Here is a 71,932-nt window from a genome sequence, read left to right on the forward strand (position 1 = left end):
GAACTTCAATTCTGAATGATAGCTTTGCTGGATAAAGTAGTCTTGGTTGTAGGTTCTTGGCATTCATCACTTTGAATATTTCTTGCCACTCCCTTCTGGCCTGCAAAGTTTCTGTTGAGAAATCAGCTGACATTCGTATGGGTACTCCCTTGTAGGTAACTGACTTTCTTTCTCTTGCTGCTTTTAAGATTCTCTCTTTGTCTTTTGCTCTTGGCATTTTAATTATGATGTGTCTTGGTGTGGTCCTCTTTGGATTCCTTTTGTTTGGGGTTCTCTGCGCTTCCTGGACCTGTAAGTCTATTTCTTTCACCAGGTAGGGGAAGTTTTCTGTCATTTTTTCTTCAAATAGGTTTTCAATACCTTGCTCTCTCTCTTCTTCTGGTACCCCTATAATTCGGATGTTGGTATGCTTGAGGCTGTCCCAGAGGCTCCTTACACTATCTTCGTATTTTTGGATTCTTTTTTCATTTTGCTTTTCTGGTTGGGTGTTTTTTGCTTCTTCGTATTTCAAATCGTTGACTTGATTCTAGCAATCCTCTAGTCTGCTGTTGGGAGTCTGTATAATATTCTTTATTTCAGTCAGTGTATGCTTAATTTCTACTTGGTCCTTTATCACAACCTTGAGGGTCTCATTAGTTTTCTTGTAGATCTCATTAAGTTTATCGGCAGTTTCTAGAAAATTCTTGAAAAACCTTATAAGTGTGGTTTTGAATTCTATATTCAGTAGTTTGCTTTCCTCCATTTATGTCATTTGTGTCCTTTTTATTTGTCTCCACATTTTTTATGCTTCCCTGTGTTGATAAAGTGGTTTTCTGTGCTAAGTGCCCTCTAGGGCCCAGTGGTTCAGCCTCCCCAATTACCTGAGGAGGACACTCTTGGTGCACCCCCTTGTGGGCTTTGTGCACAGTCTTGTTGTAGTTAAGCCTTGATTGCTGTAGCTATCACTGGGAGGAATTCACCTCCCGGCCAATTGGCTGTGAGAATCAGCTGTGTCTGCAGTGGGAGAACTTCTGTGCTGGAGACACCCCTCTGGGGCAAAACTTGCTTCAGTGGGGCTTTGGTGCTCACTGAGCCTGCCCCCTGAGTGTGTCCTTTATGGTTCCACGGAGCGGCAAACTGGATGGTCCCACTCTGACCTCTGGGTTTCCTGGCTCCTGGATCTCCAGGGAGGTGCTAATGTAGCTTTTGCCTGAGGCTATCCAGCAAAAGCCTCCCTGCAGGGCTTGGGCGGGGCAGGTCCCACGGGATCAACAAGGTGGGGCTAGCAGTTATGGCTGCTCTCAGTCCTACCCTCAGAGGCTCTGCTTCTAAATGTCCCAGTAATCGCTGCAAGCCCCTTGGAGAGAAAGCTGCCCTTGAGTTCCGACCGATGCCAGACAGTCCCGCTTCTCCCGTATGAGTCTGGGTCCCCAGAGACTCACCCGTAACTGGAGCTCAGAGGCTGAGACTCCCTCCCAATTGAAAACCACAACCGCACCCTCAGCCGCCAGCCCGCTCCGCATGCACCTCCGCACCTTAGTATTTTACTTCCGCACTGTGCCTCCTCTGAGTCTTGGGATGCTTTTCTCTTTCCTTCTAGTTGTAGAATTTCCACTCAGCCAGCCCTCCTCTGGTTCTGGATGATGCCCGTTCCTTCTTTTAGTTGTATTTTTGAAATGGTTGTTCAAGGCAGCAAACTCCGGTGTTTACCTATGCCACCGTCTTGGTTTCCTCCCAAAATACTACCAGTTTTAATAAATTAATTTGGCAATGTAGCAAGATACAAAATTAACACCCAGAAATCAGGCATTTTATAAACCAATAATGAATTATCAGAAAGAGAAACTAAAAAAGAAAACCAATTCCATTTACCATTGTGACAAAAAAATTTGTGATACTTAGGAATATCCTTAACCAAGGCAGTGAAAGACCTGTACTCTGAAAACTATAGGACTTTGAAAAAAAGAGATAGATGAAGGTATAAATAATCCCTAACTGGTTTGGGTCAGTGTATAGAGCATCAGGCTGCGACTGAAGGGTCCCAAGTTTGATTCCAGTCAAGGGAACATGCCTGAGTTGTAGGCTCGATTCCCAGTAGGGGGCATGCAGGAGGCAGCTGATCAATGATTTTCTCTCATCATTGATGTTTCTATCTCTCTTCCTCTTCCTTCCTCTCCTAAGTCAATTAAAAAAAGAACATACAAGTAAGTGAAAGAATATACCACATTCATGGATTTGTAGGATTAACATAATTAAAATGTCCATATTACCCAAAGCAAGCTAAAGAGTATTACACAGAGTATAATCCCTACTAAAATACCAATGGCATATTTCACAGATCTAGAACAAATACTCTAAAAATTTATATGGAACCAAAAAATGACCCCAAATAGCTGCAGCCATCTTGAGAAAAAACAAAGTTGGATGGGTCACAATACCAGATATCAAATTATACTATAACTAGAGGCCCGGTGCACAAAAATTTGTGCACTGGCCGGGGGGGGGGGTGTCCCTCAGCCTCACTTGTGCACTCTCACAGTCTGGGACCCCTCAGGAGATAACCACCTGCTGGCTTAGGCCCGCTCCTGGGTGGCAAATGGCAGGCCCGATCCCTTGGTGCCTGCCCCGCCTCCCTGGGTTGCGCACACAGCAGGGCCAATCTGGGGGTTGGGGCGCCGCCCCGGTCGGGTTGCACACACGGGACGCCTGGATGGCAGCGGGTGGGCCGGTGGATCGCTGCTGCCCCGCCCGGCCGCCCCAGGTCGGGTCGTACATGGGATGCCCGGGTGGCGGCCGGGTGGGCTGGCCGATCGCTGCTGCACCACCCAGCTGCCCCGGATCGCAAATAGCAGGCCCGTATGGCGGCGGGGCAGGAGGGATCGCGCTGTCCCACCCTGCCTGCAGTATGCAAATTAGCCATCTTTGTTGGTGGTTAATTTGCATATCACGCTGATTAGCCAATGGGAGGCATAGCGAAGGTACGGTCAATTACTGTGTTTGTCTGTTATTAGATAGGATGCCACTGTAATCAAAATAGCCGGATACTGGCATAAGAACAGGAATATAGATCAGAACAAGAACAGAACATAGACCGCAGAAATAAACCCAAGCCATTATGCTCAATTAATATTTGACAAAGGAGGCAAGAGCACACAATGGAGTAAAGACAGTTTCTTCAATAAACAGTATTGGGAAAATTGGACTGATACATGCCAAAAAAGTGAAACTAGACCACCAACTTATACCATACCCAAAAATAAACTCAAAATGGATAAAGGACTTAAATGTAAGACAGGAAATTATAAAAATCTTAGAAGAATCTATTGGCAGCAAAATCTCAGACATCTCTCATAGCAACACATGTCCTAGGGCAAAGTGTGGGAAACTGTTTATTGCCTTCACTATCTGATAAGCATAGACAGAGAACTCCCCGAAACACCCCGAAGGCTGGGTGCCTTTGAAGCCCTAGCAAAGCTCGGAGCTAGGCGCCACCTCTGTTTGTCCAGACAGTGGTAGCTGAAACTACTCCCCCATTTATTATTATGTAAATCCTTGCTGATGGGCTAGTCTGCTTGTTACTAGGGGGTCACCTGCCTAAGGGCTATGCTATGGGTGCATCCCAGATCAATAAAAGCTTGGTGAGGCCTGAGCACGGGGGAAGTCCTTTGGGACTTGCCGCCTGGTCCCCCAATATTGCAAAATTATCTCGTGTCTTTTTCTCTCATTTGTTGTGCGGCTCCTCTTTCAGATACCGAACCCTACTCCACGCAGGTCATGGAAGGAGTCTCACTCAACACAAAGGAAACTAAGGAGAATGTAAAAAAGTGGGACTACTTAAAAAGCTTCTGCACAGCAAAAGAAACCATGAACAAAATGACAAGAGAGCTCATTGCATGGGAGAATATATTTGCTAGTAATATTGAAAATACATAAAGAACTCATACATCTTAACAAAAGGATGAAAAAATTCCAATTAAAAACTGGGCAAAGGACCTAAATAGATACCTTACCAAAGTGGACATACACATAGCCAAGAGATATATGAAAAAATGTCAAAGTTACTAATCATCAGAGAGATGCAAATTAAAACAATAATGAAGTATCATCTCACATCTGTCAGAATGGCTACCATCAACAAATCAATAAATGACAAGTGCTGGTGAGGATGTGGAGAAAAAAGAACCCTCACACACTGCTGGTGGGAATGCAGACTGGTGCAGTCATTGTGGAAAACAGTATGGAGTTTCCTCAAAAAATTAAAAATGGAACTGCCATTTGACCCAGTAATCCTACTTCTAGGGTTATATCCTAAGAACCCTGAAGCACCAATCAAAAAGAATGTATGGACCCCTATGTTCATGTAAGCGTTATTTACAATAGCTAAGATCTGGAAATAGCCCAAATGCCCATCAGTAGATGAGTGGATAAAAAAGTTGTACATTTATACAATTGAATACTTTACAGCAGTAAAAAGGAAAGATCTCTTATCCTTTGAGACAGCATGTAGGGACCTTGAAAGTATTATGCTAAGTGAAATAAGCCAGTCAGAGAAAAACAAGTATCATAAAATGAACTGATGAACAAAAAGATCCAGAGACATAGAAGGTGAAACATACTGTCAAATCTCAGAGGGAAGATGTCTGTAGGTGGGTGGGAAGAGATTAACCAAAGAACTTGTATGCATATATTATAACCAGTGGGTACAGGCAATAGTGTGGTGAAGGCCTAGGGCAGGGTGCGAATGCGGGATAGAAAGGGTCAATGGGGCAAAAAGGAGATATCTGTAATTCTTTCAACAATAAGGATAAATTTAAAAAATTCATTTTTCTTTTTGCTGCCCTGATTGGGTGTTTTCTGCTACCTTGTCCTCCAAATCTTTGATTCTATCCTCTGCTTCATTCAACCTACAATTTATTTCTTTTAGTGTATTTCTCATTTCAGATATTGTATTGTTAATTTTTGACTGTTTTTTTTTTTTTATTCATTTCTGATCGCTTATTTTTTATTGTTTCTACCAGGTGTACCAGTTAATAATGGAGAATTTTGTAATCAAAGAAAACACGATGATTTCAAGAGAAACATCAAAAGTGCTTTATTCAAAGTAATGTCCATCGCTAGCTACACATTTCCCCCATCTTTCAGGTAATTTGTGGATACCGTCCCAATAGAAATTTTCTTGTTTTGAGGCAAATCATTCAGAGACCCAATTTTCTTCGTTTATTTTGAAGTGCTGCTCAGAAAGTGCGTGTGCCATCAATCGGAACAAGTGGTAATCTGAAGGAGCAAGGTCTGGTGAATATGGTGGGTGGGTTAATACTTCCCAGGCAAGATCTTTTAACGCGTCTTTAACTGGCTTTGAAGTGTGTGATGGTGCGTTATCATGAAGCAAAATTACTTTGCCATGTCTTCTGGACCATTCTGGTCATTTCACGATCAAGGCCTTGTTCAGATTGATTATTTGTTGTTGGTAATGATTAGTATTCATGGTTTCACCTGTTTTAGAATCTCATAATACACCACACCTTCCTGATCCCACCAAACACAGAGCATTGTTTTCTTTCCAAAGGGATTTGGCCTTGCAGTCGATGTTGATCTGGGTCAACCAATGATTTTGTGCATTTGGGATTCTCAAAATAAATCCACTTTTCATCGCCAGTCAAAATTTGATGCAAAAAAGACTTTCTTTCATGCCGTGGAAGCAACATTTTACTGATGACTTTTCAGTTTTCCATTTGTCTTTCATTCAGTTGATGTGGCACCCATTTTCCTTCCTTTAAAATCTTTCCCATTGCTTGTAAACGACCAGAAATTGTTTGCTGAGCAACGTTTAATCTTTCTGCAAGTAGTTTTTGAGTTTGACACGCATCTTCATCCAATAATGCTTGTAATGTCGGCCTTCAAACTTTTCTGGCTGACCTGGACGTTCTTTGTCTTTCACATCGAAATCATCACTTTTAAAGAGTTTAAACGAGCATTCACAAGTATCTTGAGATGGAGGATATTCACCATAAACTTCCCAAAGTATACGATAACTTTTTCTTCAAAATAAAGTAATGAATTAAAACTTCCCCAAAATGCTCTTTTTTTGACATGAAATTTGATATTTTTAAGTGTAAAAATATGATTTTAACACCTTCAGAAAATTTGACATAAGGAGTTTTGAAGCTTGCTGTCAACACAACAAAATAGCATACATATCAAATCACATATATATCAACATATGTGTAACTTCATCTGTTGAAAAAACACATTATTAACCAGTACATCTGGTATGTTCTTTACTATGCTTGCTATTTCTTTGTTGAAGTTCTCACTAAGTTCCTGGAGTATCCATATAACCATTTTTTTTTTTAAACTCTATGTCTGGTAAGTTGCTTGCCTCCCCTTCATTTAGCTCTTTCTCTGGAAATTTTTTCTATTCTTTCATTTGGGGCATATTCCTTTGTCTCCCCATTTTGACATCCTCTTTGTGTTTATTTTTATGTATTTGATAGATCTCCTATGTCTTTAGTCTTGGTAGGGTGGCCTTACATAGTAGGGTCTCTGGGACCCAGTCCTGGGATCACCTGAGCAGGGTGCTTTAGGACTGTCCTTTGTGTGGGTTATGTGGGCCCTCCTATTGTAATTGAGCCTTGATTCCTATTGGCCTGTTCATGAGTGGCATTGACTTTCAGGCTGGCTGACTGTGAAGATTGACTCATACCTTAGTGTATGAACTGCTGTGCAGTTGCTGACCATATGAAGTGGGATTTGCCCCAACAGGGTCTGGTGCCTGCTGAGATCTTCCTTTAGATATTCTACCTGTGAAGCTAATTGGATCCTGCTCTGATGTTATCTGAAGCTGGCCACTGGGTGTTTTGTTTCTGGGGCCTCTTGTGGGATTCTGGTGCAGGCCAATGTCAGATGCTGTCTTTGACTGGCCCTGGGCAACCTGTTTGGAGTGACAAAGTGATCCACAGTTTGTGGTTGTGTATGCTGGACCTGGGTGTGCATGGGAAGGACCAAGCTGCACACCAAGGCTGTCTTTTACCAGCACTGGGCCCAGGGTTCAAATGAGCAAAAGTTTCAAGGCACCTTGAAATCTGCCTTTGCCTCTGTCCATCTTTTGGCTGCCTGGTAGGCTCCGTCACTGAAAGAGCTCTGGTGGTATTCGAGTTGCATGAGATAGGTTCTCAGTGAGTCATCAGGTAGGGGGTGAGTGGTGGTCACCAGATTGATGTAGGTTCAAAGTTAGTGCAAATGCTGGGTCTTAGGCCACTCAGCAAATGTCCCATGTATAAAAAGTCTAGCTGCCCCCTGCTGGGTGCCTGCATACCTTTATGGTAGGGTGGGGTTTCAAGGAGTTGTTAGGGTAATGCCAGCAGAATTTATGAGACCCAGACAGACCAAGATTTGGTTACCTGAAGAGAGGGCTCTGCACTACTCAAATGTGTGTGGGAAAAATGGCCCCCATCCTAGAGCCACACAATTTAGTCTGTCCAAAATTCTGCCAGGAGCCTGAGCTCAATAGGGCGGGGATTCCTGGAGTTGGGAGTGTGGGGTTAGTGTATTTCTACCCCCATGAGAGGGAGGCACCAGTCAAATTCACAGGAAAATGGGGGTAATGGCCTCTGCTTCTAAGTCACACCACTCAGTCACTGATATACTCCTGGTCTGTCCAGACCTCTACACCCTGGTCCAGAAACAACACATCCTGTGTCCAGTTTCAGATAACATAAATGCAGGAGCTGCCCCCTGGTGGTCAGTGCACTCCCACAGCAGGAGTGCCTCTCAGCCAGAATCTGGGCTAACTGCTGGTGAGCGCAGTGATGGTGGCAGGAGCCTCTCCCACCTCCACGGCAGTGCTAAGGATATCTGTGGGAGTGGGCCTAAGCTATCAGTTGGATATCTCCTGAGGGCTCCCGGACTGTGAGAGGGCATAGGCTGGGCTGAGGGACCCCCCGAATGCAGAAATTTCGTGCACTGGGCCTCTAGTTAGATAATATAAAGTCTTTGAGGACAAAGAACCTCATCTACTTTTGTGTTACAGCACAAAGGAAGAATTTGTCAGTAAATGAAAGACTAAGGTTGGCAAACAATTTCAAGTTTAAAACTATTATAAAAGTTATTTTTTACAAATACCAATAGGTGGCAGTGTTACCCCATGAAAAAAGACATTAATAAAAGTTGAAAATGACTTTATGAATTACCAAACCTGGCAATGATAATGTTCTGGGTTAAAAATCTTTAAGAGAAAGTAGGTTTGATTTTTTTTTTTCTATGCAGGACAGCTTTTCTTTGAATAAGCCAAATGTCATAGAAATCCCCACCTGCTTCATTCATCCTGAGCCCCAGACATCTCCAATAAAAAAAAACTGACTTGGACACCTCTCATTCCAAAGGCCTGTGGGAGTCTGAGGTGCTTCTTGAGATTTCTGCACTACATTGACCCAGAAAAAAACCCCAGAGTTCCCTGAATGATGTTCACTAAAAGCCCATTCCCATAAAACATTCATGAGTTTAAGAGCCTTTAGTGAAGATTTGGAGAAAGGATAGCAGCAAAGTTTACATAGTAGTTACAGAAATAACCTGGAATGAATCAGTCAGCTTCCCAGGTATCATGATGTCCTTTGGCTGCCTACCACCGTGGAGTTTTACTGAATTATTTTATTTCAGTTTTTCTTTTTCTGGTTGGCTCCTCTTTTATCTTAGCCCTGTAACTTCAGATCTCCCTACCCCTTGCCTCCTTCTAGCTCTCTGGTTCTCTCTTCTACTTCCTCTCCATCTTTTTCTCTCTGTCTCTCCGCACTTCCCCAAAACCACCAAGCTGCTCTTCTTAATGTAGGGGGCCCTTCATTAAGTGTGATTCCCCTCCCCAGAAGATATTGATAGCAGTTGATTAACCTGAAACAGAAAGCAAAACAATCTTTCTCTTTTCGTTGTAATAAAATATTTTATTATGTGCCCTGCAAACATTTAAAAAACAGAATTTCAATCACATTTTTTACCTGCCAATTGCAAGATTTTTTTTTTTACCAGGATGTTATTAATGAGGTTCTTAATGTTCTTTACTCCTCCTTCCATTTTCCCTGTGCCTAGAAAAATAAACCTCCCATGATTTATCTTATTTCCTACTTATGCTTCCCCCACTTCTTAGTATTCTTTTTTTATTTTTTTTAAATAAATCTTTATTGTTCAGATTATTACAGTTGTTCCTCTTTTTCCCCCCATAGCTCCCCCCACCTGGTTCCCACGCCACCCTCTGCCCTTACCCCCCCCCCCCCCCCCCCCGCCACTGTCCTCATCCATAGGTGCACGATTTTTGTTCAGTCTCCTCCCGCACCCCCCATACCCCCTCCCCCCCAACCACCCAAGAATAGTCAGTCCACTCCCTTTCTATGCCCCTGATTCTATTATATTCACCAGTTTATTCTGTTCATCAGATTATTTATTCACTTGATTTTTATATTTACTTCTTGATAGATGTGTATTTGTTGTTCATAATTTGTATCTTTACCTTTTTCTTCTTCTTCCTCTTCTTAAAGGATACCTTTCAGCATTTCATATAATACTGGTTTGGTGGAGATGAACTCCTTTACATTGTTCTTATCTGTGAAGCTCTTTCTCTGACCTTCAGTTCTGAATGATAGCTTTGCTGGGTAACGTAATCTTGGCTGTAGGTTCTTGGTATTCATCAGTTTGAATATTTCTTGCCACTCCCTTCTGGCCTGCATAGTTTCTGTTGAGAAATCAGCTGACAGTCGTATGGGTACTCCCTTGTAGGTAAAAGACTGTTTTTTCTTGCTGCTTTTAAGATTCTCTCTTTGTCTTTTGCTCTTGGCATTTTAATTATGATGTGTCTTGGTGTGGTCCTCTTTGGGTTCCTTTTGTTTAGGGTTCTCTGTGCTTCCTGGACTTGTAAGTCTATTTCTTTCACCAGGTAGGGGAAGTTTTCTGTCATTATTTCTTCAAATAGGTTTTCAACATCTTGCTCTCTCTCTTCTTCTGGCACCCCCATAATTCGGATATTAGTACGCTTGAAGTTGTCCCAGAGGCTCCTTACACTATCTTGATATTTTTGGATTCTTTTTTCTTTTTGTTTTTCCGGTTGGGTGTTTTTTGCTTCTTTGTATTTCAAATCTTTGACTTGATTCTTGCGATCCTCTCTAGTCTGCTGTTGGAACTCTGTATAATATTCTTTATTTCAGTCAGTGTATGCTTAATTTCTAGTTGGTCCTTTTTCATATCCTTGAGGGTCTCACTAGATTTCTTGAGGGTCTTACTAAGTTTATCAGCGGTTTCTAGAAAATTCTTGAAAAACCTTATAAGTGTGGTTTTGAACTCTATGTCCTGTAGTTTGCTTTCCTCTATTTCTGTCATTTGTGACCTGTTTCTTTGTCTCTGCATTTTTTATGCTTCCCTGTGTTGATAGAATGGCTTTCTGTGCTAGGTGTCCTATAGGGCCCAGTGGCTCAGCCTCCCCAATTACCTGAGGTGGACACTCTTGCTGCACCCCCTTGTGGGCTTTGTGCACAGTCTTGTTGTAGTTAAGCCTTGATTGTTGTAGGTATCACTGGGAGGAATTGACCTCCAGGCCACTTGGCTGTGAGAATCAGCTGTGTCTGCAGTGGGAGAACTTCTGGGGCAACATTTGCTTCAATGGGGCTTTGGAGCTCACTGAGTCTGCCCCCTGAGGGTGTCCCTTATGGATCTGAGGAGTTGTAATCTGGATGGTCCCACTCTGACCACTGGGTACACTGGCTCCTGGATCTCTAAGGAGGTGCTAATTAAGCCTCTGCCTGCGGCTACCCAGCAGGAGCTATGGAGGTATCTTCAGATTCCTCTTCTTTGTTTGGGATTTGGATGTGCCTAGATGAGCCCCAGCTGTGAAGCAGTGCAAGCTGCTGTGGGGCCTTGGGCCTTCTTTTGGAAGTTCTGGGTCTCTCTGACCCAGCTGCAGTTTGTTAGGTAATTTTCAGATTGCAAAGGGCCCGGCCTTCCATATGCAAAAGCCTCTGTGCACAGCTTGGGTGGGGCGGGGTCGCAGAGGATCAACAGGGCGGTCTGGGAAATAAAGCCCCCCTTGCCCCAGGTTTTCAGCACCCTATTGTCTGAGTACATGGGTTATGCATATATGCATACAAGGCCTTTGGTTCATTACCTCCCACCCACTCACTCTCTCCTTTCCCTCTGAGATTCTGCATTATATTCCATGCTTCCATGTCTATGGATACACTCCATTCATCAGTCTATTTTGTTACTTAGTTTCCATATATGAATGTAATCATGCGATGCTTGTCTTTCTCTGACTGAATTATTTCACTTAGCATGATACTCCCTAGGTCTTTCCATGCTGTCTCAAAGGGTAAGAGATTCTTCTTTTTTACTGCTGCATAGTATTCCATGGTATAAATTTACCACAGCTTTTTTTACCCACTCATCTACTGTTGGGCACTTGGGTTGTTTCCAGATTTTAGCTATTGTAAATTGTGTTGCTATGAACATAGGGGTGCACACATTCTTTCTGATTGGTGCTTCAGGTTTCTTAGGATATATTCCTAGAAGTGGGATCACTGGGTCAAATGGCAGTTCCATATTTAATTTTTTGAGGAAACTCCATACTGTTTTCCACAGTGACTGCACCAGTCTGCCTTCTCACCAGCAGTGTACTAGGGTTCCCTTTTCTCCACACCATTGGCAGCACTTGTCATTTGTTGATTTCTTGATGGTAGCCATTCTGACATGTGTGAGATAGTACCTAATTGTCATTTTGATTTGCATCTCTTGGGTGATTAGTGACTTTGAGCACTTTTTCATATGTCTCTTGGCCATCTGTATATCCTCTTTGGAGATCCTTTGCCCATTTTTTAATTAGATTGTTTGTTTTCCTTTTGTTAAGTTTTATCAGTTCCCTATATATTTTGGATATTAACCCTTTATAAGATGTATAATTGCTAAATATATTCTCCCATAGTGGGATCTCTTTTAATTTTGTTGATGGTTTCTTTTGCTGTGCAGAGCCTTTTATTTTGATGTAGTCTCATTTGTTTATTTTTCCCCTCAATTTCCTTCACCTCAGTAGATGTACTAATATCTATAACATATTGCTATGAGAGATTCTGAGATTTTGCTGCCTGTGATTTCTTCTAGGATTTTCATGGTTTCATGACTTACATTTAAGTCTTTTATCCATTTTGAGTTTATTCTTGTGTATGGTGTAAGTTGGTGTTCTAGTTTTATTTTTTTGCATGTATCTGTTCAATTTTCTTAACACCATTTATTGAAGAGAATCTTTTGACTCCATTGTATACTCTTGCCTCCTTTGTCAAATATTAATTGAGCATAATGGCTTCAGCTGATTTCTGGGTTCTCTGTTTTGTTCCATTGATCTACAGTATATGCCTATTCTTGTGCCAGTACCAGGCTGTTTTGATTACGGTGGCTTTGTAGTATTACTTGAAATCTGGTATTGTGATTCCTCCAACTTTGTTTTTCTTTCTCAAAATCGCTGCAGCTATTTGGGGTCTTTTTTGATTCTATATAAGTTTTTGGAGTATTTGTTCTAGCTCTGTGAAATATGCTATTGATATTTTAATAGGGATTGCATTGAATCTGTAGGTTGCCTTGGGTAGTATGCACATTTTAATGATGTTGATTCTACCAATCCATGAACACGGTATATTCTTCCACTTGTTTATGTCTCCTTTTCCAATGTCCTGTAGTTTTCAGAGTACAGATCTTTTGCCTCCTTGGTTAAGTTTATTCCTAAGTATCTTCATTTTTTTGTTGCAATGGAAAATGGAATTGTTTGTTTAGTTTCTCTTTCTGATAATTCATTATTGGTGTATAAAAAAGCCATCAATTTTGGGGTGTTGATTTTGTATCCTGCTACATTGCCAAATTTACTTATTAAATCTAGTAGTGTTAGGATGGAGTCTTTAGGGTTTTCTATGTACAATATCATGTCATCTGTGAATATGAGAGTTTTACTTCCTCCTTTCCAATTGGATGCCTTTTAGTTCTTCTTTGAATATTTGATAAAACTCTCCTGTGAAGCCACCTGGACCTGTTTTTTTTGTTTGCTGAGAGTTTTATGGTGACTGCTTCTATTTCATCAGTTGTTATTGGCCTATTCAGGTTTTATGATTCTTCCTGATTCAGTTTTGAGAGATTGTTGTTTTTTTTCTAGGAATTTTTCCGTTTCATCCATGTTGTCCTGCTTGTTGGCATACAGTTTTTCATGGAATTTTTTTACATTCCTTTGTATTTCTGTGGTGTCTGTGGTTACTTCTCCATTTTAATTCTGATTTTATTTATTTGGGTCCTCTCTTTTTGTTTCTTTTTTTTAAATTAATAAATCTTTATTGTTCAGATTATTACAGATGTTCCTCTTTTTTCCCCCCATATCTCCCCTCCACCTGGTTCCCACCCCACCCCATGCCCTTACCCCCCACCACTGTCCTCATCCATAGGTGTAAGATTTTTGTCCAATCTCTTCCCGCACTCCCCACACTCCCTTCCCCCCAAGAATTGTCAGTTCACTCCCTTTTTATGCCCCTGCTTCTATTATATTCACCAGTTTATTCTGACTTAATTTTTAGGTGCACTTGTTGATAGGTATTTATTTGTTGTCACTTTATTGTTCATAGATTTTATCTTTACCTTTTTCTTCTTCTTCCTCTTCTTAAAGAATATCCTTCAGCATTTCATATAATCCTGGTTTGGTGGTGATGAACTCCTTTAGCTTTTTCTTGTTTGTGAAGCTCTTTATCTGACCTTCAATTCTACATGATAGCTTTGTTGGGTAGAGTAATCTTGGCTGTAGGTTCTTGGAAGTCATCACTTTGAATATTTCTTGCTACTCCCTTATGGCCTGCATGAGAAATCAGCTGACAGTCGTATGGGTACTCCCTTGTAGGTAACTGACTGTTTTTCTCTTGCTGCGTTTAAGATTCTCTCTTTGTCTTTAGCCCTTGGCATTTTAATTATGATGTGTCTTGGTGTGGTCCTGTTTGGATTCCTCTTGTTTGGGGTTCTCTTCGCTTCCTGGACTTGTAAGTCTATTTCTTTCATCAGGTAGGTGAAGTTTTCTGTTATGATTTCTTCTAATAGGCTTTCAGTATCTTGCTCTCTCTCTTCTCTGGCACCCTGATAATTTGGATGTTGGTACACTTGAAGTTGTCCCAGAGGCTCCTTACACTATCTGCATATTTTTCGGTTCTTTTTTCGTTTTGCTTTTCCGGTTGGGTGTTTTTTGCTTCTTCATATTTCAAATCTTTGACTTGATTCTTGGGATCCTCTTGTCTGATGTTGGATCTCTGTATATTATTCTTTATTTCAGTCAGTGTATATTTAATTTCTGACTGGTCCTTTTCCATTATTTTGGCATTCTCATTAAGATCCTTGAAAGTCTCACTAAGTTCCTCGGAGGTTAGTAGAAGATTCTTGAGTAATCTTATAACCGTGTTTCTGAACTCTATGTCCTCCATTAGTTTGCTTTCCTCCATTTCTTTCATTTGTGACATGTATCTTTGTCTTCACATTTTTGGCTGACTGCGAGGACCCACTGTGTCTATAAGAAGAACTGCTGTGCTGGAGACATCCTTATGGGGCAAGACTTGTTCAGTGGGGCTTTGGTGCTCACTGAGTCTGCCTCTTGAGTGTGTCCCTTATGGATGTGAGGATTTGAAATCTGTTATCTGACCAGGGGTACCCTGGCTCCTGGATCTCCAAGTCAGCCACTCTGTGAGTCCACCCAGCAGGAGCTACAGCGATATCAGCATATTTCTCCTCTTTGTTTGGAATTTGGAAGGTTTGGAGCTCTCTAACCCAGCTGCAGTTAGATTAGGCTGAAAAAGCCAAGGTGATTCCTTTGCACAACTGAAAGGAGGGGATGTAAATTGAGTGGTGTGGGGTCTCAGAGAATCACCACAGTGGAGTGACTTTCATCAGCATGTCCACAACTCCTCGTGTCTCCATGACTCTGCGTCTCTGCAGTCCCGTGCCCCCACAGCAACAATGATCCCTGCAAGCAGCTCTGTGAGAAAGCCCCTCTCACTTTCCAAACCACTGCAAGACAGTCCAGTTTCTCCCCGTAGGAGTCTGGGACCTCAGAATCTCGCCTTAAAGGAGCTTAGTGCGTTCGAGAGCTTGTATCCCCTTCCGATTGAAAAAAACCGCCCACCAAGGTGCAGCCGCCTCGTGCATGCCTTCGTACCTCTGTTCTTGGCGCGTCTGCACTTCCTACCAGGTCTCAATGTGCTTCTTTCTTTCCTTCTAGTTGTAGAACTTCCACTCGGCCAGCTTTCCCGTGGTTCTTCATGATAGCTGTTTTGTCTTATAGTTGTAATTTCAGTGTTGTTGTGGGAGGCAGCACACACAGGTTTATACCTTATGCCGCCATCCTGTTTTTTGATGAGTCTGGCTAAAGTTTCAACAATCTTGTTTATCCTTTCAAAGAACCAGCTCTTTTTAAAAATATATATATTTTATTGATTTTTTACAGAAAGGAAGGGAGAGGGATAGAGTTAGAAATATCGATGAGAGAGAAACATTGATCAGCTGACTCCTGCACACCCCCTTCTGGGGATGTGCCTGCAACCAAGGTACATGCCCTTGACTGGAATCAAACCTGAGATCCTTCAGTCTGCAGGCTGACGCTCTATTCACTGAGCCAAACCAGTTAGGGCATCACAGAACCAGCTCTTGGTTTTGTTGATTTTTTGTATTTTTTTTCTAGTCTCCATGTCATTTATTTCTGCTTTAGTCTTTTTCATTTCCTTCTTTATATGTACTCTGGTCTTTTCTTGTTGTTCTCTTTCTAGTTCTTAAGTTGTAGGGTTAAATAATTTATTATTATTATTATTATTATTGTTATTATTATTATTATTTTTTGAGGTAGGCTTGTATTGCTATGAACTTCCCTCTCAGGACTGCATTCACTGTGTCCCAGAGATTTTGGGTTGTTATGTGTTCATTTTCATTTGTTTCCAGGAAGTTTTTGATTTCTTTCTTGATCTCATTTGTAACCCATTTTTTAATTTAATAATATGCTATTTAGCCTCCTTTTGTTTGAATGTTTTTTAGTTGATCTTCTCAGATCAACTGAATTTGATTCCTCTGTGATCTGAGAAGATGCTTGATATGATTTCAATCTTCTTGAACTTGTAGAGACTTGTTTTGTGTCCTAATATGTGGTCTATCTCTGTGAATGGTAAGTTTTTTAAAATATATTTAGGTGCTCCTACATTGGTTACATATATGTTTACTAGGTTTATATCCTCTTGTTGCATCAGTCCCTTTAGTATTATGTGGTGACTTCTGTTGTCTCTTGTGACAGCCTTCATTTTGGAGTCTAGTTTGTGAGTTATGAGCATTCCTACCCCAGCTTTTTAAAATTTCCATTTATATGAAATTTTTTTTCCATCCCTTCAATCTCATCCTGTGTGACTCTTTGTTCTGAGGTGGGTCTCTTATAGACAGCATATATTTGGGTCATGTTTTCTTACCCATTCTACTACCCTGTCTTTTGATTGGAATATTTAATTCACTTACATTTAAGGTTATTATTATTATTTTTATTATTATTTATTTATTTATTTATTTATTTTTAAAAAAATCTATTTTATTGATTTTTCACAGAGAGGAAGGGAGAGAGATAGAGAGTTAGAAACATCGATGAGAGAGAAACATTGATCAGCTGCCTCCTGCACATCTCCCACTGGGGATGTGCCCGCAACCCAGGTACATGCCCTTGACCGGAATCGAACCTGGGACCCTTGAGTCCGCAGGCCGACGCTCTATCCACTGAGCCAAACCGGTTTTGGCATTTAAGGTTGTTATTGATAGGTACTTATTTATTGCCATTTTAATTCTTTATGCCCAAGTTTCTCTCTCTATTTCTTATTACAGAAGTTCCTTTAACATTTTTTGCAATGCTGGTTTTGTGGTGAGAGACTCCTTTGTCCTTTTTTTTTTTTTTTTTTTCATCTGGGAAGATCTTCATTTCACCATCTATTCTGAATGATAGCCTTGTTGGATATAGTAATCTTGGTTTCAGATCTTCATTTTTCATGAATACTTCATGCCATTCCCTTCTGGCCTGTAGAGTTTCTGATGAGAAATCAGGTGTCAGCTGTATGGGAGCTCCTTTATAGATAACAGTTTGCTATTCTCTTGCTGCCTTTAAGATTCTCTCTTTGTCTTTAATTTTTGGCACTTTAATTATGATGTATCTGGGTGTAGGCCTCTTTGGGTTCTCCTTGGTTGGTATTCTCTGTGTTTCCTGAGCTTGCGTGACTTTTTCCTCACCAGATGAGGGAAGTATTCTGCCATTCTTTCTTTCTTTTTTTTTTTTTTTGGTCATTTTATTATCCATTTTTATTTTATTTTATTATTATTTAAAGAAAATCTTTATTGTTGAAATTATTACATATGTCCCCGTTCCCCCCCCCCCCCCATTTACTACCCCCGCCCCCTGTCCCAGGCCCTCTCCATCCCACTGTCTGCATCCATGGGTTATGTATATATGCATACAAATTCCTTGGTTGTTTACCTCTCACCCACCCACCTACCCCCACCTTCCCTTTGAGATTCTTCTCTCTGTTCCATGCTTTAATTTCTCTGGGTCTATTTTTTTCATCAGTTTATTTTGTTACTTAGATTCAACATCTGTGTGAGATCATGTAATGCTTGTCTTTGACTGACTATTCTTCAAGCAAGTTCTCTATACCTTATTCACTTTCTTCTCCTTCTGGCACTCCCATGATGCATATACGGTTAGTGTCATGCTTTCTCACAAATCCCTTAAAGTGTTCTGTTTTTTAATTTTTTTTTTCTTTTCAGTTCTCTGATTGTGTGTGTTTTTTCTACCTTGTCTTCTAATTTGTTGATCTGATCATTGGCTTCCTCTATCTTCTGTTCATTGCTTCCAATGTATTCTTTATTTCTGCTATGTCATTCTTCATTTCCAACTGGTCATTTTTCATAGTTTATAAATCTTTTCTGATGCTGTTGAGCATCCTTATAATCATTATTCTGAACTCTGTATTTGATAATTTGCTTATCTCCATTTCATTTAGGTCTTCTTCTGGAGAATCCTCTTGTTCTTTCATTTGGGGCTTGTTTTAATTTTGTTGTTGTTTATTTGTTTATTTTTGTCTCCCAATTTTGGCTGCCTGTTGGGGTGTGTTTCTAAATACTAGGTAGATCTGCTCTGACTCCCAGTCTTTTGGGAGAGTTTCTGGGACAGGCCAATGTCAGACACTATTTGTACCTGGTTCTTGGTACCCTTTTTGGAGCTATCATAGATCCACAGCTTATAACTCTCTCTGCTGGGGCTGGGTGCATTTGGAAAGGACCAAGATATGCACCAAGGCCTGCTTTTCCTAACCCTATGCCCAGAAACAGATCAGGCAAAAACTCATAGCACCCAGAGATTTGCCTCTGCCTGCTGTCTCTTAATGAGCTTCAGGTTATAAAGCACAACAAGGCATAAACTTCACAGGGTGGAGTGAGAGTTTTTCTAACTTCTGGGGGAATTGCTTCCCCTTCGTCCCCCCTAGCAAAAGCTGCCTGGATGGTAAAGGTCTGCCTGAGGAAGAGGTCATGCTCTGTATGGGGGGATGACTCAGCACAGGAATCCAGATGGCTGCCCTTTGAACTCTATCCTCAGAGCCACCAACCCTGGATTCTCCTCACACAGCTGTAGTCCACTCTGCCATCCCTTTACCAGAGCCCAAAGTGAGTGGCTCACAGGAAATTTTGTGTGTTGGCCCTTTTAGAAGGTGCCTATATTTCCTGCCATCTCTTCCTGGCAGACAGAAACCTCACTGCTTTGCACAGCCAGATGTTATATGTACCTTTCTCAGGTCTGGTGCTCTGGGCTGGGGAGCTCAGCTTGGGTTTTAGGCCCTGGAGTTTTCAGTGGGAACCTCCTGCAGCTGAGCTATCCCTCCAGACTTCTTCTGCTGCCCCTGAGAGCATTGCCAGCCCTCTTGCATCCCTGCACTTCCTACTAGTCTCTACATGGCCTCCACTTATGTACTTAGTTATAAGGCTTCTCTCCAGCTAGTCTTCAGTTGGTTATTCAGAATGGTTTTTCTACATTTTACTTGTAATTCTAGTTTGGTCCTGGGAGAATGGCAGTACAGCTTCTACTTAATCTGATTAACATTTTAGAATTCCAATTTAATAGCATTTTTGAATGCTTAGTATGTGCCAGATACTGTGCTTAATGGTTTACATATATGATATGATTTAATCCTCCCAACTGCATTAGGAGGCAGTAACTATTATCCCCATTTTATAGATGAGTAAACTGAGATCAGATAATTTTTCCAAGGTCACATAATTGGCAAATGAAATGGGATTTGAACCCAGGCAGCCTGATGCTTGAACTCATGTCCTTATCCATTATTCTTAATCCCTCTCATCACAATTTTTAGTGACTGTATAGTATCAATGTACATTAATTTACTGTTGTATAAGCAAAGTAAGCTTTTATTTTAGCTATTTTCCTAGCTATAAATCTAGTTTATAAGATTTAAAATTTGAACCTCAAAAGTTTTAACCAGACTAGGCCCTATTCTGTGCAGAAACCTTCTTTAGGTACTGTGGGCATTGGTATATGTACATATATGTAAAATGGTTTAGTATTACTTGACCTTGCCATACACATTATGTTTCTGAAAAGTTGTATATATGAGTTGGAAATTTGTTTATATAATTATCTTTTTTCCAACTGAGTTTCACTATTTTAAAGATGTAATCCACTGGAAAACAAATATTTTTCTCTTAATAAAAAGATTTTAAGAAAAATCATCAGTGAACTCAGCACTGTTTGGTGCATTCAAATATTCTGCTTTTGTGCATAGTGAGCTATATTCTTTTACATGACACCTTTAAGAAGAGTTATTTAAATGAATACTTAACATGATTTGTGATTACTTAAAGTTTGAACTATCTGTTCAAATGGAGGTTATATGGATAATTCCAAAATATTTTGTTTGTCTTCAGAATATGCATTTATGCTTATATTGAAATAGGGTAAAATTACAGAGTTCATATAGAGAAGTCGCATTTGTAACTTAGGAGTTGTACATTTGTACATAGCTGTCTGACTTCTGTTCCCTGAGTCAATGTTACTTACTGCATTTTTATCTTTGTGAGATGGAGAGTATCTATTTAATAGAGGAAACTAGGTACTAGAAAAGTGTCAGCTGTTCTAGTTGGTTTTAGAACAATAATTAAGAGCTTTATTTTAAAGCTCACCTGCTGGATTTCTAGACACCTGTTAAAATAAGAGCAAATTATATGGTTATCTAACAAATAACCTAGAACTCTCTTTGCTAAAAAGTATATCATGTATTTTTGGTGACACTTTTGCTTAATTCAACTTCAAGATTTTGTAGGTCCACCATGTCATAGGTGGTGGTGGTACATGGTTCATCAAGAGGCATATACTGTAATGTTGCTACTAGCCACCAAGGGTTCAGCACACTGTAGCCTGTGGATCACATCTGGTGTGTGGCCTGTTTCTGTGCATCCTATGAGCTGATGTTGGTTTTTACATTTTTTTTGGTTTTTACATTTTTAAGTGATGTTAAAAATGAAAGCTTAAAAGCGAAAAAGAATATGAGACAGAAACTGTATGTATCCTGCAAAGCCTAAGATATATACCATCTGGCTCATTTAAAGAAAAAGTTTGCCGACTCTTGAGCCATTGATGTTTGTTGCTCAGAATTATTATTTCATTAAGGGTTGCAAAAGGGTTATATTGTATCATTCTTTCATTAGTAGGTGGAAACTTTTTATACTTTTATAAACAGAAACTTACTTTCATCAACAATTTATTAGCATTAGGAATAGTTTGAATAATTTTTTACTTAATTACTTAATTTTTTTACTCTTTAATACCATTTTTCTTTCTTTTTTTTTAAAAAAATATATATATTTTTAATATATTTTTTATTGACTAAGATATTACATATTTGTCCTTGTCCCCACGTTACCCTCTACCCCCCCCCCATGCCCTCACCCCCCTGTTGTCCGTGTCCATTGGTTAGGCCTACATGCTTGCATGTAAGTCCTTTGGTTGATCTTTCCCCCTTACCCCCAACCTCCCCTACCTTCCCTCCAAGGCCCGACAGTCCAATCAATGCCTCTCTGTCTCTGGATCAGTCCTTGTTCATCAGTTTATGTTGTTCATTATATTCCACAAATGAGTGAGATCATGTGGTATTTATCCGCTCTCCAGTTCCATCCATGCTGTGGCAAATGGTAAGAGTTCCTTCTTCTTCCTCTTCTTAAAGAATACCTTTCAGCATTTCATATAATGCTGGTTTGGTGGTGATGAACTCCTTTAGCTTTTTCTTATCCGTGAAGCTCTTTATCTGACCTTCAATTCCGAATGATAGCTTTGCTGGATAAAGTAATCTTGCTTGCAGGTTCTTGCTATTCATCACTTTGAATATTTCTTGCCACTCTCTTCTGGCCTGCATGGTTTCTGTTGAGAAATCAGCTGACAGTCGTATGGGTACTCCCTTGTAGGTAACTGACTTTCTTTCTCTTGCTGCTTTTAAGATTCTCTCTTTGTCTTTTGCTCTTGGCATTTTAATTATGATGTGTCTTGGTGTGGTCCTCTTTGGATTCCTTTTGTTTGGGGTTCTCTGCGCTTCCTGGACTTGTAAGTCTATTTCTTTGACCAGGTAGGGGAAGTTTTCTGTCATTATTTCTTCAAATAGGTTTTCAATATCTTGCCCTCTCTCTTCTTCTGGTACCCCTATAATTCTGATGTTGGTACGCTTGAAGTTGTCCCAGAGGCTCCTTACACTATCTTCATATTTTTGGAATCTCTTTTCTTTTTTCTTTTTCGGTTGGGTATTTTTTGTTTCTTTGTATTTCAAATCTTTGACTTGATTCTTGGGATCCTCTTGTCTGCTGTTGGATCTCTGTAAATTATTCTTTATTTCAGTCAGTGTATGCTTAATTTCTAGTTGGTCCTTTTTCATGTCCTCCATGGTCTCACTATACTTATTGAGGGACTCACTAAATTTATTGGCGGTTTCCATAAAATTCTTGAAAAACCTTATAAACATGGCCTTGAACTCTATATCCAGTCGTTTGCTTTCCTCCATTTCTGCCATTTGTGACCTGTTTCTTTGTCTCCGCATTTTGGCTGCTTCCCTGTGTTGATAGAGTGGCTTTGTGTGCTAGGTGTCCTGTAGGGCCCAGTGTCTCAGCTTCCCCAGTTACCTGAGGTGGACACTCTTGGTGCACCCCCTTGTGGGCTTTGTGCACAGTCTTGTAGTTATGCCTTGGTTGTTGTAGGATCACTGGGAGGAATTGACCTCCAGGCCAATTGGCTGTGAGAATCAGCTGTGTCTGCAGTGGGAGAACTTCTGTGCTGGAGACACCCTTCTGGGGCAAGACTTGCTTCAGTGGGGTTTTGGTGCTCACTGAGTCTGCACCCTGAGTGTGTCCCTTATGGATCTGAGGAGTTGTGATCTTGATGGTCCCCCTCTGACCACTGGGTACACTGGCTCTTGGATCTAAGGAGGTGCTAATTTAGCCCCTGCCTGAGGTTACACAGCAGGAGCTATGAAGAGAACTGCAGATTCCCCTTCCTTTTTTGGAGTTTGGAGGTGCCCTGATGAGGCTCAGCTGTGAAGCAATGCAAGCCGCTGTGGGGCCTTGGGCCTTCTCTTGGAAGTTATGGGTCTGTCTGGCCTGGCTGCAGTTAGGTAATTATCAGGTTGCAAAGGGCCAGGGCATTCATATGCAAAAGCCTCTGCCGCAGCCTGGGTGGAGCGGGGTCTCAAGGAATCAAAGGACGGAGCAAGCAGCTATGGCGGATCCTTAGTCCTGCCCTAAGGAGTCACGCGTCTCAGTGTCCCGGTAACAGCTGCAAGCACCTCTGAGGGAAAGCCGCCCTCAAGTTCGCCCGCTGCCAGACAGTCCAGTTTCTCCCCGTATGAGTCCTGGGTCCCCAGAGACTTCCCGGAACCGGAGTTCAGAGCCGTCGGGAGCTTGTGACTCCCTCCGGATTCAAAAAGACAGCCGCGTCCTCAGGTGCCAGCCCCTTTCCGCGCGCACGAGCCCCCGTATTACTTTCGCAGCTCCTCTGGCTCTCAGTGTGCTTTTCTTTCCTTCTAGTTGTAGAATTTACACTCAGCCAGCCTTCCTGTAGTTCTAGATGATGTCCGTTTTGTGTTCCTAGAAGATTTTTCAATTGTTGTGGGAGGCAGCAATTTCCTGGTGTTTATCTATGCCGCCATCTTAGTTTCTCCCCTAAAAAAATATATTTAATTGATTTTTTAGAGAGGAAGGGAGAGGGATACAGAGTTAGAACATCGATGAGAGAGAAACATCTATCCGCTGCCTCCTGCACATCCCCCACTGGGGACGTGCCTGCAACCAAGGCACGTGCCCTTGTCTGGAATCGAACCTGGGACCCTTCAGTCTGCAGGCTGATGCTCTATCCACTGAGCCAAACCAGTCAGGGCAATACCATTTTTCAAAATAATGAATTGGTTCTGTAACATTCTCCAAAGTGACCAATTAGGTTTTTTTAGGTTATTATAAAGTAATGGAATTAAACATATTTGAGTGTTTCAATTTATTGCATTACTATTATTATTAGTGTTTAAATTTTCCATATTTGGCCATCAAGATCCTCTTGAGTCTTTTGGGATGACCTTAGTAGTCATTGGTAGCTTTTTGTTTTCTGGCATAATAAGATGTTTCAGATTCATCCTTGTTTCAATTGAAGACCTGGAGTGAGCCAGTTTTTGAAGGTTCTTTTATGTGGAAAATGGAATTTAGAGCCAAATCTCTGTATGGAAGGTACTCATTGCTACTGGATTGGTCATTTTTACTATGCTTTTCCAGTGAAGTTAGCTAGGATGTACATACTTTTTAAATGAATAAAATATAAATTTACATTGGTGTGTACAATTAAAATTGAGGCACACATGGCTTTTACTTAATCTCATTTGTGTTATATGTATATCACTTTCCTTCTACATTGAGAATCTTGTTCTCCATGATGGCAATGATATTACTCATTTGCATTATCCCACAACACACACATACACAAGTCTCCTAGTAACGGCAACAAAATGGTTATTAAAACAGTTTAAAGTTTATGCAGTTCTTTTAGTTCTTAAGGCATATTCTGCTAGTATAGTTTGGTTATTGTGTTCTTATATTCTCTTAGACTAGTTCTTCTCTGTGTGCTTATAATAACCACCAGAGATTTAGGCTTGTTTAATTTCTGCTTTTAATTTTTAGGGATGTTTAAAATTTAATATTGTTTTTTAACTATGTACAATATTTATGTGGTCCTGACAACAAGACTGCGCACAAAGACCACAAGGGGGTGCACCAAGAAAGCATAAAAAATGCGGAGACAAAGAAACAGGACACAACTGACAGAAATGGAGGATATAGAGTTCAAAACCACACTTTTAAGGTCTCTCAAGAACTGTCTAGAAGCGGCCAATAAACTTAGTAAGGCCCTCGAAAAGACTGGTGAGACCACTGATAAATATAGTGAGATCCTCAAGAAATCTAATGAGACCCTCGATGTTGTGATAAAGAACCAACTAGAAATTAAGCATACACTGAGTGAAATAAAGAATATTATACAGACTCCCAACAGCAGACTAGAGGAGCACAAGAATCAAGTCAAAGATTTGAAATGCGAAGAAGCAAAAAACACCCGACAGGAAAAGCAAAATGAAAAAAGAATCCGAAAATATGAAGATAGTGTAAGGAGCCTCTGGGACAGCTTCAAGCATACCAACATCCGAATTAGAGGGGTGCCAGAAGATGAGAGAGAGCAAGATATTGAAAACCTATTTGAAGAAATAATGACAGAAAACTTCCCCTACCTGGTGAAAGAAATAGACTTACAAGTCCAGGAAGTGCAGAGAACCCCAAACAAAAGGAATCCAAAGAGGACCACACCAAGACACATCATAATTAAAATGCCAAGAGCAAAAGACAAAGAGAGAATCTTAAGAGCAGCAAGAGAAAGAAACTCAGTTACCTACAAGGGAATACCCATACGACTGTCAGCTGATTTCTCAACAGAAACCTTGCAGGCCAGAAGGGAGTGGCAAGAAATATTCAAAGTGATGAATGCCAAGAACCTACAACCAAGATAACTTTTTCCAGCAAAGCTATCATTCAGAATTGAAGTTCAGATAAAGAGCTTCACAGATAAGGAAAAGCTAAAGGAGTTCATCACCACCAAACCAGAATTATATGAAATGCTGAAAGGTATCCTTTAAGAAGAGGAAGAAGAAGAAAAAGGTAAAGATACAAATTATGAACAACAAATACGAATCTATCAACAAGGGAATCTAAGAATCAAGTGAATAAATAATCTGATGAACAGAATGAACTGGTGATTATAATAGAATCAGGGACATAGAAAGGGAATGGACTGACTATTCTTGGGGGGGAAAGGTGTGTGGGAGATGCGGGAAGAGACTGGACAAAAATCATGCACCTATGTATGAGGACAGTGGGTGGGGCGTGAGGGCGGAGGGTGGGGTGGGAACTGGGAGGAGGGGAGTTATGGGGGGAAAAAAGAGGAACAAATGTAATAATCTGAACAATAGAGATTTAATTAAAAAAAAAAAAGAATAGGTAGGCAAGTGGGCTTGCTCCAAATTCTCTCTTGAGCTTCATGGATCAGGAGACCTTCATAGATGGTAAAGTCTAGTAATTATTTCATAAAAATGTTTATCTAGATGTACAGGGTGCAGACACAGCCACTGGTGCCCAGGGCGGCAGGGCGAGTGGGTTGTCCCTCTCCTGGGCCACTGGCTCCCGGGACCGCAGGGACTGCGAGGCGTGTGGATTGTCCCTCACCTGGCCGCAGCCTGGCTGGTCCCCATTCCTCTCTTGTGAGCTCATTTGTGCCTGGCTGATCCCCATTTCTCTCTCTCCAGTGTTGAGTGTCTGAGCCATTATGGCGTGACAGCATGAGGGTGTGATGACCATTTGCATATTAGCTCTTTATTATTTATAATATGTCTTAATGTCAGCCTTTTTGAGTTAATCTTGTTTAGGATTCTCTGTGCTTCCTGGACTTGTATGTATGTTTTTGTTTGTTTGTTTGTTTGTTTTTCACCAAGTTAGGGAAGTTTTCTGTCATTATTTTTTCAAAGAAGTTTTCAATTTATTGCTGTTTTTCTTCTCCTTTTGGTAACCTCATGATGCAAATGTTGGTATGCTTGAAGTTATCCAAAAGGCTCCTTACAGTATCCTCATTGTTTTGGATTCTTTTTTCTTTTTGCTCTTCTGATTGGGTGTTTTTTTCTTCCTTATATTTCACATCACTGACTTGATTCTCAGCTTCATTGACTCTACTGTCATTTTTCTGTAAATTCTTTATTTCAGTTAGCTTTTCTTTCTTTCTTTCTTTCTTTCTTTCTTTCTTTCTTTCTTTCTTTATTTTACAATAAATCTTTATTGTTCAGATTATAACAGATGTTCCTCTTTTATCCCCCCATAGCTCCCCTCCACCTGGTTCCCACCCCACTCCATGCCCTTACCCCCCGCCACTGTCCTCATCCATAGGTGTAAGATTTTTGTCCAATCTCTTCACGCCCCCCCCCCCCAACTTTCCCCACCAAGAATAGTTAGTCCACTCCATTTCTATGCCCCTGCTTCTATTATATTCACCAGTTTATTCTGTTCATCAGATTTTTTTTATTGACTTAATTTTTAGATTCACTTGTTGATAGATATGTATTTGTTGTCACTTTGTTGTTCATAATTTTTATCTTTACATTTTTCTTCTTCCTCTTCTTAAAGAATACCCTTCAGCATCTCATATAATCCTGGTTTGGTGGTGATGAACTCCTTTAGCTTTTTCTTGTCTGTGAAGCTCTTTATTTGACTGTCATTTCTACATGATAGCTTTGTTGGGTAGAGTAATCTTGGTTGTAGGTTCTTGCTGTTTATCACTTTGAATATTTCTTGCTACTCCCTTCTAGCCTGCATGGTTTCTGTTGAGAAATCAGCTGACAGTTGTATGGGTACTCCGTTGTAGGTAAATGACTTTTTGTTTCTTGCTGCTTTCAAGATTTTCTCTTTGTCTTTTGCCCTTGGCATTTTAATTATGATGTGTCTTGGTGTGGTCCTCTTTGGATTTCTCTTATTTGGGGTTCTCTTCTCTTTCTGGACTTGTAAATCTATTACTTTCATCAGATAGGGGAAGTTTTCTGTCATTATTTATTCTAAGAGGCTTTCAATATCTTGCTCCCTCTCTTCTTCTGGCACCCCCATAATTCGGATGTTGGTACGTTTGAAGCTGTCCCAGAGGCTCCTTACACTATCTTCATATTTTTGGATTCTTTTTTCTTTTTGCTTTTCCGGATGGGTGTTTTTTGCTTCTTCATATTTCAAATCTTTGACTTGATTCTTGGGATCCTCTAGTCTGCTGTTGGAACTCTGGGTATAATTCTTTATTTCAGTCAGTGCATGCTTAATTTCTTACTGGTTCTTTTCCTTTTTTTGGCATTCTCATTAAGAACCTTGAGAGTCTCACTACATTTCTTGGAGGTCTCACTAAGTTTCTCAGAGGTTTGTAGAAGATTCTTGAGTAACCTTGTAACAGTGGTTTTGAACTCTATATCCAGTAGTTTGCTTTCCTCCATTTCTGTCATTTGTGACCTGTTTCTTTTCTCCGCATTTTTAATGCTTCCCTGTATTGATAGAATGGCTTTGTGTGGTAGGTGTCCTATTGGGCCCAGTGGCTCAGCCTTCCCAATTACCTCAGGTGGACCCTCTTGGTGACCCCTTTGTGGGCAGGGTGCACAGTCTTGTTGTAGTTTAGCCTTGATTGTTGTAGGTATCACTGGGAGGAACTGACCTCCAGACCAATTGACTGCGAGGATCCGCTGTATCTATAGTGGAAGAACTGCTGTGCTGGAGACACCCTTAGGGGCAGGACTTGCTTCAGTGGGGCTTTGGTGCTCACTGAGTCTCCTTCTTGAGTGTGTCACTTATGGATGTGAGGAGTTGAAATCTGGTATCTGACCACTGGGTACACTGGCTCCTGGATCTCCGAAGAGGTGCAAAGTCAGCCATTGCGTGAGTTCACCCAGCAGGAGCTACAGCAAGATCTTCAGATTTCTCCTCTTTGTTTGGGGTTTGGAAGTTTTGGAGCTCTCTGACCCAGCTGCAGTTTGTTAGGTTAAGCTGCGAAAGGACAGGCGATTCATATGCAAAAGCCACTGTGCACAGCTTGGGTGGGGTTGTAAATTGGATGGGGTGGGGTCTCATGGAATCACCAGGGCGGAGCAAACAGCGATGGCTGTCAGTCAGCCATCTCCGCGTCTCTGGGTCTCTGGGTCTCTGTGTTCCCCAAGTCCCGCACACCCACAGTAACAATGATCCCTGTGAGCAGCTATGCAAGAAAGCCATCCTCACTTTCTGACCTGATGCCAGACAGTCCAGTTTCTCCCTGTAGGAGTCTGGGTCCCCAGAGTCTTGCTGGAAATGAGTTCAGAGCAGTCTGGAGCTTGTATCTCCCTTCCAATTGAAAAAAACAGCGCACCCAGTTACCAGCCTGTTTCGTGTGCCTCCGTACCGTCTACCCAGTCTCAATTTGCTTTTTTCTCTCCTTCTAGTTGTAGAACTTCCGCTCAACCAGCTTTCCCGTGGTTCTGGATGATAGCCATTTTGTCTTTTAGTTGTAGTTTTGTTGTGGTTGTGGGGGACAGCATGTACAGGTGTATACCTTATGCCGCCGTCTTGGTTCTAGCTTTTATTTCTAACTGGTTCTTTTTGTGCTATTGTCGTTCTCAGTTAGTTCTTTGAGCATCCTTATAACTAGCGTTTTGAATCTAGTAGATTGCTTATCTCCATTTTGTTTAGTTCTTTACTGGAATTTTGTTCTGTTGTTTCATTTGGGCCATCGCTCTTTGTCTCCTCATTTTGGCCGCCTCCCATGTATTTGTTTCTATGTATTAGATAGAGCTGCTATGTGTCCCAGGGTTGGCAGCATGGCCTAATGTACTAGGTGTCCTGTTGGGTCCAGTGGCACAGCCTCCCCAATCACCCCAGTAAGGCCCTGGAGGTGTGCCCCCATGTGGGCTATACACCCTCCTGTTGTAGTTGAATCTTTTTAAAAAATATGTTTTTATTTATTTCAGAGAGAGGAAGGGAGAGGGAAAGGAAGGTAGAAACATCAATGATGAGAGAGAGAATCATTGATCGGCTGCCTTTTACATGCCCCCTATTGGAGGTTGAGCCCACAACCAGGGCATATCCCTGACTGGGAATCAAACTGTGACCTCCTTGTTCATAGGTCGAAGCTCAACCACTGAACCAGACTAACCAGGCTGTAGTTGAGTCTTGTTTGCTGTTGGCACTTCAGTGGGAGGGATTTACCCAGGCTGAGGCAAGGACTGGCTGCAAGGACTGGCTGTGACCACTAACCACCGACTTCTAACAACCTTGGAGGATCGGCTGTGCAGAGACCCACTGCATAGAGCAGGACCTACTTCAGCAGGGCTCAGGTACCTGTTGAGTCTGCCCTTGAGTGTATCACTTAGGGGATGGTTGGGTGGTGTTGCTTCAACTTGGTCTAAAGCTGTCTACTGGATGTGCTGGCTTTGGGGCCTCCCTGGAGGCATAGGCCAAGATCAGCCACTGCCTGTGTTCTACCCGGGGTCACTAGGCATAAACTACAAAGCGATCTGTAGATGGCTGCTTCTTGTGTTGGGCTTGGAGATGCTCACTTGAGGCCAAGCAGGCAAACAAGGCTGGCTGCTGCTGGGTCTGGGGTCACTCAGCAAGCCTCTGGCTGAGGCCAGATGCTGCTTGTTTGAGAGATTTAAGAAAAATCTGAAGCATGAGCCAAGATAGGCCTTTCCTCTCATAAAGCCACTGGACACAGTTTGGGTGGGACCCAAAGTTGGGTAGGGCAGGGGCTCAGGGAATCACCAGGGTGGGTCAAACAGTGTGAGACAAGTTTATGGAGTCTCTGGCTCTGTGGGGAAGGGCTCATCGAAGGAACAATGGCTTCTGCCAGCACCTCTGTCTACAAAAAACCTGCCCCTTTAGCTCTCATCCTGATGCCAAACAATTCATCTCCTCCCCATACATCTCTGGTGCCTTTCAAGCTGCTGACCCTGCACTGGAGCTCAAACTCCTTCAGCCTCAATTTCCACCTTTTTTTTTTTTTATAGTCAGAAGTTAAGGAGACTTTCCTGCCTGGAACCCCTCACTCCTCAGGGGTGACCCCCACAGCCAAGGTATACCTTTTCATTTTTATCCACCACACCTGGGTGTGGGACCAGCTCATCCATGCTTCCTCCCCTTCTACCAGTCTTGATGTAGCTTCTTTTTTGTTGTTATTGTTAATCCTCACCTGAGGATATTTCTCCATTGACTTTTAGAGAGAGTGGAAAGGAGGAGAGAGAGAGAGAGAGAGAGAGAGAGAGAGAGAGAGAGAGAGAGAGAACATTGATGTGAGAAAGATACATCAATTAGTTGCCTTCTGCTGCACCCCAACCAGGAGTGGAGGGGCTAGGGATCGAGCCTGCAATCAAGGTATGTGCCTTTGAACAGAATGGAACCAAGACCCTTTAGCCCATGGGCCGACGCTCTATCTACTGAGCCAAACCAGCTAGGGTTGTGGCTTCTTCTTTAATTTCATAGTTATAGGACTTTCATTCATCTTGATTTCAGGTGGTTCTGAATGACGGTTGTTCTGTAGTGTAGTTGTAATTTTGATGTTAAACCTGAGTCATTTTAATACTCTCTTGTAGTTAACCTTCCAGTGGGGAAGATAGGTCTTAAAAAAGAAACAGAAAGTGAACTGCTGAGAAGAGCACATAAAGGGAAGAATGGGAGACTAGGACCTTTACAGGGATGATTGTCAGAGGAGGCTTACGTGGAAATGACATCTGGGTCGAAACAGGAAGTATGGGTAGAAGCTGGCCATGGGATGGGAGAGTGGGTGGGGAGCACGTGTGTAGGTGAAGAGGACAGCAAATGCAAAGTCTTTAATGTGGGAAAGAACATGTGTATTCAACACACTGAGCAATGTGGCCAGAGCTTACTAAGTTAGAGGAAGTGTGATGTGAGATTAGGTTGTAGATAGGCAGGAACCAGATCCTGTCCCCTTTTGAATGCCATGGTGATGAATTTAGATTTTATATTAACTGTAGTGGGGAGCTGTTGAAAGATTAGGCAAAGGGGAATGACGATCAAACTTGGGTTTTAAGGTCATTTAGTATTATTTTACATATATTGTTAAATGTGATTAAAGGTAAAAAATAAAGTCCATAATATTTTATGCATAACGATTTCTAAAATGTAACTGGTGAAAACAGAGGTGCTAGAGGTTAGTGATTTGGGGGAAATATTGTAGGCGTTTAAACTGAATAGTTACTGTTCATTGAGGATCTGTTAAATATCAAGCAATTAGGTCTGTTCTTTACACATACCTTCACAGAAATTTTCTTGAAAGGAAGACATTGTTTTTCCTGTTTTATAGGGGAGAATATTTTAGAGATAGAGAAAAAGGAATTCAAATCCAGAGTTAGGATTCAAAACCATGTCTGCTTGACTTCATTTTACCAAGGTTATTTCCATTTTGGCTTTTTTTTTTTTTTTTTGAGAGAAGGAGGGATCAGAGGAAGGCTGAAAATTGAGGAAAACGAAAGCAATCTTACGATATATGTTTATTGAATAAATGAATGGCGATATTTCTTATTTTAGGGAGTGGATGCTGTGAATTAGAATAATCAATTGAATTTCCCTATAAGGACATTATCTTGGAAAAGAATTTCAGATCCAGCTTTGATTAGAAGTTAACATTCACTGATTTCATGCTAAACCAGTACCATAAAAACATTTGAAAGCATGTATGTGGATCAGACAATTAAAACCATCATTATAATATTAACAACCTACCAGTTAAGCTTAACTTGAGACCCAGGAAAGGAGTTGGGCATGATTGGTAGATCAGCCTTTGGAGGAAGTAGCTGTGCCGGGAAGAGAGGGCCTGAGCTCTGGAACTGAGAGCAGTAATTGTTATGGAGCAAAGCAGGGTAGATACAGTCCTTAACTCTTAAGTGTTGCCTGTTCTTATTTGGTAACATGAATGAATATATGTTGTTGAGCCCTTTGAATGTTACTTTAATTTTTAAACTTTGGGATTATAAAGTGAGAGCTTAAGGCAAGAGAGGTGACAGTGGACACCAAAGGATCAAGAAGGATAAAGGGTAGCAGTCAGATGAACTGGATGAGAAACAAGGGTCAAAGGAACGTCATTGAGACCTGGAGTGGGAAGTGGTTGCAGGAGCCTGGGAAAGGTGTGGCCATAGTGTCTAGGAGGGGACAGGTGGAAAGCCAGGCCTCTGGCCCTAGAATGGTTGGTACAATCACTCCTGGAGTTTTCTTTTTCTGGAACCATAGCTCCTTGGAGGCCCGAAGAAATGAGCCAGCTATGCGCCAGCAAAGCGTTATATGTTGTGACTTGGGGTTTGGTTTGATGTGGTTTTGTGTTGGTTTCAGAGAGAAATGATTTTTGGACCAGGCCCTGTGGACTGATTTCCCCAGCTCTGGAAGCTCAGGCCTCAAGCGAGAGGAGCCAGCCTCTGAGGGCTCCGCCCTATGGGGCCCCCACATTACAACCTGGAACTCGGAGATAGCGGGGCCTCAAGCAAAAGGGCATACCGGCCATTCCAGGTGAGGTCTGGACAAGGGATGAGGAGGGCAGGGGCCCAGGTCTTCAATGGAGAGTTACCTCAGCACCCATTCCAAGGGTAACAGCGTTGCCACCACCAGGAAGAACTCTAGCAGCCTGGACAACAACCCCCAGCAGTGTGGAGCTGTGAGTGGCAAGAGGCCCTGTTTTCCTGTGGGGCAGGGCAAAGAGAGCCACAGACAGGTCACATGGGTGTAACTATGGTGCTTGGGGTACCTTCATGCAGTGCAGTGGGGAGCAGCAACTGGCTGGTGACAGACCAGGTCTTCAGGGCTGTCTGACAGGCCAGGCCCCTTTAATCCTGACTGGATGACCCTTTGCTTCCTTTGGTTAAACTAGGGGTAGATAGGCTTGAACTAAGGAAATAAAGCCTAAAAGGAAAGACAAAACTCTCCTTTGTTCCTGACAGGGTGAGCACGAAGCCCATTTCCCAGACAGTGGAGTGGCTGCACTACTGGATCTGCCTCTTGAGGTCAAGCTGCCTGTGATCCCTGGGAGCAATAATTTATACTATACGACGAAGTTAAATAAAAAGGTAGTTTTTGTCTTGACATTGGTTGACTTTGCCCATTTCTACTTGCTTTTAAAGTCAAGTAAGTGCTACATTATACAAACTCCATTAAGGGAATTCGCATTAACATTTACAGAAAAAAAAATCAACTCAAACACACATGTAAACCAAGGTATTGTTTAGATTCATGCCAATCAACTTCATTTAGTCTGGCTTGCACAGAATCATGGGATGGACAGGTGTTATTCTTAGTTCTCTCTTAAGTTTTAGAAGCATGTTAACTTTTTTTTTTTTTGGTAACAACACAAGATATATTCAGTGAGATTTTATTTACTTAGAAATAAATATGTTTGGTTCAAAGGTGGAAAATTATTGGTGTTGGCTGGCATTTAATTATGTTATGATTTTAACCAATAATAAATTGGACAAAAATCTCATTATAGAAACTTCTCTATGATTTTGTTTTGAGAGAAATTCTATTTCATACACAACAGTGAGGAAAAAATGGAATTGAAGTGAGTTAACATACTTAGGTACTTTAACTTCACTTTAATGGAAGAAAGCTCTGCCTCCCGGAAGACACTCCATGATTTCCCCCAACCTTCCTGTCCAGTCTTTTTTTTTTTTTTTTAAATTAAATCTTTATTGTTCAGATTATTACATTTGTTCCTCTTTTTTCCCCCCATAACTCCCCTCCTCCCAGTTCCCTCCCCACCCTCCGCCCTCACTCCACACCCACTGTCCTCATCCATAGATGCACGATTTTTGTCCAGTCTCTTCCCGCATCTCCCACACACCTTTCCCCCCCAAGAATAGTCAGTCCATTCCCTTTCTATGTCCCTGATTCTATTATGATCACCAGGTTATTTATTCACTTGATTCTTAGATTCACTTGTTGATAGATGCATGTTTGTTGTTCATAATTTGTATCTTTACCTTTTTCTTCTTCCTCCTCTTCTTAAAGGATACCTTTCAGCATTTCATATAATACTGGTTTGTTGGTGATGAACTCCTTTAGCTTTTCCTTATCTGTGAAGCTCCTTATCTGACCTTCAGTTCTGAATGATAGCTTTGCTGGATAAAGTAATCTTGGTTGTAGGTTCTTGGTATTCATCATTTGAATATTTCTTGCCATTCCCTTCTGGTCTGCAAAGTTTCTGTTGAGAAATCAGCTGACAGTCGTATGGGTATTCCCTTGTAGGTAACTGAGTTTCTTTCTCTTGCTGCTCTTAAGATTCTCTCTTTGTCTTTTGCTCTTGGCATTTTAATTATGATGTGTCTTGGTGTGGTCCTCTTTGGGTTCCTTTTGTTTGGGCTTCTCTGCGCTTCCTGGACCTGTAAGTCTATTTCTTTCACCAGGTGGGGGAAGTTTTCTGTCATTATTTCTTCAAATAGGTTTTCAATATCTTGCTCTCTCTCATCTTCTGGTACCCCTATAATTCTGATGTTGGTACGCTTGAAGCTGTCCCAGAGGCTCCTTACACTATCTTCGTATTTTCGGATTCTTTTTTCATTTTGCTTTTCCAGTTGGGTGTTTTATGCTTCTTCGCATTTCGAATCTTTGCCTTGATTCTTGCACTCCTCTGGTCTGCTGTTGGGTGTCTGTATAATATTCTTTATTTCACTCAGTGTATGCTTAATTTCTAGTTGGTTCTTTATCACAATATCGAGGGTCTCATTAGATTTCTTGTAGATCTCATTAAGTTTATCGGCAGTTTCTAGAAACTTATTGAAAGACCTTAAAAGTGTGGTTTTGAGTTCTGTATCCTCCATTTCTGTCATGTTTCTTTGTCTCCGCATTTTTTATGCTTTCTTGGTGCACCCCCTTGTGGCCTTTGTGTACTGTCTTGTTGTAGTTAAGCCTTGGTTGTTGTTGGTAATACTGGCGGGGATTTGACCTCCAGGCCAACTGGCTATGAGAATCAGCTGTGTCTGCAGTGGGAGAACTTCTGTGCTGGATCTCTAGGGCGGTGCTAATCTAGCCTTTGCCTGAGGCTATCCGGCAATGCCTCTGTGCAGGGCTTGGGCGGGGCGGGTCCCAGGGGATCTACAGGGCGGGCTGGAGCGAGCAGTTATGGCTGCTCTCAGTTCCATCCCTAGGTGCTCTGCCTCACTGAGTCCCAGCAACTGCTGCAAACCTCGGAGAGAAAGCTGCCTTCGAGTTCCGACTGAAGCCAGACAGTCCTGCTTCTCCCGTTTGAGTCTGGGTCCCTAGAGACTCGCCCGGCTCTGGAGCTCAGAGTCTGAAGCTCCCTCCCGATTGAAAACAACAACCGCGCCCTCCGCTGCCAGCCTGCTCCGCGAGCACTCCGCACCTGAGTATTTCACTTCAGCACTGCGCCTCCTCTGAGTCTGGGTATGATACTCTCTTTCCTTCTAATTGTAGAATTTCCACTCAGCCAGCCTTCCTGTGGTTCTGGATGATGTCCGTTCTGTCTTTTAGGTGTAATTTGAAGTGGTTGTTCGAGGCAGCAATCTCTGGCGTTAACCTATGCCGCCATCTTGGTTTCTCCCCTGTCCAGTCTTTACTCCCACCCAGAACCTCCGCTTCCTCCAGTTGGGGTCTTTCATACCTCCTCTCACATACCATGGGAATGCTTCTGTGCCTTTCCTCACCTTCCCCCAAACCTGGTGTACCCGTCCCTCTTCTCCTCAGTCTATGGATTTCAACCATATTTCAAGATTTATTTTGTGAACTATCATAGCCCCCAGTGAGCTTATATTTCCTTAGAATTTGCATTGCCCTTGTTTGTATAATTTTACTCAACACTATAATTCTGTAATTACAGTTTTATAACTTAACTCATACTGGGTTACGGTGTGTACTTCCCTCAAACACTTTCTTGTTTTTAGTTCTCAACACTACTCCCACCCTGAAACCTACCCAGTCCTTGAGTCAAACACTAACCCTGAAGGAGGTGGAGGACATTCTTTTTGAATGGTTTCTTTGATTAACAGAGCCAAAAATTCTACAAGGAAGAATTCCATGAGACCCCCTTACCCTTCTGCTCTCTGTGATGTCAGAAATGAGTAGGTATTTGATACTTGCCAAGTAAACATGATTTCTTAAAGCAAGTTTTGCTTCTGGAAAATACTTGTTTTTAAAAACAAATCTGTTTTTATAGGATAGAGCAAGCTGACTAAAAACATGCCTACTTCACACAATTTAACTGGGTCACATTCACACAAACTAGCTTTCCTACAGCATGCTTGCCACCTATACTACTACTCTTGTGTTTAAATTTTGCCCTCTTTCTTTTGTCTGCTTCCTCAAATATATTATTTATTGTGTTACCATTTTCTGTCAAATATTAATTCGCTTATCAACTACTTTTTAAAAAATGTTCTCTCTATTCTTATGTTCGTTTTCCCCAAACTGTCTTCATTTAATTATAATTTGGCACCAACCAATTTCCTTGAAGACTGAGTTTGTGAGAGCCTTCCTTTTCTTTTAGTAAAAGTTTCTCAATGAATAATGCTTTATATTTACACTTTTAGTGTGTTTCTTCTTTTTTTTCCCAAAGGGACACAAACCAGTTATTTTAATTGACAAACAGGATTATCCTGGCTCCAATGAATGAATTTTTTGTTAATCCTCACCCGAGGATATTTTCCCATTGATTTTTAGAGAGAGTGGAAGGGAGGAGGAGAGGCACAGAGAGAGAAATACAGGCAGTCCTTGGGTTACGTTGGATTCGAGGTACATTGTTTTGTGGTTACATCGCCATCTCCCATTTATTTATTAAAAAAAAAAAGTTCCATCATTTCGACGTATGTACATATGTGCTTTATGTTTTTTATTATTTATTTACCACAAGTAAAGGTCAGGAATTGTTATCTTTCTTTTAAATTTTTTTTACTGTTTCACTTCATTACTGCTGTGTATATGTTCCAGGTGAGTGACACAGGTGCTTATGTAGGTGGGTTCCAACTTACGGCGAAAATATCTCCCATGTAACCTAAGGACCTACTGTGATGTGAGAGAGACAGATCAATTGGTTGCCTCCCGCACACGCCTGGGGATCTAATCTGTAACCAGAATCGAACCTAGGACCTTTCAGTCCATGGGCCAAAGCTCTATCCACTGAGCCAAACCAGGTAGGGCATGAATGGATTTGTTTAAAAGGTGTTCTTTGTTTATAGGTCAAGTAGTCCAGGTTTGATCTTGAGAAACATCTCATCACAACTAAAATCACTATCTAAAAGAACTCGACAGCTAAATGTCAACCTCTAAAAGAAACAGTCCGACAGTCCTGGACTCATGACTGTTGGTTGCTTCATATCTGGCTTCACTGAATTCAAGACATTGCCCCACAGAATTCCATTCTCTTCCTTCTCAGGGAAGCACTGGCAATTAAGGAATGATTGCATTTTATGATTTAGGCCCCTTGGAAGGGTTAAAGCCTGGGGTTAAGGCTGAAAACAGAAACTTTCCAAGGAAGCTTTAAATGGAAAGGAAAGCTAGCATCCTATCAGTTCCCACCAATCCCCTTTGCCCACATATGAAGCATCCTCCCACCTACATTAAGGGAGTTCTTTTAGGACACCACCCAGCCAGGCTGCTTAGTGATCAGAACATGACTGACATGGCTTCTGCCAGACAGAGCAACACAGGTCCCTGCAGACAGGTCAGGACTGTGGAGTCTTGTACATTGAATCGGGCCTGCAAACAAGATAGGTGCTCTCAGGTTTGCCACATCCCCACACATTCCAGTCGCCTTTCACTTGGGCCAGTTCCTGCTTTGATATTACTTTAGACTAAAACTTCTGTTTTCCTGAGCAAAAACACATAAACAAAAACAAAAATAATGTAAAGACACTAGGACAAAGTCCACATCTACTTCTGTCCTCTACTTTTTCCCTTTCACAGGTTCTTGCTTAATGTATTAACACCATCCTGCTATTAAAAATTAGACTAAGAATTCACACCAAAAAAACCAACCAACCAACCAACCAACCAACAAAAAAAAGCCCCAACTTGGTAATGTTTTCATTTACAACTGAGATTAAATAACAGCTATTTCCTCTAAAGCAGGGGTGGGGACCATTCGGCCCATGGGCCCTATAAGGCCCTGAAAATCATTTGGTCTGGCCCTGCCAAGGCATTAGGGGTGAGTTAATTAAATGTTTGACAAATATAGCAGGCTAATTTCTAAATTGATAATTTTGTATGGCCCACAAATGATATTTTAAATATCCAAATGGCCCTTGGCAGATAAGGTTCCCCACCCCTGCAAAATAACACATAGAAACATGACTATTAGCTGATATTTTTCTTCTTTTAAATATTTATGGCTGTTGCACAAGGTTGTATTTGGTCTTTCACATATGGAGAAATCTCAATTCCTGTCAATATCCTTCATAACTGGTTCAATATATTAAACTTTAAAATCCAGATCTTGATTTTTTTCCTGATTATAGCATTCAGAGATTGTTTGATTTCTTGTATTAGATAAGATCCCAAGAAACAATAATTCTTTAATCCATCATCTTTTTTTTTTTTAATATATTTTATTGATTTTTTACAGAGAGGAAGGGAGAGAGACAGAGAGTCAGAAACATCGATGAGAGAGAAACATCGATCAGCTGCCTCCTGCACATCTCCCACTGGGGATGTGCCCGCAACCCAGGTACATGCCCTTGACCGGAATCGAACCTGGGACCCCTCAGTCCGCAGGCCGATGTTCCATCCACCGAGCCAAACCGGCTTTGGCTAATCCATCATCTTTAACATCTGAGCTTTACTTCTATTATTATTTGATAAACTTGTTCCCATGCATCTTCAAAAAAGATTTTCCAATTTCTTCATTTTTAGATTATTGAGGTATAACAGTCATAGTTAATATTATCTCTTTATACTTTGAATGCAGTCCCTTGACCTGGAAGAGGGAGGGAGGAAATGGAGAACTTAGCATTAGCTTTGTCCATTAAAACACATTTTATCCTAGTCTCTTTCATTTCCTTTCTTCCTTTCTCTCTGGCTCAGGGATAGAAACTGATGGAGATCAGTGGAGGAATTGAGTGAGGGTGGGTTTTTAGAATAATTCAGGTCAGGTGTGTGTGTGTGTGGTGGGGGCGGGTAGGAATAAGCGATAAGCATTACACAATCCAAATCTTTCTGTTGCTGGGTTTCCCCATGTCGAATTCTTCTTGCATGCTTTATTTTGAATGAATATTCAGTCATCTTCAAAATTTACATTTATCATCTTTTAAAATCTGTGTTTGCAGCTTTTTCAACCTTCTTACGGTTTTAACCTGACTGATCCTTATTGTCGACTTTTGGACAACCAATATAATAGTCTTCATGATCCACATTTAAGAGCGTACCATTCACGTGAAGATATCCGGAGGAGATTAAAGAAAGGAGGCTACATTACCCGCAATAATGAAGTGGGTTGAAGATTACTTCCTTTTAATCATTGAATACTTCCAAGACTTGATATAAACTGGCTTCAATACTTTACTGGAGTGGGGGTGGGGTTTCACTTTTAACTTGGTGATACTTAATGAGAAATTCTATAAATTACTTAGTATTTTGGGTCAAGGGAAAATCAGACAACAATTACGTTTCTAAATGATACTACTTCTTCCACCTTTTTTGTTTATAATATCAAAAGGTGATTACCAAGTAATTTGAGGATATAAAAATAATTTTCTGACTGTATCACAGTTCTCTTTCTCTGTCTCCAGTGATTTTGTATGCTTGCCAAGGATTATGTCTTACGAAATTTTTAAAAACTCGAGACAAAATAAGAACACGGGTACTTACTTTGGCAGCACATATACTAAAATTGGAATGATACAGAGATCAGCATGGCCCCTATGTAAAGATGGCATGCAAATCCATGAAGCTTTCCATATTTTTTAAAAAGAAAAAAAATTAGGAACACAGCAATATTAGCCTGATACAATCTTGATAAAACATAAGAATAGTTTTATATTCTAATATGTATTGAATATGTAATCATTATTACCCTAGAGGCCCGGTGCATGAATTTATGCACATTGAAAGAACATTAATTAGAAGAAATATTTTAGAGGCTGGGAAGGGACCATGGGAGTTTGGCTCCAGGGCATGTCTGGCCCATCTCACCCAGTCCCAATTGGTGGGACTCCAGCAGCAAGCTAACTGACTGGTTGGAGTGTCTGCCCCCTAATGGTCAGTGTGTGTAATAGTGACTGATCGAGTGGTCGACCAAATGGTCGACCAATTGGTTGGACACTTAGCATATTAGGTTTTTATATATATAGATAGGCATTTTATTCTAACTCCAATTATGTGTACTAAATTCATAAATCATATTTTAAAAAAGTAATGAGACTTAGATATGTCCTGTTGTTTAACAATTGTAGAGAGCTACTACTTACAAAATTGTTAGCAATTTATTACTCTTGATACCAAAATGCTATCAAATTGCATATTATTAATATTTTCCCTTCAGAAACTGATTGCTATGATTTTTAAATGTTTATACTTATATTTTTTGTTATTGTTTTGTTTTTTAGGTTATATGTAACTTGACTGAGTTTAACAAGTATAGGCAATATCTTACAAGTCTGAAATTAGACTTCGAAAGGCACTACGTAAAAGAACAAGTAAGTTAAATAGTTAAATTTGTTTTCTTACGTAAGGTTTGGAAGAAAGGTTTACTTGTATAAAAAGTATTTTCTTGTAATACTTTTACCTTTGATTATGACAGACTAATTATTTTTTCCAAATGAAAATTTAAAGCAGGAGTAAAGAAGAATTTGAGGTTGCTTTATGGGCCAAGAAATGGAAAGGGACCAGGCCATCTATTAATATGTCAGTGGTAGTTGGGTATAATTTAGTAACTAAATTGCTAATCCAGTGTGTTTCTTTTATCTGAGTTGGGGCCAATAGGAATAATCTATTGTAGCAGCAAGATTTTAAAACTGGAACCAAAGTTAGCTTGAGTAAAAGGAGAGGAACAGTGTGAATAGTTATAATGTCCTACAGGTGACTCAAGAACATATACACTGTGTGTTTGTACTTATGCACATGCAGCTGTGTTCATCCAGTAAAAAATTATATTAAAGGTAAAGTGAAATGATTAGGGGTAGAGAAAGTGAGTATAAATAGTGACTTCTTTTCAATTTTAAAATTTTTATTTAAAAAAAGAATAGTTATATTGATTTTTTTTTAAGAGAGAGAAACATTGATATGAGAGCTCAACATGGAGTGGCTGCCTCCTGCCTGTCCGCTATGGGAACTGAGCCTGAACCCGGACATATGTCATGAGGGGAATGCTTTGACCAGAATGGAACCAGCAACCTCTCGGTGCATGGGGCAACAGCCAAGCAACTGAGCCACATTGGCCAGGCTCCTTTCAATTTTTGACTCAAAGGTAGTGTGTGTGTGTGTGTGTGTGTGTGTGTGTGTGTGTGTGTGTGATGCAAACACATGCCTATGAGTGAATTTGGATTTTAGGGTCAAGAAAGGTATGTGCATGTGTACTTTTACAAATTTATGTTCTACAGTGAGAAAGTGGTATAGAAATGAGAATAACTTACCTTTACCTTTAAGTGTTCTATATTTCCCCCTCTGTGTCTAGAGTTTCTCTTGCCCTTCTTCCATACTTTCATTTAATTTTTTTCAGAATGGATAGAAATGTACAATGAGATATTTACTTTTAATTTTTAGAGAGATACATTTTTACTTTGGTTCAGTTACCCATGTCTGTAATGGATTCAAAATAGATTTAAATGCAGTTAAACTGACTTAGTTATTTAGAAAATACAAGAAGTTTACTAAACACTAACTATAAAAAGGTATATGTCAAAGGACAATTCATTTCTGTAAATTTTAAAAACATATATATGTATAAATACACACACATACAGATATATGCATTTATATGATACAGGGAATGCTTGCAAAACAAATAAATAAACTACAACTAAACAATCAACTACATGGACTTCCTGATGATGCACAATTCCAAAATTGGTTCTTATGGGAGGAGACCCAACCTTTTAAGGACCAGGAGCCATTAGAAATGCCCAGGTAAGATGGAAGTGAATGCATATTTTATGTATAGATTGTAGACTCAAATAAGTTGGAAAAATACTAGAAAGAATTGGAGCTGGAAATTTTTAAAAATGTACTAGACACTATTTAATCCCACTATTGACCTAAGTATAGAGAGGAAGGGAGACCAAGAGGTACAGAAATTGGGAACTTGGGTGTCAAGGGAAGGAAGAGCAAATTCCACCAGAGACGACAGGATTTCTGGGAGTACAAGAGGTAATCCAAACTGATAACTAAAGGACAAATGAGATCCAAAATCCTTCCTGTTGTTGCAAATGGAGGAAAACAATCTTTTAGCACTGGCCTTTAGCAGTTGCTTCTATTTATTTTTTAAATATATTTTATTGATTTTTTACAGAGAGGAAGGGAGAGGGATAGAGAGTTAGAAACATCGATGAGAGAGAAACATCTATCAGCTGCCTCCTGCACACCCCCGACTGGGGATGTGCCCACAACCAAGGTACATACCCTTGACCGGAATCGAACCTGGGACCCTTTTGTCCACAGGCTGACACTCTATCCACCGAGCCAAACTGGCGAGGGCAGCAGTCGCTTTTTATGATTCATCTTTAAGGGCTGACAGCATTAAATTTAAAGACGTTCATGCAAAGTCAAAAATAGAGGTTTGTCTAAACTATATCTAGTACTGATGTAGAGATGCATTGCCTCCAAAAGAAAATGTGTAAGCTCCTCAGATATTACCTGCTCATGGTCAACCATAACCATTTCATGGTCAAGCCCATATCTTAGGGATATTATTGTTTTCTCCTCCTCCTCTTTCATCCTTCATTAAGGTGAGGGATTGGGCTGCACAGCCTGACTTTTATATTCTGTGGGTCCATTTTGTGGTAGTTCCATAAGCATATTGACATAGCAGAGACCCGAATTATAGATGGAAGATTTGTTTAAGGCTCTGCAAGTCACTGGGGACCCGGGATACATCTTTTTCTTCGGAAATTCAACCTTTTTTTTTTCTTTCTAGATTTGAAATTAAATTTTCAGTTATTCCAGCCTTCTTTGCAAACTCACTGAGTTATGAATAATTACTGTGCAAAATGTATTTTTGTGTTTTTGTTGTTAATCTTCAACCGAGGTTATTTTCTCTATTGATTTTCAGAGAGTGGAAGTAAGGGGGGAGAGACAGAGAGAGAAACATCAATGTGAGAGAGACATCGATTGGTTGTCTCCCACATGAGGGCCCGGGATTGAGCCTGCAACTGAGGTACTTGCTCTTGACTGAAATAGAACCCATGACCCTTCAGTCTGCAGGCTGACACTCTGTCCACTGAGCCAAAATGGCTAGGACTGTGCAAAGTATTTTGAAGGAATCTGCTCCACATTTTACCACTGTCTTGGCCATAAGAACAGATACTGACATGGTAGAGAGATCTGTATGACAAAGCATGGTGAGAGCTGGCTTACAAGTCCATGAACAGAACTGAGAGAAAAACTGAAAATTCTTACAGTGCAAGAAATAAGACTGAGTAATGAGGTGGTCTGGGTGTATCAAAGCAGCTGATGCCACTATAAGGGAAACATGCAATTCATCTTCACTTGCATTTGCACTTTTATTTAGTTATTTGGATAAGATAAGTATGAAATTAGATCAATGTGGATGTACAAGAGAAGAGCAGCGCCTCCTCTGGTTGGAAAGAGAAAAAAGACGACAGCAGGAACACACAAGAAGAAAACATATTCTTCATAGAAAATTTGAAGAGGTGAGAGATACATTTAAAATATTAAGAGAAAGATTGTGCCTAGTGTTTTATTTGAAAATAATTTTAGTTGTCTATAATATTTCTTGAAGTCATTTCAAGTCTAAGTAATTTACCCACATTAATCTTTCTTCACAGCTATGATATACAAGTTGTTACATAAAATAATGAGACTGACACCACAAATTATATCTGCTCTTAAGGAGAGGATTGTGGAAGTTACCAGGCACCATTTAACTCCCTGATCGCTTTCAGTGTGAGCGGGATATCTTTTTAAATTTAGCATTCCTAGTAGGAGTGCAGGAAGGAAAGAAGCCCATTCAAAAGCCAATGTTTGACTCCCACTACACTTGATCTGATTTCTTTTAGGCTCTTGACTTGTTCTAATTTGCTTGTTGGTGGTGGACAAAATACAAGGGGTTACTGTAAACACTAATCACAGTAACACTGTGCTCTTCAGGAATGGAAGAAAAAAGAGATGCTGCTTCTGACAAAGTCTGCAGAAGGTGTTCAGAAAGAAGCTGGGCTAGAGATACAACGGCGCAGAAATAGAGGAGAGGGTGACAAAAAGGTAGATTTAACTTTCACCTCTAATATGGGCTGTTAGAGAAGAAGCTTTTGTTAGTTTGGATTTTTGAAAGTACCCTATACAAGATGACAATGGATTGGTTCCCCTAAATGATATGTGTTATATTTTGACCATAATATAAAAAGTCCTGCCTTATTATTTGATACTACTGCTTCAGTGCACGGATTTGTGCACATTGAAAGGAAATTTATTAGAAGGTGGCTGGCGGAGCGGGACTTGGCCAGACGGACTGGACACACCCTGGAGCCAACCTCCCACGGTCCCTCCCCACCCGGCTGCACCTGAAGTAGCGCTGTGGCTCGAAGGGCATCTGTGGAGTGAGAAGGGTCCCTCTGGTAGGTGGGGTCCCTCAGCCTGGCCTGCAGGGATCAGGCCGAAACCAGCTCTCTTACATTCCCTGAGGGGTCCTGGATTGCGAGAGCATGGTTCTCAGGTAACACCCCTCGCAATCAGGCTCCCTCCTCTCTGGTTCTAGGGTGCGTCACCCGAGAGCTGCTGCTGCCAAGTCACCACAGCTCGGCAGCTCCTGTGTTGAGCATCTGCCCCCTGGTGGTCAGTGCACATCATAGCTACCAGTAGGAGTGTCTGCCCCTTGGTGGTCAGTGTGTGTCATTGCTATTGGTCGGACAGTTGGACGGTTGGATGGTTGCTTAGCCTTTTATATATATAGTAACTACTTTTGATTTTATTTCACACTATAAACTATACTTGTAATTCTTATAGAAAAATGACATAACTGATTTTTTTCTTAGAATCAGAATTTCTTGGAAAAAGTTTTCAATTTTTACCCACCAATTAATTTTAGAGTAATTGCTTTTAATTTTATTAATATGTAATATTTTAGGATTTAGAGTATAAATCTGTTTAAAGAGAAAGATAAATCATTTGTAATCCCAGCACCACCCTATTAACTTGTGTACACACACACACAAACATAATATTTCTCTGAATATTTAAATATTCCAATAAATAAATAAATTCATGTTAGTATACCTCTTAGGCTGTTTTGTCGATTGCTTTATTTATTTTTATCCTTTATTAATCCTCACCTGAGGATATTTTTACATTGCTTTCTAGAGAGAGTAGAGGGAGAGAGACAGAGAAACATCGATGTGAGAGACACACATCAATTGGTTGCCTCCTGCATTGGGATCAAGCCTGCAGCTGAGGTACATGTCCTTCACTGGAATTGAACCTAAGACCCTTTAGTCTGCCAGCTGATGCTCTATCCAATGAGCCAAGCCAGCCAGGGTATGTAGATTACTTTTTTAAATAACAATGACAACATGCCATATCAATAAATGTTGGTCTAACATTGTAAATTAGAGGCCTGGTGAAATTCGTACACTCGAGGGGGGTGGTCCCTCAGCCAAGCCTGTGCCCTCTCGCAGTCCCGGAACCCTCAGGGGATGTCCGACTGACAGTTTAGGCCTGCTCCCCTGTCAGCCGGACATCTTTAGCACTGTTGTGGAGGTGGGAGAGGCTCCTGCTGCTGCTGCTGTGCTCACAGGTGCTCGCCAGCCACAAGCCCGGCTTCTGGCTGAGTGGGAGTGCACTGACCACCGGGGCAGCTCCTGCATTGAGCATCATAGCATCATTCCGCCATTCAGTCTATTTGCATATTACCCTTTTAACCAGAAGCCGGGCTTATGCTGGTGAGTGCAGTAGCAGTGGCAGGAGCCTCTCCCGCCTCTGCGGCAGTGCTAAGGATGTCCCACTGCTGGCTTAAGCCTGCTCCCCAGGGGGAGTGGTCTAAGCCGTCAGCTAGACATCCCTCAAGGGCTCCCAGACTGCGAGAGGGCTCAGGTTGGGCTGAGGGCCCTCACCCTTAGTACACAAATTTTGTGCACCGGGCCTCTAGTATAGGATAATCATCTTAGGTAACTTATTTTTGACATACCTAGACTAAGTGTAAGCTTTACATAATTTGGTTATACATTGATATATACTGCTATATCACAAATTTTTTAATATTGGAAATTCAAATATGTATGGAAAAGATACTTTTGTCACATGTACTTTGTAGTATTATTAGGAACTCACTGCTTAGATGACAAGCTCAGCTCATTCCAATTTTTTGTAATTATTATTTTTTAATATTCAATTTGTTACCACTTTTTTTAGTGGGAGTTCTCTCCAAGTTAGCTTTTTTTTTTTTTTTTCTGTTTTGCTTCCAGACATCTCTGAAAAATCTTTGTTTTGGAGAGCAACAGAATGCCCCAGGTTTCCCCTTAATTTATCCTGATGCTAATTTCTGTTCAGTGAGTCCTAGCCAACATTAGTGGCAACCAGTACAATGGGTAAATTCTGGCACAGGAAGTACCCATTAGACATTACCACTGATGGGAGGCATGGTAACACTACAGACTGCTTAAGGTATATTAATGGTGGAGCTATTTGAAGCATTGATATTTCCAATAGAGTTATTCTAAATTGTCTTTTTTACATCATGTTTTACTATAAGAACCTTTCAATTCATTTGTATGTGTATCAATATTTTTATATCTTTTCTTTCAGATTTGACTTTATATATTTTATAATTCCAAAGTATGGGCTTGAATTAGAGTTAAAAAAAATCTTTATGATAGCCATTCTGACTGGTGCGAGGTGATATCTCATTGTGGTTTTAATTCGCATATCTCTGATGATTTGTGACTTTGAGCATTTTTTTGTGTGTGTCTCTTGGCCATTTGTATGTCCTCTTGGGAGAAAGTATATTCAGGTCTTATGCCCATTTTTAAAATATGATTTCTATCTTCCTGAATTTGAAGAGATTGCCTGTGTCCTAATATATGGTCTATCTTTGAAAATGTCCTGTGTGCACTTGAGAAGAATGTGTTTTCTGTAGCTTTGGGGTGAAATGTTCTGAAGATGTCAAATAAGTCAATCTGATCTAGTGAGTCATTTAGGATTGCTGTTTATTTGCTGATTTTTTTTAAATTAAATCTTTATTGTTCAGATTATTACATTTGTTCCTCTTTTTTCCCCCCAAAACTCCCCTCCTCCCAGTTCCCGCCCCACCCTCCGCCCTCACTCCACACCCACTGTCCTCATCCATAGGTGCACGATTTTTGTCCAGTCTCTTCCCACATCTCCCACACCCCTTTCCCCCCAAGAATAGTCAGTCCATTCCCTTTCTATGTCCCTGATTCTATTATGATCACCAGATTATTTATTCACTTGATTCTTAGATTCACTTGTTGATAGATGCATGTTTGTTGTTCATAATTTGTATCTTTACCTTTTTCTTCTTCCTCCTCTTCTTAAAGGATACCTTTCAGCATTTCATATAATACTGGTTTGGTGGTGATGAACTCCTTTAGCTTTTCCTTATCTGTGAAGCTCTTTATCTGACCTTCAGTTCTGAATGATAGCTTTGCTGGATAAAGTAATCTTGGTTGTAGGTTCTTGGTATTCATCACTTTGAATATTTCTTGCCATTCCCTTCTGGCCTGCAAAGTTTCTGTTGAGAAATCAGCTGACAGTCGTATGGGTATTCCCTTGTAGGTAACTGAGTTTCTTTCTCTTGCTGCTCTTAAGATTCTCTCTTTGTCTTTTGCTCTTGGCATTTTAATTATGATGTGTCTTGGTGTGGTCCTCTTTGGGTTCCTTTTGTTTGGGGTTCTCTGCGCTTCCTGGACCTGTAAGTCTATTTCTTTCACCAGGTGGGGGAAGTTTTCTGTCATTATTTCTTCAAATAGGTTTTCAATATCTTGCTCTCTCTCATCTTCTGGTACCCCTATAATTCTGATGTTGGTACGCTTGAAGCTGTCCCAGAGGCTCCTTACACTATCTTCGTATTTTCGGATTCTTTTTTCATTTTGCTTTTCTGGGTGGGTGTTTTTTGCTTCTTCGCATTTCAAATCTTTGCCTTGATTCTTGCACTCCTCTAGTCTGCTGTTGGGAGTCTGTATAGTATTCATTATTTCAGTCAGTGTATGCTTACTTTCTAGTTGGTTCTTTATCATAACATCGAGGGTCTCATTAGATTTCTTGAGGATCTCACTACATTTATCGACGGCTTCTAGACAGTTCTTAAGAGACCTTAAAAGTGTGGTTCTGAACTCAATATCCTCCATTGACAGTTTTGTCCTGTTTCTTTGTCTCCGCATTTTTTATGCTTTCTTGGTGCATCCCCTAGTGGTCTTTGTGCACAGTCTTGTTGTAGTTAAGCCTTGATTATTGTCGGCAATACCGGGGGTGATTTGACCTCCAGGCTAACTGGCTATGAGAGTCTGCTGTGTCTGCAGTGGGAGAGCTTCTATGCTGGATCTCTAGGGCGGTGCTAATCTAGCCTTTGCCTGAGGCTATCTGGCAAATGGCTCTGCACAGGGCTTGGGCGGGGCGGGTCCCCGGGGATCTACAGGGCGGGCTGGAGCGAGCAGTTATGGCTGCTCTCAGTTCCGTCCCTAGGGGCTCTGCCTCACAGAGTCCCAGCAACCGCTGCAAACCTCGGAGAGAAAGCTGCTTCAAGTTCCGACCGAAGCCAGACAGTCCCGCTTCTCCCGTTTGAGTCTGGGTCCCTAGAGACTCGCCCAGAACTGGAGCTCAGGGCCTGAGACTCCCTCCCAATTGAAAACGACAACCGCGCCCTCCGCCTCCAGCCCGCTCCGTGTGCACTCCGCACCTTAGTATTTCACTTCAGCACTGCGCCTCCTCTGAGTCTGGGTATGATATTCTCTTTCCTCCTAGTTGTAGAATTTCCACTCAGCCAGCCTTCCAGTGGTTCTGGATGATGTCCGTTCTGTCTTTTAGTTGTTTTTTTGAAGTGGTTGTTGGAGGCAGCAATCTCCAGCGTTAACCTATGCCACCATCTTGGTTTCTCCAGGATCTATTTGCTGATTTTTTGATTAGAGAATTTATCCAGTGGTGTCAGTGGGGTATTAAAGTCCCACACAATGATTGTATTGCTGTCGATCTCTCCTTTGATATCCTCCAGAAGTTTTTTTTTTTTATGTATTTGGGTGCTTCTGTATTGGGTGCATATATGTTTACCAGAGTTATATCCTCTTGTTGAATTTCTTTAGTATTATGAAGTGGCTCTCCTTATCTTTTGTTATGGCCTTCACTTTGAGGTATATTTTGTCAGATATAAGTATTGCTACCCTAACTTTTATCTCATTTCCATTCGCCTGAAAAAAATTTTTCTGTCCCTTCACTATCAGTCTGTGTGAGTCCTTTGTTCTAAGGTGGGTCTCTTGTAGGCAGCAAATATATGGGTCATGTTTCCTTATCCATTCAGCTACCCTGTGTCTTTTGATTGGAGCACTTAATCCATTTACGTTTAAGGTTATTATTGCTAGGTACTTGTTAGTCGTCATTTTTATTCTTTATGCCTGTGTTCCTTCTTCCCTTCCTATTTCTTCTTTTTACTGCAGTCTCTTTAGCATTTCTTGCATTTCTGGCTTGGTGGTAATAAACTCCCTTAGCCCTTTTTTGTCTGTGAAGCTCCTGATTTCACCTTCAATTTTGAATGATAGCCTTGCCGGGTATAGTATTCTTGGATTCAGTCCCTTGCTTTGCATCACTTTATATATTTCATCCTATTTCCTTCTGGCCTGATGTGTTTCTGTTGAGAAATCAGTTGATATTCTAGTAGGAGTTCCCTTGTAGGTAACTTTGTGTCTCTCTCTGCAGCCTTTAAGATTCTTACTTTGTCATTGATGTTTCCCAATTTAATTATGATGTGCCTTGGTGTGGGTCTTTTTGCGTTCATCTTGTTTAGGATTCTTTGTACTTCTTGGAATTGTGTGGCTTTTTTCTTCCCAACATCAGGGAAGTTTTCATTATTTCTTCAAACAGGTTTTGTATTTCTTGCTCATCTTCCCCTCCTTTTGGCACCCCTATTATGCAGATGTTGTTTCATTTTGTGTTGTCCCAAAGTTCCCTTAGGCTCTCTTCCTGCTTTTTAAGCTCTTTCCAGTTGCTGCTGTGCTTGGGTGTTTTTTTTTTTCTACCTTGTATTCTAACTCACTGATGCAGTCCTCAGCTTCTTCTAATCTACTGCTGAAACTTTCCATTGTGTTCTTTATTGTGGCTGTGTCATTATTTACTATCAATTCTTTTTCATGTCCTCTTAATTCTTACACATGTTGTTCAATTTGTCTCCCATCCTTTTCAGTGTCCTTAGAACCATTGTTCTGAATTCTTTCTCTGACAAATTGCTCGCCTCTGTTTCCTTTTCTGGTGGGGAGTGGGCCTAAGCTGTCAGTCAGACATCCCCTGAGGGCTCCCGGATTGGGAGAGGGCACAGGCCGGGCTGAGAGACCCCCTGAGTGCAGAAATTTCCATGTCTCTGGATACACTCCCTTCATCAGTTTATTTTGTTACTTAGATTCCATATATGTGTGAGATCATGTGATACTTGTCTTTCTCTGACTGACTTATTTCACTTAGCATGATACTCTCCAGGCCCCTCCATGCTATCTCAAAGAGTAAGAGATTCTTCTTTTTTACTGCTGCACAGTATTCCATGGTATAAATGCACCAGAGCTTTTTTATCCACTCATCTACTGATGGGCACTTGGGCTGTTTCCAGATCTCAGCTATTGTAAATTGTGCTGCTATGAACATAGGGATGCACACATTTGTTATATTGGTGTTTCAGTTTTCTTAGGATGTATTCCTAGAAGTGAGATCACAGGGTCAATTGGCAGTTCCATATTTAATTTTTTGAGGAAACTCCATACTGTTTTCCATAATGGCTATACCAGTCTGCATTCCCACCTACAGTATACTAGGGTTCCCTTTTCTCCACATCCTCGCCAGCACTTGTCATTCGTTGATTTGTTGATGATAGCCATTCTGACAGGTGTGTGAGGTGATACCTCATTGTCATTTTAATTTGCATCTCTCTGATAATCAGTGACTTTGAGCATTTTTCCATATATCTCTTGGCCATCTGCATATCCACTTTGGAGAAGTGTCTATAGGTCCTTTGCCCATTTTCTAATTGGATTGTTTGTCTTCCTTTTGTTAAGTTGTATGAGTCCCTTATATATTTTGGATATTAACCCTTTATCATATGTATCATTGCAAAATATGTTCTCCCATACAGTGGGCTCCCTTTTCATTTTGTTGGCTTCTTTTGCAGTACAGAGTATTTTTATTTTGATGTAGTCCCATTTGTTTATTTTTTCCTTAGTTTCTTTTGCTCTAGGAGATGTATCTGTAAAAAAATTGCTACAAGAGATGTTTACTGCCTGTGATTTCTCCTAGGATATTTATGGTTTCATGACTTATACTTAAGTCTTTTATAAATTTTGAGTTTATCCTTTTGTATGGTGTAAGTTGGCGGTCTAGTTTAATTTTTTTTGCATCTATCTGTCCTATTTCCCAACACAACTTATTGAAGAAATTCTCTTGACTCCATTGTATGCTCTTGCCTCATTTGTCAAATGTTAATTGAGCATAATGGCTTGGGTCAATTTCTGGGGTCTCTGTTGTGTTCCACTGATCTACATATGCCTGTTCTTGTGGCAGTAACAGGCAGTTTTGATTATGGTGGTTTTGTAGTATAACTTGAAATCTGGTATTGTGATTCCTCCAACTTTGTTTTTCTTTCTCAAAATTACTGCAGCTATGCAGTATCTTTTCTGATTCCATATAAATTTTTGGAGTATTTGTTGACTGGATCTGTGAAATATGCTATTGGTATTTTAATAGGGATTGCACTGAATTTATAGATTGCCTAAGTTAGTATGGACATTTTAATGATGTTGATTCTACCAATCCATGAACACAGTATATTCTTCCACTTGTTTATATCTTCTTCTATCTCTTTTTTCAACATCCTGTAGTTTTCAGAGTTCAGGTCTTTGCTTTCTTGGTTAAGTTTATTCCTAAGTACCTTCATTTTTTTTGTTGCAGTGGTAAATGGGATTGTTTGATTAGTTTCTCTTTCTGGTAATTCATTATTGGTGTATAAAAAAGCCATAGATTTTTGGGTATTGATTTTGTACCCTGCTACATTGCCAAATTCACTTATTAAATGTAGTAGTTTTAGGGTGGAGTCTTTAGGGTTTTCTATGTACAATATTATGTCATCTGCAGATACTGAGAGTTTTACTTCCTTCTCCCCAATTTAGATGCCTTTTATTTCTTCTTCTTGTCTGATCTCTGTGGCTATGACTTCCAATACTATATTGAGTAAGAGTGGTGAAAGCGGATATCCCTGTATTGTTCCTGTTCTTAGGGGAAATGGTTTTAGTTTTGCCCATTGAGTATGATGTTTGCTATAGGTTTGTCATATATGGCCTTTATCATGTTGAAATATGCTCTCTCTCTCTCCAAACTTTGCTGAGAGTTTTTATCAAAAATGGGTGTTGAATTTTGTTGAATGCTTTTTCTGTATCTGTTTATATCTATTTTTTTTATAATATATTTTATTGATTTTTTTACGGAGAGGAAGGGAGAGGGATAGAGAGTTAGAAACATCGATGAGAGAGAAACATTAATCAGCTGCCTCCTGCACACTCCCCACTGGGTATGTGCCCACAACCAAGGTACATGCCCTTGACTGGAATCGAACCTGGGACCCTTTAGTCCGCAGGCCAATGCTCTATCCATTGAGCCAAACCGGTTAGGGCTGGTCATGTGATCTTTGTCTTTCAACCTGTTTATGTGATGTATCACATTTATTAATCTGTGAATATTTTACCAGCCTACATCCCTGGAATAAACTCCACTTGGTCATAGTGTATGATCTTTTAAATATATTGCTGGATCAGATTCGCTAATATTTTGTTGAAGATTTTAGCATCTATGTTCATCAGGGATATTGGCCTGTAATTCTCTTTCTTTCTATCTGGGTTTGGAATTAGGATAATTCTGGCCTCATAAAAAGAGTTTGGAAGTGTTCCTTCCTCTTGGATTTTTTTAAATAGTTTGAGGAGTATAGGTGTATTAGTTCTTTGAATTAAGAACTGCTGCTGTATTAGTTCTATATTAGTAATATAGGAGTATTAGTTCTTTGAATGTTTGGTAAAACTCTGCTGTGAAGCTGTCCAGACCTAGGCTTTTGTTTTCTGGGTGTTTTATGATTACTGCTTCTGTTTCATCAGTTGTGATTGGCCTATTCACGTTTTCTGATTCTTCCTGATTCACTTTTGGGATACTGTATTTTACTAGGAATTTGCCCACTTCATCCACATTGTCCAGCTTGTTGGCATATAGTTGTTCATAGTATTTTCTAACAATCCTTTGTATTTCTGTGGTGTCAGTGGTTATTTCTCCAGTTTTGTTTCTATTTCATTTATTTGGGTCTTCTCTCTTTGTTTGTTGATGAGTCTGGCTAGTTCTTCATCAATTTTGTTTGTCCTTTCAAAGAGCCAGCTCTTGGTTTCATTGATTGTTTTTTGTCTCTATGTTATTTATTTCTGCTCTAATCTTTATTATTTCATTCTTATACTTACTCTGGGCTTTTCTTGTTCTCTTTCTAGTTGTTTAAGTTGTAGTGTTAAATAGATTATTATTAATTTTTTTTTTTGAGGTTTGCCTGTAGTGCTATGAACTTTTCTCTCAGGATTGCTTTTGCTGTGTCCCAGCGATTTTGGGTTGTTATGTGTTCATTTTCATTTGTTTCCAGGAAGTTTTTGATTTTTTTCTTGATCTCATTGGTAACCCATTCATTGTTTAATAACATGCTATTTAGCTTCCATATGTTTGAATTTGTTTGGGTGTTTTTATGGTAGTTGATTTCTATTTTCATTCCACTGTGATCTGAGAAGATGCTTGATATGATTTCAGTCTTCTTGAACTTGTAGAGACTGGTTTTGTGTCCTAACATGTGGTATATCTTTGTGAATGATACATGTGCACTTGAGAAGAATGTATATTCTGTTACTTTGGGGTGAAATGTTCTTTACATGTCAACTAAGTCCATCTGACCTAGTGTGTCCTTTAGAGTCACTGTTTCCATTTTAAGTTTTTGCCTGGAAGATCTATCTAATGAAGTCAGCGGGGTGTTAAAGTCCCCTACTATGACTGTATTGTTGTTGTTCTCTCCCTTAAAGTCCTCTAGAAGTTTTTTTTTTTTTTTTTTTTTTAATATATTAGGTGTTCCTGTATTGGGTGCATATATGTTTACCAGGGTTATATTCTCTTATTATATTGATCCTTTTAGTATTATATAGTGACCTTTGTTGTCTCGTGATGGCCTTCATTTTGAAGTCTATTTTGTTTGATATGAGTATTGCTACTTCAACTTTTTTTTTCTTTTCCATTTTAATGGAATTTTTTTTCCCATCTCTTTACTCTCATCTCTTCACTCTCATTCATTTGTTCTTAGGTGGGTCTCTTCTAGACAGCATATAGTTGGGGCATGTTTTTGTATCCATTTAGCTACCCCTGTCTTTTGATTGGAGCATTTACTCCATTTATATTTAGGGTTATTATTGACTAGAAGCCTGGTCATTGGATTCGTGCACCAGTAGGGTCCCTTGGCCTGGCCTGTGCCCTCTCACAATCTGGGACCCCACCCCGGCTGGGGAAGGACCATGGGAGGGCTCCAGGGCATGTCTGCCCATCTCCCCCAGTCCCAATTGGGGCCGATCAGGGCCATCTCGCCCAGTCCTGCTGTGAGGGAATGACTCTCCCAGGAAACTGGGGGTGTCTGCCTTCTGAGCTCTAACCCCTGAGCCCCCAATCCTGGTTTCTGCTCACACAGCTCCAGTCCACTCTGCCCTCCCTGTGCTGGGGCACAAGGTAGGTGGCTCCACAGGAATTTTTTGCATTGGCCCTTTAAGAGGGTGCCTGAATTTCCAGCTCTCTCTCCCTGGCAGGCAGCAACCCTGCTGCTTTTCACAGTCAGATATTATGGGGTACCCTTTTCAGTTCTGGTGCTTTCTGCTGGGGGGCCCAGCTTGGGGATTAGACCCCAGAGTATTCATTGCCTTTCCCCCCATAGCTGAGCTATCTCTCCAGAACTTCAGTTGCTGTCTGTGGTTGCCCCACCAGCCCTTTTGCACCTTCCGTTGATCATTCAGGAAATCTTTCTGTATTTTAGTTGTAATTCCAGTTTGTTCCTGGGAGTGTGTCCATGCAGTATCCTCTTACTCTGCTGCCATTTTAAATCCTGCACATGTTTTAATTGGATTGTTTATCTTCTTTTTATTGAGTTGTATGAGTACTCTATATATTTTGGATATTAACCCCTTATCAGATATATCATTGGCAAATAGGTTCTCTCATTCAGTAGGTTCCCTTTTCAATTTGATGGTGGTTTCTTTCGCCTCTGTGGGAGGCGACTGGGCTGATCAGGGGAAGGTGTCATCCCCATTACCCCGCTGCTGCTGTCACTGCCAGCTGCGGCGGCTGCGAGGCCTGAGTTCTGGGCCTCGCAGCCGCCAGGGTTGATGGCTGCCTCAGCCCACAGCTGCTGTGAGCCCCAGGCCTTGCAGCTGCTGTGGCATTTTCCAGATGGACGTCCGGAAGACGTCTGCCCTAATTAGCATATTACCCTTTTATTAATATAGATGAAAATATATATTTTTCTGATTGATGTTTCTGGTTTCTTAGTATATATTCCTAAATGTGTGATCAATGGGTGAAATGGGAGTTCTATATTTAATTTTTTGAGGAAATTCCATACTGTATTCCAGAATGGCTGCACCAGTCTGCATTCTCACCAGCAGTATACTAGGGTTCCCTTTTTTCCACATCCATGCCAGCACTTTTCATTTATTAATTTGTTGATGACAGCCATTCTGACAGGTATGAGGTGATACCTTATTGTTTTACTTTGCATATCTCTGAATATCAGTAACTTTAAGCATTTTTTTCATGGAGAAGTGTCTGTTTGGAGACGTGTCTATTTAGGTTCTTTGCCCATTTTTAAATTGGATTGTCTTTTGTTAAGTTATATAAATTATATATATCTTTTTAAAATATATTTTTGTTTATTCCAGGGAGGAAGGGAGAGGAAGGGAGAGTTAGAAACATCAGTGATGAGAGAGAATCATTGACCAGCTGCCTCCTGCACACCCCCTACTAGGGACTGAACCCGCAACCCGGGCATGTGCCCTGACTGGGAATCAAACCATGACCTCCTGGTTCATAGGTAGATGCTCAACCACTGAGCCGTGCTGACCAGGTATATTTTGGATATTAACCCTTTATCAGATGTATCATTACCAAATATGTTCTCCCATAAAGTGGGCTCCCTTTTCGTTTTGTTGATGGTTTCTTTTGCTGTGCAGAACTTTTTTATTTTGATGTAGTCCCATTTATTTATTTTCTCCTTAGTTTCCTTTGCACTTGGAGATGTATCCTTAAACATATTGTTATGAGAGATGTCTGAGATTTTACTGCCTTTGGTTTCTTCTAGGATTTTTATGGCTTTATGTCTTATAATTAAATGTTTTATCCATTTTCAGTTTATTCTTGTGTATGGTGTAAGTTGGTGGCCTAATTTAATTTTTTTGCATGTATGTGTCCAATTTTCCTGACACCATTTATTGAAGAGACTATCTTGAGTCCATTTTATGATTTTTCCTCCTTTGTCAAATATTAATTGAGGGTAATGGCTTGGGCTGATTTCTGGCATTTCTGTTCTGTTCCATTGATCTATACGCCTGTTCTTGTGCCAGTACCAGGCTCTTGGAATTACGGTGACTTTGTAGTATAACTTGATATTTGGTAGTGTAATTCTTCCAACTTTGGTCTTCTTTCTCATAATTGCTGAGGCTATTCAGGGTCTTTTTTGATTCTATATAAATTTTTGGAGTATTTTTTCTAGATCTGTGAAGTATACTATTGGTGTTTTAATAGGTATTGTATTGAATCTGTAGATTGCCTTGGATAGTATGGACATCTTAATTATGTTAATTCACCAATCTATGAACATCATATATTCTTTCAGTTGTTTACATCTTCCTCTATCGCTTTTTTCAACATCCTTTAGTTTTCCAAGTACAGGTCTTTTACATCCTTGGTTAAATTTTTGCCTAAGTATCTTAATTTTTTGTTGCAATGGTAAGTGGGATTGTTTGTTTAGTTTCTCTTTCTGAGAATTCATTATCTATACTAATAATAGCCTAGGTGGTCCTCATGCCCTCATGCATCATGCTCTAATGTCATCACAAGATGGCCGTCACAAGATGGCTACGTGCACAGCAGAGGCAGGGCCCGGCAGAGGAGGCGGGTTACGGCAGGGGAGGGCAGTTGGGGGCAATCAGGCCGGCAGGAGAGCAGTTAGGCGTCAATCAGGCTGGCAGAGGAGGGCAGTTGGGGGCGATCAGGCTGTCAGGGGAGGGAAATTGGAGCAATCAGGCTGGCAGGGGAGCACTTAGGCATCAATCAGTCTGGCAGGGGAGCGGTTAGGGGGTGATCAGGCAGGCAGAAGCGGTTAGGGACAATCAGGCAGGCAGGCAGGCGAGTGGTTAGGAGCCAGTAGTCCCGATTGTGAGAGGGATGTCTGACTGCCGGTTTAGGTCCCAGATTGGAGAGGGTGCAGGCCGGGCTGAGGGATACACCCCACCCCATGCACAAATTTTGTGCTCTGAGTCTCTAGTTGATATATAAAAAAGCCATCAATTTTTGGGTGTTGCTTTTGTACCCTGATACACTGCCAAATTAATTTATTAAATCTAGTAGTTTTTTGGTGAAGTCCTTAGGTTTTTCTATGTATAATATCATGTCATCTGTGAATAATGAGAGTTTTACTTCTTCCTTCCCAATTTGGATGCCTTTTATTTCTTCTTCTTGTCTGATCTCCGTGGCTAGGACTTCCAATATTATGTTGAATAAGATTGTTGAAAGTAGACATCCGTGTCTTGTTCCTGTTCTTAGGGAAAATTGTTTTAGTTTTTGCCCATTGAGTATGATGTTCTCTGTACATTCGTCATATATGGCCTTTATTATGTTGAGATATGCTACCTCTATTTTCACTTTGCTGAAAGTTTTTAGGGTTTTGGATTTTTGTCAAATGCTTTTTCTGCATATATTGGTATGATTATGTGATTTTTTGTCTTTCAATTTGCTTATGTGATGTATCACGTTTATTGATTTGCAAATATCATACCAGCTTTGCATTCCTGTAATAAACGTCACTTGGTCATGGTGTATGATCTTTTTAATATATTGCTGGATATGATTTACTAATATTTTGTTGAGGATTTTAGCATCTATGTTCATCAGGGATATTGGCCTGAAATTTTCTTTCTTTGTTGTGTCTTTATCTGGTTTTGAAATTAAGATAATGCTGGCCTCATAAAAAGAATTTGGAAGTGTTCCTTCCTCTTGGATTTTTTGAAATAGTTTGAAGAGTATAGGTGTTAGTTCTTCTTTGAATGTTTGGTAAAACTCCCCTGTGAAGCTTCCCTGTGAAGCAGTACGTACCTGGGCTTTTGTTTGCTGGGCATTTTATGATTACTGCTTCTGTTTCATCAGTTGTTATTGGTCTATTCAGGTTTTCTGATTCTTCCTGATTGAGTTTTGGAAGATTCTATTTTTCTAGGAATGTGTCTATTTCATCCAGGTTGTCCCGTTTGTTGGAATATAGTTGTTCTTAGTATTTTATTTTAATTTTTTTATAATCCTTTGTATTTCTGTGGGGTCAGTTGTTACTTCACAACCTTCACTTTTGATTTTATTTATTTGGATCCTACCTCTTTGTTTTTTGATGAGTCTGACTAATGCTTCATCAATTTTGTTTATCCTTTCAAAAGAACTAGGTCTTGTTTTCATTGATCTTTTGTATTGTTCCTTTGTAGTCTGTATGTAATTTATTTCCATTATAATCTTTATTATTTCCTTCTTATTCTGGGATTTTCTTGTTCTCTCTAATTCTTTAAGTTGTAGGGTTAAATAACTTATTACTTTTTCTTGTTTTTCTGAGGTAGGCCTGCAGTGCTATAAACTTCCCTATCAGGACTGCTCCTGTATTGGGTGCATGTATGTTTACCATAGTTATATCCTCTTGTTGTATCGATCCTTTTAATATTATAAAGTGGCTTTCTTATCTCTTGTTATGGCCTTCACTTTGAAGTCTGTTTTTTTTCAGATATGAGTATTGCTAACCTAGCTTTTTATTTTCATGTCCAATTGCCTCGAAAATTTTTTTCCATCCCTTCACTGTCATTCTGTGCGAATTCTTTGTTCTGAGGTGGGTGTCCTATAGACAGCATGTATATGGGTCATGTTTTCTTATCTATTCAGCTACCTTATGTCTTTTGATTGGTACATTTAATCCATTTATATTTAAGGTTATTATTGCTAGGTACTTATTTATTGTCATTTTTATTCTTTATGCTTGTGTTTTTCTATTTATATTTCTTCTTTTTAAAACAGTCCCATTAGTATTTTTTGCAGTGCTTGTTTGGTGGTAATAAAGTCTTTTAGCCTTTTTTTTTTTTTTTTTTTTTTTTTGGTCTGTGAAGTTCTTTATTTCACCTTCGATTTTGAAAGGTAGCCCTGCAGGATAGAGTAATCTTGGGTTCAGTCCCTTGGTTTTCATTACTTTGTATACTTCATGCCATTCCCTTCTGGCCTGAAGTGTTACTATTGAGAAGTCATCTGACAGTGGAATTGGAGTTCCCTTATAGGTATCTTTAGTTTTCACCATTGCAGCCTTTAAGATGCTTTCTTTGTCTTTAATATTTGCCATTTATGTGCCTAGGTATGGGTTGTCTGGGGTTCATCTTTTTTTTTTTTTAATATATTTCTTTATTGGTTTCAGAGAGGAAGGGAGAAGGAGAGAGAGATAAAAACATCAATGATGAGAGAGAATCATTGATCGGCTGCCTCCAACATGCCCCCGACTGGGGACCGAGCCCGCAACCCCGGCATGTGCCCTTGGCCGGAATCGAACCTGGGACCCTTCAGTCTGCAGGCTGACGCTCTGTCCACTGAGCCAAGCCGGCCAGGGCCTGGGGTTCATCTTTATTGGGACTCTGTGTTTCTGGAATTTGAGTGACTTTTTTCTTTACCAGGTTAGGGAAACTTTCTGCCATTATTTTTTCATATAGGTGCTCTGTTCCTGTCTTAGATCCTGCTCCTTCTTAAACCCTTGTAATGGAAATGGTGTTACATTTCATGTCCCAAAACTCCCTTAGACTCTCCTCCTGCTTTTTAATATTTTTTTTTCCATTTGCTGCTCTGAATGGGTGCTTTTTTTTCTACCTTGTCTTCTAATTTGCTGATTTCTGTTCTCAGCTTCTTCTAGTCTACTGTTGAAGCCTTCCAGGGTGTTCTTTCATCTATTTTGTCCCTCATTTCCAATTGATTCCAACCTCTTTTTTCAAGTTGATGTAGCTCTCATTAAGTCCCTTATAATTCCCATTAAGTTCCTTAGAGTTCTCACTAAGTTGCTTATAGTTTTCACTGAATTGTTTGAGCACCCTTATTATTATTAGTCTGAATTCTTTATTTGACAAATTGCTTGCCTACATTTCATTTAGTTCCCTTTCTGCTATTCCTCCTTTTCTTTAATTTGGGGGTTGTTTTTTTCTCCCCATTTTTGTTGTCCCTTTTATTTTTGTTTCTATGTATTAGATCAAATTGCTAAGCCTCCCAGACTTTGTGGGTTGATCTTGTGTAGAAGGTGTTTTGTGGAACCTAGTGATGCAGTCTCTTAGATCTCCTGAGCTGGCTGCTCTAGGAAAGCACCTTACTTGAGTTACTTGGCTTCTCCTGTTGTAGTTGGGTTATCGTCCCGTTTGTAGATGGTCTCTCCTCTCAGTTTGGCTGACTATATGGCTCACCTCTGACCACGTTGTGCAAGCTGCTGTGGAGGCGCTGACCAAACAGAACAAAATACAACACAAGAAAACACGAAACAAAGGGAAAAAAAATACACAAGACCCCTACAGCACCAACAAAAGCAATTACCAGAGAAGAGATAATTAGCAAAGAGAAAAGAGAGCAAGAATGATAGAAAGAAAGAAAGAAAAAATATGAGGAGAAAACTGTTATGCCCAGAATTCAAGATCCCCAAGAAACCATGCCAGGGAGCCAGTCCGATGCAAAAGCAGAAGGTCCTTTATTGAGTTAGCTAACCCGACCCGGTCCTCCAGTCAATGCAGCGACCGGAAACCGAGTGAGACCCGTGTGAAAATCAGGGCTTTAATAGTGGGGGGAGGGGAGCTGGCTGTGGCCCTGCCGATTGGCCGGGCGCAAGTCGGGTCTTGTTACACAGGATGTGGTCATCTATATGGCGCGCACATCCCTTGCTTGTCATTGGTTAGTTCAAAGAAATCCTGGGTGTGGCCAGCAGGGGCCTGGGCTCGGGAAGAAGGCACTTTTCTGAGCACATGGCCTCTGCCCCAACATGGAGGATCCAGGGTAAGATGGAGGGCGTAGCCCTCGCCCTTTCAAAAACAAAACAAACAAAAAGCACAAAGAAAAACCAACAAAAATGTGTGTGTGTTGGGGGGAGGAATATATAGATGCAGAGCTGGAATAAAGAAAATAAGACTAAAGAATTAGGTGAATAGTGAAGGAAAACGGTTTAAAATAAAGGTGATGAAAAGCAAAGCAAAGATGGAAAGAAAAGAAGAAAAAATTTTGAAAAGGAAAACAGAGAAAACAAATAGATCTAAAATAAGAAAAGGAAAAAAGATGAGAAAGCAGGAGACAAACAAAAAAGAAAGAAAAAAATTTGAGTTGTGACAGAAAAAAAAATTTAGTAGGTAAAAGGAAGAGGAAAATTAGATATATGAATGAAACAACATCATAGAATAATAACAAATCAATAAAGCACATAGATAAAAACAAATAAAGTGGGGAAAAGAAAGAAAAGAAAAATAATTTAAAAAGAGAAGAAAATAAAAAAGGGAAATAAAGAGAAAAAGGTGAAGTGCAATTCATATCAGCAGAGTTTAGTGATCCATGGGATCTCCCTTTAGGTCCTGTTCTTCTTTTCTGTCTCCCAATTCTAGGCTTCCTCTGAGGTACTTAAGTGCTAACCAGTCTCAGGAATTGTTCTTTTGTTTTCATCAACCTGCTTGAAGCTCTAAGCCAGCAGTTCTCAACCTGTGGGTCGCGACCCCTTTGGGGGGTCGAATGACCCTTTCACAGGGGTCGCCTAAGACCATCGGAAAACACATATATAATTACATATTATTTTTGTGATTAATCACTATGCTTTAATTATGTTCAATTTGTAACAATGGAAATACATTCTGCATATCAGATATTTACATTATGATTCATAACAGTAGCGAAATTACAGTTATGAAGTAGCATCGAAAATAATTTTATGGTTGAGGGTCACCACAACATGAGGAACTGTATTAAAGGGTCGCGGGATTAGGAAAGTTGAGAACCACTCCGTCTAAGCTGTTGACCTTGGCTGCAAGCGGGAGGAGCCAATCTGCAGCTAGCTATATTTGTTAGCAGCATGGGACCCAGGGGTGGGTCAACAAACTTCCCCTTATTCCCCAGGCTCCGCCTCTGTCTGCCTTTTCCTGCCAGCAGGCTATCAATCTTAATCTCTCAAAAGTTTATTTCTGAAAGGGCTTTCCATGGGGGAGGTGCTGTTCAGCTTGCAGAAAAAGTGGTGGGTGTGTCTCCCTGTCCCAGAGCTACTTCTCTGTGAATGGCCCAAAGTATTACTCTGCCCTTGGCTGGACAGAGATCGTTGTATGAAGTTCAGTGGGTTTGGCTGGGGTTTTTATCAGCTCTCCTGTGCAGGGAAAGTACCTGTCTAGTTCCCAGGATAGTGGGGCAGATAGCCCCTACCCCAATCCAGTCACTGGCATTCCTGGGACCGTTCAAACCTGTAGGCTTGGCCTCTGCTTTTGTTTCCTCTGAAAAGTTCAAAATGCAGGGTGTGCCAGGCAGGGCTCCTGAGGGTAGGACAGACTGTATCACCTAGGGAGGGTTTTTTTCTTTACCTGCCCTATTGCTACTGGAAGTGGCTAGCTCCTCTCAGGAAAAATGGCTGTTTTAGTTTGGAGATCTATGACCGAATAACTCCTGGCTGTTGCTTTTCCATGTCTCCCTGCAATGCTTACCACTCCAGCCTCTCCTTAGGCACCTCGAGTTTGTGTCTCCCTCCCTGCACCAAAGCATCAGGTGAGTAGTTGCAAATTGTTGTGCCCAGATTTCATGATTCCCAAGAACCCACAGGGAGCCAGCGAGTCCGATGCAAAAGCAAAGAGTCATTCATTTCAAAGTCATTCATTCAAAGAGTCATTCAGGTTTGGCTCCCCTGCCACACTCACCGATGCAACGGTAAGCTCCAGTGGCCGAGAGAGAGAAAACTCTGTGTGGAGAGAGCTTTTATAGGGGGTTGGGGTAAGGGGAGGAGAAAAGACTGTGGGCCCTGCCGATTGGCCAGGCGCGAGTCGGTGTCTCATTACACAGGATGTGGTCATAGTGATGGCGTGCACTTCCCTTGACTATCTTCTGGGAAGAAGCTTGCTGAGCACATGGCCAAGTTAAGATGGAGGGCATAGCCCTTACCCTGGGGCAAGGTGGAGGGCGTAGTCCTCGCCCTTTCATTCCCCCCTTGTCTTGGAACTTCCGGCTCAATCATGAGACGGACTGCATTTCTATTCCACCGTTGCTAGAGGCCCATACTGGGAACACAGAACTATCAACTGAACTATCCCTATAAGCTTAACAAATGGCCCGGTGGAAGGGAAAGAACAACTTCTATTGAAACAGGATTTTTCTTCTTAAAATTCCTCCATGACTATCAAAAAGCCAAATCAAGATTCCTGATGTTTGCATAAACACAACAAGAATGGTAACTGACTACCTTTGCTGGAATTTCATGGTTGAACCTTAATGTGCCCCGTAGGGCCAGGAAGCCAAGCCATCCAGCTGCCATCAGGCCTGCCTGCAGTATCTGCTGAGTTAGGTGAATCCCTCACCTGTAGCAACTCCACCTGAGCCCACGCTCCAGGCTTTAAGGCCCATCTCAGTAGCCCTCCTACTTGTTGCGGCCCAGAGTGTGTGGGGGTTCCGCAGGGATGCAGAGGCATCTTTACTGCTCCCCTTCTACTCTTACCAACCGCCAGTGATGGTAGGGCATGGGCCTGACGCTCCAGCGCCAGCCATCTTCAGGGCTCCCAAGCAGGATACCAGGCTTTCTTCGTGGCATTCTTAGTGGCTTCAAGTCTTTAGAGTTCAGACAGGGCTCTTTAAAACATGATACTCCAGTCAAATAAAACCACTATTAGGAACCGGTCTTACTGAATCTATGCAAAGAAACGTAGCATTGCCAGATTTCGGAGGAATTACATAAGGAGAAAAACATACTGATCTACTCTTAAGATTTTCTGACTTTCCTTGCTAATTCCTTTTCATGGATTTAAAACAAAACAGTAACTGTTGGCATAAAACCTTCTTTCTATGCATAACCATGCCTCAGACCTTCTATTCTAAACAGGCTTTTTCCAGCTTTACTACCCCTGACATGGGCATGGTGACTCAGGCCTGCAAGACAGTATTACAGGCTGCCAAGTGTTAGCTGTCTCTCAAAAGAGACCAAAACCTGATGGGCACCCTTCCCTGCCCAGTTGGGCACCTGCCCTCTTGGCAGCTAGGCACCCTTTACTTTTGGGGGTCACCGCACACAGTCCCCTTTCAGGATAACCAACATACATTCAAACCTGCAAAAGAATCAAAGGTTAATATAACATATCAATACAATGAAACATAATATTGGCATCATGGCCACTTCAGGCAGCCAAATCTTCTGCTACCAAACATGTGATCCTATAAATTGTCCTTGTCTCTTTGGAGCCATGTCCATGAAGATGCCGGCATTATCTAAATGTATTACACAGTACTGTGGGGGCTCCTGGTGACAGGAGTGATCGCGAGTCATGTTACCGGCATCAGGCAGGTCGAGCACGCCGTAGCTTGAGCTTGAGCGAGTTGCGTTGATCTTGATCGATGCTCCATTTGGTGATGAAGTCTTTCCGGGTCATGGATGGAACCGCTGACCGGACGTGAGTGTGATGGACACAGGTCGCGACATCATCTACCTTGAGAGCGGTGGGGGTCATCAGCACCACAGTGTAGGGACCCTTCCAATGTGGCTCTAGGGTCTCCCGGTGGTGCCTTCTGATGTGGACCCAATATCCTGGTCTGTGCTGATGAGGAGTTGGGGTTGGGCTGGTCTCGTAGATGGCGCGGAGGCACAGCCAAATGTCCTCATGCACCCTCTGGAGCCCTCTCAAGGAAAGAGATTGTTAAAGAAAAGCCACCCAGTCCTCACCAGTCTCCGAGTCAGACAGATTCCTCCTCTCTTGGAGAACTTCAAAGTCCTGATGGCTTCTAGGTAACCCTGTTTATCAGTTACAGCAGCAACAGGTACCAAACCCTTTCAGTACATTTGACCAGCTTCATTCCCACTCACCTTTACAGATTCTAAGGCCCATTGTCTTCCTTTAACCAGCAAGCCAAATGACACTGGCCTGTGTTATTTAATTCAGCACAGGCAGGGGGAAGGGCCCATGAAATCTCTGCCCTGAGGAACTGTGAGCCCCACCCTTAAATGTCCCAATCAGACTAGAAAAGCCACAAATACCTTTTAAATCTACCCCAGAATTCCAAAATCCCAACCTAGCACAGAATATACTTCCACACTTACATGAACAAATAATTATACCCAAGTAGACATACAAACATCAAATAAACATCCACACTTACACCCTTTCAGTGAGCAGACAGGAACAGATGTGGAGGCCTCCCTTTCCCACATCCCAGGACAGGACTTTTGACCTATGTCTCATCCAGATAGAAACAGTACTCATATTGAACAAGGAAATCAAGACTAAATAGACACGATAACTAGATACATTCCCCATTAAGAACTTCGAGGTGCATGCCACATTTATACCACAAAATACCAACAAATCAGTTTCAGTTGTGTCGAGATACAGAACAAGTCCCTGAACAGAGGCAGTAGAAAACTGCTTAGGAATGCTTCTTTTCTACCTTTTTAAAAGATAGGCCAGATTCGAACCCTTAGCCAGTCTGAGTTTTGACTTCCCTCCGAAAGTCCCAGAGACGGTGAATACCATCTAGAAGCCATTCCTCCAGATACAGGACAAATCCCTTAGAGATTCTTGATAATCTACATCAGTAATCCATTCACACAATCCCCCAAAAGTTAAAGATGAAGGAAAGAACCATTCAATGTCCTTCAAGAGGATTTCGGCGAAACAACAAAATCGACAGATTTAACACATTGGAAAACCAAGGCCAGAAGTACCCTCAGACGTTTCAGGGGTACCAAGGAAGGAGAAGTTAGGCCACGTCCAGCCCTTTTCACAATCCACCATCAGTGACAAGTCCCAGTTCACTGGTTTACCATTCATTTAATATTTCTTTTTCCTCCTATCATACCAAGGCCATGCTTTCCAGGTAGCTAGAACTTTTAAACCACAGTTTCTACCTGAAATAATTGTACTTTACTTTAGAAATTGGGTTACTGCTATCCTGGCATAGCTGCTAAATTTCAAAATGGTCACAATTTTCCTGCTGGGGAATTCAAGAAGCAAACCCATAACTATTAAGGCCAAAACAGTCTCGGGTTTTTATTCTGTACACAGCAAAAGGTCAAGTTCAGCTCAAAACTATGCGCACTCGTTTTTAAACTGTCCTTTTCCTTTACATGTGCACAGAAATCCTGGATGCATTTATGAATTTGTAAAAGCTTTTCAATTCTCTATCTACAAGCCCTTTAAAAAATACAAGCTCTATTGTCGGCCCTTATAAAGCCAACTGCTCAAAACATTGGTCTATCATACAACTAAAATTATATTAAGACCGTGATTGCTAATTTAGTATTAAATAAATCTGGGAGGCAGGCACACTTTCTGCCCCATCTGCATTTCCTTAGTAAAACTCCGCCTTAAAACTCCACCCCTGAAATCCCATCCTGCCTCAGTGAGCAGACATTCCTTTTGTGATTGACTAAGTCAGAGGGAGGGGCCTTTACTGTTACAAGATGGCGGCCCCCAGGGGCACGGCATGCCATGCGGCCAACATGGCGGCTGCCAAGTCAGGCAGCTCAACATTGTGGCGGTCTAAACTGTTCTCTGACAGAAAAGATGATTTCCTCATTCTCACAATAAACAAAGGAAGAGCAAACCAAAACCCCTAAAAGATAGACGGCCAACATTATATTGCAGAACTTTTTAAAATCTTAGGTAGCAAATTAAATACGCTAGCCCAAAACCCTATCCGAAAACAGACGGTGCGCACATTAGTTTTAAGCCAGCTTTTCTCCTAACACGTGCACAGAAATCCCAGACGCGTTTACTTGGGGAGGGGGTGACCTGTTTCCACAGACCCTCACTCAGGCGGCCGCCCGACCACCACACAAAGGAGGGGGGAGGGCAATCCCCCTCCCTCCACACTCCCACACTTTCACCAGACATTCATTCAGACTTTAAACATACCATTCAATTCCTAACAACTTCCCAACTCCTGAGGGAGCTCTAAAGCCTCCCCCAATCTCCTTGAAATGATCAATCACAATACCCAAAGGAGCAGTCTGAGTCCATCCCATAACATCCGTCCAGTACAAACACAGAACACTAAACAGGGCCCGAAAATACAGGCTTCCAACTCCATGGAAGCAACTAGACGTTGGCCTTACGCCAAACCGGCAGGAGTGACCTGCCTCGTCTCAAATCCGCGAGGGGCATATCCATCCCTCGTGAGGGGCATATCCATCCTTCCTGGGTTGAGGGGCATATCCATCCCTCCTGGGGTGAGGGGCATATCCATCCCTCCTGGGGAGCGGAACGTCTTCCAACTCTCCCCTGCCTGTGGTCGTTCACGGCGCGTCCGCCTAGACCCCTCAGGCAATTACAGATTCCAGAAACGAGCTCACACTGAACAGAACATACAACGACACACACATACCGCGGTCAGTCAGACTCTTCGGATCTGGGGTCCCTCGATGGTCTTGGGAATCCCGGACGAGCCCCCAAATGTTGTGCCCAGATTTCATGATTCCCAAGAACCCACAGGGAGCCAGCGAGTCCGATGCAAAAGCAAAGAGTCATTCATTTCAAAGTCATTCATTCAAAGAGTCATTCAGGTTTGGCTCCCCTGCCACACTCACCGATGCAACGGTAAGCTCCAGTGGCCGAGAGAGAGAAAACTCTGTGTGGAGAGAGCTTTTATAGGGGGTTGGGGTAAGGGGAGGAGAAAAGACTGTGGGCCCTGCCGATTGGCCAGGCGCGAGTCGGTGTCTCATTACACAGGATGTGGTCATAGTGATGGCGTGCACTTTCCTTGACTATCTTCTGGGAAGAAGCTTGCTGAGCACATGGCCAAGTTAAGATGGAGGGCATAGCCCTTACCCTGGGGCAAGGTGGAGGGCGTAGCCCTTATCCTGGGGCAAGGTGGAGGGCGTAGTCCTCGCCCTTTCACAAATGAAAACTCCTGTGCTCTGGGCCTTAAAAACAACAACCACCCAAACACAACAGCAGCAGCAAACCCCCCGAAACTGGGGCTTTCTCTCTGCCTCCAGTCTACCGTCTTCAGACTCTGCATCCCTGCCTTTCATGTTACATGGGCTATAGGTCTTGGTTGTAGTGCTCTGGGCTGTGGAGCCCAGCCTGGGTTGCAGGCCTCTATCTTCTGAGAGAACAGATCCTCCCATAGCCAGCACCTCTCTCCTCACTCTCGGCCCTGCCACCCCTGGGAGCTGGGTCAGCTCCTCTCTCAACCTCACCCTTCCTTCTGGTCTCTATGTGTTTTTGGTCCTTACTTAATATAAGTCTCCTCCTCAGCTGGACCTCAATTGATAATCCCATGTGGATGTTCTCTAATTTAGTTGTATTTCCAGTCTGGCCCTGGGAGTGTTGTAATGTACCCTGTGAATCACAGAAGGATACCTCAAGAAGTCGAATTAAAGAGTCACATTTATTGCAATCTGGAACTACGAGGGGGCCATGCACTCCGAATCTCGCAGGGATGTTAGATTAGGTTGCTCAGGAGGCGTTGTAGGAAATAAAGAGAGTTGAGTCAATCAGAAAAGAAAGAAAGGAAAGGTTTTATTCTGTGTCCCCGGGTGACCCACGAACCCCAAAGACAGGGCCCGTGGATTCGCACCAACAGGGAGGGAGGTTTCTTTTTTATACTGCAGTTGGGTGAGGGTCAGAGGCATGAACTGAGGAAGTCCCTGCCACAGGGGGTTGGCAGGGTATTCAGGAAGGAGTCAGTAGCTGTGTGGGGGTCATTGTGGATTCAGGGAGAAGCTGGTATCTGTGTCTGGGTATCTGTGTCTGGCACGCTGATCTGTTAGAAATTCCAGGGAGGGTCCATTATCTCATCACACGTCTGCATGTATCTGATCCTGGGCTCTCTCCGACCTAACAGATGAGATGGCCGCAAAACCAGATTTATATAGGCAAAAATCACAAAGGTATTGATTACATCCCAAGGTCTGGAATGAGGAACCTCATCTGCAAAAAGCAGTTTACAGAAGCAGAAGCAGCATGTTATCTAAATTACAGTTTTTGGGTCTCCAGAATACTGAGTCAACAGGGACACGTTAACTGGAGCCCTCTGACTTTGGAATAATTGTGCTGTCCTTCCCAGGTAAAGGAAAATGTGCTTTCTAAGACCAGTATAACCACAATCAATGGGATATTCACATAACAATAGGGTAATCGAATGGGGTGATTTATATAATTCAGGAAATTAAAATAACTTTTCTATTATTTTAGCAAGCAAATAAGTACAGAAACCAAACAGCAGGGTTAGAGTTAAACTACAGTTTCTACCTGAGATGATTGTTACCATACTTCAGGAGGAGGTGCACAACAAGTCTGCCTATTCAGCCACCATTTTTTCTCCTACAATCCCTTTATTTCTAAAGATGATTACAGTGTACAAATCTTACGCATCTTTTTGATATATTCATTCCTAGGTATTTCATAATTTTTACTATTATAATTTGTATTTTTTTCCAAATTAGATATTAGTATATAGAAAAGCAATTTTAACCCTAACTGGTTTGGCTCAGTGGATAGAGCGTCAGCCTGCGGACTCAAGGGTCCCAGGTTCGATTCTGGTCAAGGGCATGTACCTTGGTTGCGGGCACATACCCACTAGGGAGTGTGCAGGAGGCAGCTGATCAATGTTTCTCTCTCATCAATGTTTCTAGCTCTCTATCCCTCTCCCTTCCTCTCTGTAAAAAATCAATAAAATATATTTTAAAAAGAAAAGAAAAAGGAAAACAATTTTATATTCACCTTGAATTCTGCATTATTAAAAATCATTTATTAGTTTTAGTAGTTTTTTCCCAGATGCCAGTTTGATATGGTATTTTTGGACTGGAACACTCGCTGTTCCCCTGGGCAGGATGTCCCAAATTCTCTGTCCACTGGAGTTGAAGAATTAATCCATGGACAGAAGGTGGTATAGCAAAGGTGCAAATTTATTAAAGAACAAGTACAGACTCCCACATAGGGAGGGGGAAGTGTCCCACAGACTTCCTGTGCCCATGGTTTCTAGGGGCTGCAGTTCCTGCGTCCTGATATCCCCTTTGATTGGTCAATATTCCCTTTCAAATTGTTACTATAGTAACTTGGGAGGTCCTCCTCCCTCACTGTCCTCCTATTCCTTCTGGGCTTTCTTCCTTCTTCTTTATTTTGTAAATATAGACCTCTTGGCAACTCCCAGTTCTCTTATCTTATGTAGATGTAACTGTTGCCTCTCCCTTGTGTTATGGATATGTAACTGTGCCTGGCTTCCTTGTTCTATGAAAATGTACCTTCTCCCAGTCTGTAGCCCTGTTTTTTTTTCATAGACTCCAATTCTAAAAATTCCCTAAGCCTGCCTGTATTCCCCTAAAATTCCTGTTTCAAATTGATATTTGACACAAATGATCAGATGGTCTGTAAATAAAGGCAGTTTTATTTCTTCAAATTCTCTTCTCGTTGTATTTTTTTTCTTGCCTGATTGTATGGACTAGAACAGGAATGGGCAACTTTTTTGTGAGTGGATGCCAAAACCAGCAAAATCTCTGACTCAAAATTCTTCTGCGTGCCAACCCTAATTTTTTAAGAACATGTTACGCCTACTTGATATCTCTTAAGGTGTACGTATGTGAAGAACCTTGAAGAAATAAAATTCATTCGAGTGACAAAAACACAGTATATGATGATGAAAAATACATTTATTTTTTAATGTATACATGTACACTGATAGTCCGACAGAAAACTTTATGTCTCCATTTGATATTATCAGTGGGATTTTTGCTGCTGCATCACTAATGACAGAGATTTTACATCAGGTTTATATTCCGTGACCTTCAGAGATATGCACGAGCTGCTACTTTCATCCATCAGGCTACTCCTATTGCAAGACTTAACAAAACTCATCCCTGAGAACAAAGATTCACAAGCGTATGTGGATGAAAACATGGAGAGTAACGCTGTTGCAAAGTTTT

General features: G+C 41.2%; 1 protein-coding gene, 1 long non-coding RNA gene and 1 other non-coding gene across 3 annotated transcripts; all 3 read left to right on the forward strand.

Moving 5' to 3' along the window:
- The first annotated feature begins 5,068 nt into the window (after positions 1 to 5,068).
- On the forward strand, positions 5,069 to 30,419 carry LOC118674614. The gene is made up of 3 exons (XR_004973678.1): positions 5,069 to 5,121; positions 29,288 to 29,498; positions 30,171 to 30,419. It is a non-coding gene; the product is annotated as an uncharacterized LOC118674614 (long non-coding RNA).
- Positions 30,420 to 32,725: 2,306 nt separating this feature from the next.
- Positions 32,726 to 44,707, forward strand: LOC118674606 (fibrous sheath-interacting protein 2-like). Its single transcript, XM_036346616.1, has 7 exons — positions 32,726 to 32,824; positions 33,108 to 33,233; positions 39,438 to 39,599; positions 40,716 to 40,805; positions 42,095 to 42,234; positions 43,835 to 43,976; positions 44,434 to 44,707. The coding sequence occupies exons 1-7, from the start codon at positions 32,726 to 32,728 to the stop codon at positions 44,578 to 44,580; spliced, it is 906 nt and encodes a 301-aa protein (XP_036202509.1). The 3' UTR covers positions 44,581 to 44,707.
- On the forward strand, positions 39,971 to 40,074 carry LOC118661353. Its single transcript, XR_004969307.1, has one exon. It is a non-coding gene; the product is annotated as a U6 spliceosomal RNA (small nuclear RNA).
- Positions 44,708 to 71,932: the final 27,225 nt, after the last annotated feature.

Source organism: Myotis myotis, unplaced genomic scaffold, assembly GCF_014108235.1.
Source record: "Myotis myotis isolate mMyoMyo1 unplaced genomic scaffold, mMyoMyo1.p scaffold_m19_p_1, whole genome shotgun sequence".
Lineage (NCBI taxonomy): Eukaryota > Metazoa > Chordata > Mammalia > Chiroptera > Vespertilionidae > Myotis > Myotis myotis.

Excerpts from the sequence above, each read along its gene's own strand:
- LOC118674606 (XM_036346616.1), top strand. The coding sequence starts at position 32,726 with ATGGAGAGTTACCTCAGCACCCATTCCAAGGGTAACAGCGTTGCCACC. Across the intron at positions 39,600-40,715 it reads ACATTACCCGCAATAATGAA|GTTATATGTAACTTGACTGA; the intron begins GTGGGTTGAAGA and ends TTTGTTTTTTAG. Across the intron at positions 43,977-44,433 it reads TTCATAGAAAATTTGAAGAG|GAATGGAAGAAAAAAGAGAT; the intron begins GTGAGAGATACA and ends TGTGCTCTTCAG.